Raw genomic sequence first — 60,948 nt, forward strand, 5'->3', positions numbered from 1 at the left:
TCAAGGTAAGAAGAGGAGATCTTTAATAATATTCATGCTAGTTTCTTTAGTTGTGCATAAATATTTTATGATGTTATGATATTAACAAGTAAATGTTATGTGCTTGTCATGAAAATGAAGAGAATAAATAAGAGGAAGAAATTGTAGAAAAAGGAAAATGTGTGGCCAAGGAGTGAAGAAAGAAGGAAACATAACAATCAAGCCTCGGTTGTAAGTACTACAAAGGTTTAATCCTATTTTATTTTAAATATTATTAGTAGAAATTGTTATTTACATGATTAAATTTAAAATATATGTAGTGGTATTAAAGAGGACTAAATTGTAATGAAGGTGAAATATGTTATACGAGAGTTATTGTCAATAATAAAATAGTTTAGTGAAGTATATATAAAATTGATTATGTTATGAATACTATAAGTAAAGTGAATTACAAGTTATATGTATAATTTATAAAATATGGTTGAAATTGAAATGAATGCAAATATGATATATTTGATGTTAAGCACAAGTAGACAAAATTAGAACTATTAGGGTAGTAGTGGCTTGCCATTAAGGAATATTTAGCGCACACTCTGTTTATCCGCTTCAGCAGTGTTTTGTTATCCACTTTGGTGGTGTACTATTACTCGCTTCGGCGATGTTTCATTCTGGTCCATATGTCCTGACTATTCTATTAAGTCTACTTTAGGCCTTACGAATGAAATACAAATCGGTAAGTGTAATTTGAACAAGCGTGATCAATGTTACAAGTATTTATATAATAAATTGACATTCGATATGTACATAATTCTTTATTAATACCATGTTTCAAAATATACCTTTAAGCTCACGATTAAATTCTTGCAGTACTTACTAAGTTATTTTAGCTTAACACATATTCTTTGAACGCGTAGGTTAAAGATGAGAGGAAAAGCTAGAAAGTGGTTCAAGAGCTACTCGTCTCATCACATCCCAAGGCCAAAAGAGTATGACATCTAAATTTTGGGTTAGAATGACATGTACATAGGTATTTAGTATGTGTTTCTGGTAGAAAGTACTAAAATGTAAACTTTACAAACTTTATAAATTATAAGAACTTAATCTAAATGTTAGAGTAATATGATGGTAAGATGGAGTCATGGTTGTTTAAATGTTTAAATTATCAATTGGTTGGTTTTCTATTGAAATTTGATATGCAAGGTATAAGGTGTAAAAGTTTCAAATTTGCAAAATTTCCTTCAATTTTGGCCCACACGGTTTCTGAGCGTTACATGGGCTGGCCACACGGCTATGTGTTTACTGGAATTGGTCAATTTTGGAACCACACAGTTTCCAAAATCCACACAGCTTGGCCATATGGCCGTGTGGTAGACACGGCTTGGCCATACGACCGTGTGCCCTGTTTTTCACAAAAATTCATAATTTACTTTAAAACACTCTTTTAAATGCTAAAATGTTAAAGAAACTTATCGAGCTCCCCCTGAAATTGATAATTTTTAATTAATGACTCAAAAAGTTATAAATAGGTTCCAAATGAGGCTTTTTTTTGTTAAATTTTGATTGGTTAATACTCTGATATATAATGTAGCATTCCTATATTTTATCCGATAGCCAGGTTAGGTATAGCTGTAACACCCTCCACCCAACCCGAATCACTGAATTCGGATATTCGATGTTACAACACACACAAACACTTAGGAAAATTTTTCAACTAGCGAAAAATATACTTATTATGGCATTAAGAATTTCATCAAATTTTTTATAATAAAAACTCTTTAAGAAATACATTAAACCTGAAAATAAATAGGTTATGACATTACAACATAAAACTTTATTTAAGACTAACTTCTTAAAGCGTAGTGAGTTGAATGTCATATCCCTGTAATACCCTCAGTATTCACAAGTTGATATGCCACCATAGCGCAATCTTGGCTTGGTCTCTCTTGGCCGACACACTCTTACAGGTGAACCTGCAACATAACCAAACACTTGTAAGTTCAATTGTACTTAGTGAGTTTTAACCTATAATACCTTGAACCAATTATTGTTGAATTCCTTATTTTGATTATTCTAGACATCCTTTCTTTTTTTGGCGAATACCTTCCCAATATTGAGTGCATGTTATACGCCAAGTTCCATACTTGATCATCTTATACACAAATCACCTCATAGGCAGAATTTGAAATTTATTACTCAATACAAATTTTTATTCCTTTACAGTAAGTAGATGCGTTGTTCATAGTAATACCCATACAACTTACCTTCTACAAATTTTCACTCAAACGGTCATTGAACACTTATTCCAGATCGGTGTACTTATAGATATTACTCTTAGCATATACTCATACTAGTGAATCTTTAAGATGAACTTCATACAGGTTCTAACTTTAGTGAATTCTCATAATAAGTTGATAGTTATCAGATCACAAATTAGATCAGATCTTATTTGATGGATGATAAATTTTAAATCATTCCAAGGAATCCCAGACAACCATGATACAAATTAAGAGTACACTCAACTTGGCGAACAACATAGACTCCAGATAACCTCTATACTTGACACATAAATTACTTAGATTTGGTAGACACTATATAATTCAGATTACTTCCTTACATATCATAAGCAAATTCAGATCTAACATCTATTAGACTACTCATGATTTTGAATATGCTAAATTACCTATACTGGCAGACTACTGTGGCATATTCACCTTTTAGAGAACTCTTTCAAGAAATGCCTTCAAGTCATATTTAGTTTCTGCTATAAGATTAACCAAAACAGAGATGATTTTACACTTACCATATCTTTATCATATCATTAGCTAGTGGAGAAATCTCAAAGCTTACCGAGATACGACACAAAAGTGTTTGACTAGACTTTACTTCAAGGACGTTACTGAATATGTCACACATATATCACCGAATACACCAAAAAGGCTTTACAGAATGCGTCGCACGGGCTTCACAGAGGATTACGTATTTATTGTCCCATCAAACTATCTCATATGATGCTATGGGGTTTCTCCCACATGATCTTATGCATATTTTAATGTCGAGATTTGCCAGTCCAATCTACATCTCTCTAGAGGCATCACCATGAGTATGTTCATTTTCGTACAATGCCATGAGTCTCTACACATAGTCTTAGACATATCTTCATGTCGTGATTTGTCAATCCTATTAGCAATGTATCTGCCCTACCGGAGGCATCACAAATAGATGTTTGTTTAACTAACACAGAATGAACTTACCCAGATTTGTTCACATACCTAACTAATTCATACCCTCTCATATCATATTTTACATGCATACTTACCACACATCATCTTATTATAATTTATAGACATGTAACATCTTTATGATACTACAAACCATATATACTCACCAGTTTTCTGAGATGTTATCATCATACAAATTTCCACTTGAACAATTAACATGCATAAGTCAAAATAAAGACTCACCTAATACTCATTTTTACAGTAGCTCATAGTTTCAAATTCGATTGTCGTTCCCAAACCAGCTACAAAAATTGCTTAAAAGAACCAGGAACTTCCATTAAAATATCATTTACAAATAGTTTTCTAACATCTCAATTTTAAAACATCCCATTGCAAAACCTCTTAATTATACTCTAAAGTTTTATGCTTCTATACATCCTTACTCTTTCAAAATCATAACATGTAGAGCTATCAAACTTACCAGGATGTTTAAATATCCACAGATTGTCCCAAAATCTTAATTTTCAGGTTAACAAAGAGGAAGGGAATGTTTATATCTAAGAAGAACTAGAGGGTGGAATGGAAAGAAAAAAAAACCATCTCTCAATTCTCTTCTTACCATATATATACTCTATAATAGCTCGTTTTTCAGTGAAATCAGAACAGTTGTTTTGAGACCATAAATTTGCAGTCAAAAAACTTATTTTATTATTATTTTATTACCTACAGTATGATACAAATACTATATAAGAATTTTGTTAAGAAATTTTACTGTTTACATGCTCAATTTGATAAAAAAGACTAAATTACGTAAAGTGCAAAGTTGAGTTCTAATAGCTAAAGGTATTAAATAGCTATAAAACTTTAAAGTGGAGGTCCTTATATGGTAATTAGCCCACAAATAAGTTAGTGGAAGATATTGACTTGGCAATTTTGAAATTTGGTTTAATTTTAAAGGTTAATTAGGTTATTAAGTAATTAAAGTCATAATAAATAAAACCAAACAAATTGTCATCTTCTTCCATTCCTTTTCAACCGAATATCAAACAAAGAAAAGCCATTTTTTGAAGCTAGGGTTTGGCAACTTTAAATTCTCAATTGGTAATTTATTTTTGTCCCGTTTTTAATGATTTATACGTTTTCGGGGTCGTTGTACCTTAATCTAGCTAGCTCAAGGACTAATTTGTGAAATTGTTAAACTATTAGGGTTTTAACATTAATGAACATGCCTGAGTTTTGAAGTTTGATGATAGAAAATGAATGGTTATTGTTAGATAAATAACTTTTGTAAAGGGGTTTTTTGAAATTATCAATTAGGGATAAATTGAAAATTGTGATAAATTTATGGTAAAATTTGTGAATTTATGAAACATATGGGCTGATATTAGTATGTATAAAAATTGAATAGGCCTGGGTAGGGGTAAAATTGTATAAATTTTATTTTTCGAGCCTAGGGACTAAACTACAAAAAAATTAAAAGTATAGGGGCAAAATAATAATTTTTCCAAAATATGTGTTGGACTAAATTGAATGAATTATATATTAAATTGATTTAAATTTATCTGTGTAGATCCAGTTAGACCTCGTACGAAGTTAGGTCGGGGCAAAGAGAAAGTCTCAGATTAATCGACTTCGTATCTACGAATACTCGTCGAGTTAAGTTCGTGTAATTAAATTGAGTATTTATATGTTTTAATTGAATTATATGTGTGTGATTTGTATAATTTCCATGTGTAAATCCCGATCGCATATCCGACGACGTACGATAATTACCGAGTCCCGTTTGAACATTAGGAATTCGTAGGATACAAATGACATGTCATTAGGGATTATCGATTCTTAGCTCGTATGAGCTTACCAATTGCAACTCGTGAGAGCTTACCGATTCTCAGCTTGTATAAGCTTACTGATTTACAGGTCGTATGAGCATACATGTACAGCAATTGACGGGTTACAGTTTACCACACTATGTGTGAGCTATCCCGAGTATCCAACGATATTTTAAATGGTTCAACGGGCAATGTTTTGTTACGAGATGATATGAGTTCGATATGAACTATTACAGGTATTTACATGAAATACATGGAAATAATTTTACATGATATATAGATACATGATATAGATGTTACATGTATATCGGAACTTGATTAATTATTGAGCTCATCCATAATTATTGATTCAAATATGAATTTACATGACTAATGTGGTTTGTGTATATTTGCTTAGGCTTTTGGCCAAGTTGTGTTGGATTATGCTTTGTTACTTACCTATTATTTGATCAAATGGTAAGTTAAATTCTATGTTATGCGAACTTACTAAGCTTAAATGCTTACTCGGTGTATTTTTTGTGTTTTTAGTGAATCGAAAGCTTGTTCGGGTTGGAAGCTTGTCGGAGATATATCACACTATCCATCGGTTCACTCGGTACTTTCGATTGGTTTAAGTTTGGCTACAATAGCATGTATAGATTATTTTTGGCTAATGTTGGCCTATATGCTTTGATGACAATTTTGCCATTTGTTTGGCTAGTGTTTTGGCACTTTGATGATAGTATAAGTCTAGTATATGGTATGTAAATATTTTCTCTCTAATGGTTAATGAATAACTTGGTATGGTTGAATTATGGAAGATGAAAATTGTGGTATGAATATGCATATTGAATATATGCTTTGTGATAGGATATAATTATGGTGAATTGGTGTTTTGGTGGAAATGATTTATATGGTCATTTGATACTAGTTTTAGAATGGCGTTTTGGTACCAAATGGTATGTTTTGTTAAATGATCTACATGGTAAGTTTTGGTGTAAATATGCAAATATGTTTGTTGAACAATTGGTTATATTGAACACATGATTAGTCATGTTTATAAGTTGTCGTTTGAGGTGCCTAAGGGCATATTAGTTGTATGTGATCATACCATTTGAATACGGCTTGATTATGCTTGTTTTGGATGCCTTATTATAGTTTGTGTATATGTGCATTTTTGGGTTTAGGTTTACACCAAATTGGGTGAGAAATATGGCTTGTAAAATGTACTATTTTCGTCCACACGGGTGTGTGTCTCAACTGTATGTGACACACGGCCAGGTGACACAGCCGTGTGTCCTCTATAGTTTTCAAAGGGTTGCAAGTCAGACTGTTACACGGCCTAGCACACAGCCTAGCACACAGGCATGTAATGTTACTTCAAAGGGTACACGGCTTAACATACGGGCGTGTGGCTTAGCCGTGTGGCCCAAGTCAGTGAGTTACACGGGCACAGACACGACTATGTGTCCCTATTTCAAATTCCCACACAACTTGAGACACGGGCATGTGTACTGGCCATGTGAGTCACACAGCCTGGCCACACGGCCATATGACCCCTACAACTTTGAAATTTTTTAATGTGTTCTAAAAAATTCTCTGAGATTTCGATTTAGTCCCGACTTGTTTCTAATGCATATTTTGGGCCTTTAGGGCTCTTATATGAGATAATATGAATTTTTTATTGGTTTTTGATATGGATATTAATATTTTATGAAATGTTCAAAATTATGTTTGTTTGTACTGCAAACTCCGGTAATACTTCGTAACCTTGTTGTGTCTACGGATACGGGTTAGGGGTGTTACATTTATTGGTATTAGAGCTACAGTTTAGTCATTTGTCAAACCGAGCGTAGCGTGTATGAATCTAGCTATACATGTTATTATATAACATGTGATAGTGTTATATCTCCTGACCATTTTAAACATGTTTTGATATAGCAATGACATCCAATCGAGCTGATTCCGATTAAATTAAGAGCAATGCTCAAGCCTCTGTTCACGAAGTAACTTCAAGCAGTATAAGGCCCGTATCTGTGGGCCGAGGATGAGAGGCTAAGGAAGCCTTCCTCCAAATGATGAATGAATGGTTCACCCAGTTCGTATGGACAAACCCGGCTAGTCAACAACCTCTACCCCCTCATGCTCCCCAATCGATTCCCGTTATTCCTCAAGGTATGGAATCAGTCTGAGTTTGGAAGCTTCCTGTTGATAAGATACGTAAGTACAAGGTTGAAGAATTTTGAGCTATAGCCGAGGATGATCCCGAGAGAGCTAAATTCTGGTTAAAGAATACAAGTAGGGTTTTTGATGAGCTATCATGTACACTGGCTAAATGTGTTAAATGTGTGGTATCGTTGCTAAAAGATTCAGCATATCAGTGGTGGAACACGTTGATTTCAATTGTGCCGAGAGATCAGATCACCTGGGAATTTTTCAAAACTGATTTTTGAAAGAAATATATCAGTCAGAGGTTTCTAGATTAAAAACATAAAGAATTTCTGGAGCTCAAACGGGGCCGCATGACTGTATCAGAATACGTCTTATGTTTGCACTAATTTAGTATCTAGTAAAAATTTACTTGTTGAGTCTACTGAATTCATGGTTAAAGTATCAAACCCCCAAGGATAGCATGTGCTAGTTGATAAAGTTTGCAAGAATTATCTTTTAATGACTCGGGGTTACAATTTTTCGGCTGATTTAATGCTACTACTGTTTGATGAATTTGATGTGATTTTGGGTATGGATTGGCTAACCCTGCATGATGTTGTTGTAAACTGTAGATGAAAGCTTATTGTATTAAAATGTAAAAGCGGTGAAACGCTTCGTATTGAATCAGATAATCCAAGTGGGTTGCCTATTATGATATTAGTTATGTCAGCATAGAAGTATATGAGAAAAGGTTGCAATGCTTACCTTGCTTATGTATTGGATACTAAAGTTTATGAATCGAAGCTTGAATCGGTGCCAGTGGTTTGTAAGTATCTCGATGTGTTTCCAGAAGAGTTACTTGGATTACCGTCGGTCGGAGAGGTTAAGTTTGCTATAGAACTTGTACCGGGAACATCACTGATATCGATAGAACCTTACAGAATGACTCCAACCGAATTGAAAGAGTTGAAAGAACAGTTGTAAGAGTTGATAGATAGGGGTTTTGCTCAACCTAGTTTTTCACCTTGGGGTGCACCGATTCTGTTTGTTAAGAAAAAAGACAGATCTATGAGATTATGTATTAACTACCATCAGCTCAACAAGGTTACAATCAAGAATAAATATCCACTACCTCAAATTGACGATTTGTTTCATTAGTTGAAAGGTGCCACAGTATTCTCAAAGATTAATCTTCGTTCTGGCTACTATAAGCTACGAGAGAAAGATTCAGATGTGCCAAAAACTGCATTTAGAACTAGGTATGGACACTACAAATTTCTTGTGGTGCAGTTTGTAAAAGCTTACTGATTTACAGCTCGAGATAGCATACTGATTCATAGCTCGTATGAGCATACATGTACAGGAATTGACGAATTACAGTTTAGCATACTATGTGTGAGCTATCTAAAGTATCCAACAATCTTCTAATGGTTTAACAGGCAATGTTTTGTTACAAGATGATATGAGTTCGATATGAACTATTACAGGTATTTACATGAAATACATGGAAATGAGTTTACATGATATATAGATACATGATATGGATGTTACATGTATATCGAAACTTGATTATTGTTGAGCTCATCCATAATTATTAATTCATATATGAATTTACTTGACTAATGTGGTTTGTGTATATGTGCTTAGGCTTTTGGCCAAGTTGTGTTGGATTATTTTATTACTTACCTATTATTTGATCAAATGGTAAGTTAAATTCTATGTTATACGAACTTACTAAGGTTAATTGCTTACTCGGTATAATTTTTGTGTTTTTAGTGAATCGAAAGCTTGTTCGGGTTGGAAACTTGTCGAAGCTAAATCACACTATCCATCGGCTCACTTGATACTTTTGGTTGGTTTATGTTTGGTTACAATGGCATGTATAGGTTATTTTGGCTAATGTTGGCCTATATGCTTTGATGACAATTTGGTCATTTGTTTGGCTAGTGTTTTGGCACTTTGATGATAGTATAAGTCTAGTATATAGTATGTAAATATTTTCTCTCTAATGGTTGATGAATAACTTTTTATGGTTAAATTATGGAAGACAAAAATTGTGGTATGAATATGCATATTGAATATGTGCTTTATGATAGGATGTAATTGTGGAAAGTTGGCATTTTGGTGGAAACGATTTATATGTTCATTTGATGCTAGTTTTAGAATAGAGTTTTGGTACCAAAGGGTATGCTTTTGTAAATGATCTACATGGTAAGTTTTGGTGTAAATATGCATAAATGTTAGTTGAACGATTGGTTATATTGAACACATGATTTGTCATGTTTATAAGTTGTCATTTAAGGTGCCTAAAGGCATATAGGTTGTATGTGATCATACCATTTATATAAGGCTTGATTATGCTTGTTTGGGATGTCTTATTATAGTTTGTGTATATGTGCATTTTTGGGTGTAGGTTTACACCAAATTGGGTGAGAAATATGGCTTGTAAAATGGTCTATTTTCATCCACACAGGCAGAGACATGGGCGTGTGTCACAGCTGTGTGTGTCCCCTGTAGTTTTCAAAGGGTTGCAAGTCAAGCTGTTACATGGCCTAGCACATGGCCCAACACATGGGCATGTGAGGTTACTTCGAAGGGTACACGACCTAGCATATGATTACTTCGAAGGGTACACGGCCTGTAGTTTTCGAAGGGTTGCAAGTTAGTGAGTTAGACGGGCATGGACACGGGCTGGGACATGACTGTCTGTCCCTATTTTGAATGCCCACATGGCTTGAGAGACGGGCGTGTCTACTAGCCGTGTGACCCCTTCAGCTTTGAAATTTTTCAATGTTTTTCAAAAAATTCTCCAAGATTTCGATTTAGTCCCGATTTATTTCTAATGCATAGTTTAGGCCCTTAGTGATTGTATATGGGACAATATCAATGTTTTTTTATTGGTTTGTGATATGAATATTGATATGTTATGAAATGTTTAAAATTCTATTTGTTTGTACTCTAAAACTCTGGTTATACTCTGTAACCCTGTTTCGGTGACGGATACGGGTTAGGGTTGTTACATACTCGACTTCTCTTAGTGGATTTTGACAAGTGGCCATATTTACTGAAATTATCCTTTATTTTCCTTACTAAAAATCTAGGGCAAATAGAGGAAAAATAAGGTGAAGTTGACGTTAAAAGATAGGCTAGTCAAGAAGAGAGTGAAATCACTCCAATTGACCCTCAACTAATCCCATTACGAGAGCCAACTAGTACAATGTTCGTGCAACTAGGTGTATTACACCTTTGCGGTGACTCACGTATGGCGTGCTCTTAAAGACAGTTAATTTCCTTATAGCTTTCTCATATACTTAGTAGGCGCTACATGTTCAACCAACACTCTGAGGCGTAGCCTTCATTTTTCATACTCTTTCTGCAATCAAAGAAAAACTCAAGATGAAACCTTTATATACTTCTACGGGCGGATTCTTTAAATGTCATCTTTATTTTGGAAAAAGTCTGTAAAATGGTGGACTATGCTATAATGGTGCATCAAAATAGGTAACCTTCGCATATATATGCCTTCTTCTCGGATCCACCAAATTTAGGGTGTGAAAACTCTTCCCTCTTTAAGGAGAATTTCATCCTTGAAATATTTTCAACTTGAGAATTTCCACTACTAAAGATGTATAATTAGCACTCCACGCTAAGCATAAAACACTGATTAGCGGAATGCCCCACATACTTATAACAAATTTTTCATTAATGATGCACACTCTGTAGATTCTAATTGGCGTGAATGCAAACATTTAGTCTCGATTGGCAGATACTCTTGATTTTCCAAACGCCCCCAGGCCTTTGAAAAACTTCATATGTACAATTGCTTCTTTACAAATATTGGCCATTTTATCTCCTTTATTTTTCCTAAATAAAACATGTATATCTACTTATATATATCTACCACATACTAAGTACTCGAAGTCACTAAGCCATAACTATTCAATCTGAGCATAAAAAGTGCCTAAATCCCATAACAATTCTTTTTACTTTCCTGGTAACAACTTTAGTCTTATCTTAGAAATAATACTACTTCATACTTCGAATACATCGTAACACATTTATATACACATGATCCGTAATTTTAATACACAACAGTTTAAATATAAATATCATATATGAACTTCCTTTCTCAAATTTTATTTGACTTAACCTAGACAATGTAGACAACAATATCATATGGCATTCGGTAGCAGAACGAATCAATATGTCCCTCATTGGACATAATACACCAATAGTGCAAGGCATAATTAAACACATTTACAACTTAGTTAAGATACATTGACTTAAAAATTATTACTGTAAATACATCGTACAAACAACCTTAGTTTTAGCATTTAATAATGAAAAACTCAGCCTTCAAAAACCATAAGTCACCACATTAAGCACTTCCAGGTTCAGGTTTCAAATGAGATGATTTTTAGCATATAAATATCATTATTTTACCATTCAAACATTATAATTCACAACATATTACACTTCAAACATAATAAATTTCAACATTTGAACATCCTTTAACTACCTACCGAGTATCATGATTCAAACATATAACGATTAACTTCTCACTAATCAATCCCTTTTAATATGACATAAGCATTTAACAACTTCTTTGAACAACAATAAAATTCATCAAGAAGCTTATATTAATGAACAAAAGATACCGACTGTATGCAATGATCTAACGTAATTCAATGTAGCAAATTAAACTAATTTTTGCAATTTAGGAGCTTGAACATGAGCGTTTTAGTTAAGTTTTAACTACATTTGCGTAAGCATTACTTAAGTTAATACAATCTGTAATTTGAGTCCTTTATTGACCTTATAAGGCCTAAGGGTGAGCTAATATACTTTGTGAGTGTACAGGAGACCATTAAAAAGTGTATTAACCTAATACTAGTCACTAGGTTACAACACAGAGCATGTGATGTAGCTACAAAAAAAGCATAATAGAAGAATTCCAAGATTATCTTTGATGTCACGACCTAACCTGAGGATATCTCGACATACCCTTGAAGATATCCTAAAGCTGAGTACACTGCCTCGATGCCGCAGCACAAGACCTGGTGTGTCAAAACATCGCCACTGTATGAGACATAATTACAAGCCAGAGGCATTTTGGTTCACACAATCAAACCTTAAACATAAGGGCAACAGCTGAACTAGGGTTGAGGACGACAACCACCCAAAATTTTATAAATAGGATTATTTAGCACATGTTACATATACTTTTCACTTGTTATAATTTTGTCTTAGATTTAGTCTTTAGATTTTCTTTTTATTAGGTTTTAGATTTTCTATTCTTGTTATTTACTTTTGAAAAGATGTCAGATTCTGGAATTACTATCAAACTCTGTGAGGATTTTGCACTTAATACAAATCAGACTTCTTCAAAACTCTATTATTGAATTTTTCTTCTTGTTCATTCTTTCATTCAAGTTTATATCATTTAGTATATCCATTAGGAACTAATCCTTCTTTGGGGGATTAGTGAGTGGAGGTATCAATAATTAACTATTCTGCAGGGATTTCTTAACAGATCAGCTATTCACGAAAGGAGGAATCTAAACCCTAGGCCTGATAACCCTAGGAAGTCATCAAGGTAGGAATTAACCCAAATTTTGTATTTTCTATCTGTGAACACCTGAACCCTAAACTGGTTTAAAGTGTGAGGTCAGAAGATATGTAGTTCTTGCCAACTCAATATTTTAGTAGACGTATCGGAAGATCCTGCTGGGGTATTTTTTAGTTGATTGAACAAGAAAGCCTGAGATGACAATTGATTATGACTACCAAAGTGAGCTAATCACTGATGCCCATATTTGATATACATTCGATTATTTGATTTCTTGCTTTTCATTTATTCGTTTTTCATTTATTTACTTTATTATTTTTTACTGTAGTTCATCAAAACCTCCCTTTTAACTCTTCGTACTATAATTTGATAAGAGTATTAATTAGATGTATTTATGATTAGATTATAATTAATTTAGTGTTTACCTCCCTTGGGTACGATCCTCAGAGTACTTGTCTACTTAGTTATAACTATATTAAAACCTGACCCGTATACTTGCGGATATCACTTTTTCACATCTTTTGTGCAGGATTTCTACTTTGGACATTGGCACATCCGAAGGCGGTCAAGTTGTTGGTGTCGTTGCTGTGGAGACAACGTCATTATATTAGTTTTAATTTTTACATAATAATAGAATAATTAGAAAACTTTTAGGTTATAGTTACGAATTTAATTATCTTGTTCTCTACTACTTTTTATCTTTTTGGGTTTAATGTATGACTCGTAGTAGGGGAACACCTATAGAGCCGGTCACAAATGCAGAATGCAGATGCATATGCAGAATAATACGTATAAATCATTGACAACAACAACAACAGTAGTAGCAGATGCAAAATCCACCACCTGCTGTAGGCAACATACTACGTGAGAATCCACTGTTCGACGAGGCTAATAATAACAATCTAGAATATCCACCACCACAGCTACCCGCAAATCTAAACATGGTGCATAACGAGAGGACTCTGAAAGAGTATGCGCTACCAATCTGGATATGGTTCAAGGAAGCATGACGAGGTCAGCTATCACGACCAATAATTTCAAGATTAATCCAGTTATGATTTAGAACAATTTGTAGTTTCGCAGAACAATGGCGGAGTATTTGAGTCAGTGTTTAAAATGGTTCCTCCAGCTTTGTGATACCTTCAAATGCAATGGGATCACTGATGATGCTATTCCTCTTCGGTTGTTCCCCTTTTCATTAATCGATAACTCCTTTTCTTGGCTAGATTCACAGGCATTAGGATTAATCACGACATGGGATGAACTTGTAGGGAAATTCCTACAAAATTTCTTTTCCACTAACAAGACGGTCCAGCTAAGAAGGGAAATTTCATTGTCCAAATAGTTAGAAGGGGAATGCTTTCATAAAACATGGGAGCATATTAAGATGCTAATTCAGAAATGCCCACATTACAAATTGCCTGAGTTGTTGCAACTATAAATTTTCTACAACGAGTTGGATGGGCATTCGAGGTTAGGATTAGATAGAGCAGTAAGAGAAGCCTTCATGAACAGAACATACGAGGATGCGTACAACTTAACAGAAAGTATGGCGATGAATTCTTTCCAGTGGCCAATTGAACGATATACATATGGCCAAAGACCATCTACAGTAAAGGCAGTTCAAGAAGATGACCGATATTAACAGTTAGTGGATAGAATCAACTGGATAAAGGTTGAAAAGATTACACCATCTATTTATGGAGGTGACAAACCGCTCTTCCCCTATATTAATAATCCTACCGAGGATGTGAGCTAAATCAGAAATAGGGGTGGAAATTCCTATTCAAGTACATAGAATCTTGGATGGAGAGACCACTTGAACCTGAGATGGGGCGGAAACCAAGGAGGAGGTAATAGCTCTAACCAAGTTAAAAAAAATAATCAACCTCCTTATTTGTAGAAACATCAGGACAAATCCAATCGAAGTGACCATACTATCTATGGTTAACATATGGATAGGATCGAGGGGGAGATGCAGTCAATGAGAATAGATGTAAAGCACGTGTAATCTGAGGGCACCAATTGAACGAGAACATTGACGAAACTTGATGAGCCAATTGATGAGCATGATGGGTGATATAAAAAGAAAAATTAGCACAGCCATTCCTATTAATAACAAAAATAATCCTCATAGAAAAGAAAAGGAGCATGTGAAAGCAATAATGCTTCAATTGGGTAAAGTACTAAGTAGCCAAGAAAACCCAACTCAGGAGGTAAATATGGAGAATACTAATGATTTTCATAAAGAACATCCAAAAGCTGAGGATGAACTAGAGTTAGAAGAAGTAGTTGCACTGGTAGTTGAGCCAGAGATAGCAACAACTAAAGATCCTGCTGCTGCAAAAATATTGTTCCCTTCAAGACTAGAAGAGAAGCAAAAGAGGGATGAAGACTAATTTGTAAGTTTTTTGAACTTGTTTAAAATGTTAAATTTTAACTTGCCCTTGATCGAATTAATTGAGAAAGTTCCTAAGTATGCCAAGTTTTTAAAGGAAATTATATCTAGGCGTAAGAAGATTAAGGTAGATGAACAAGTTAATATAAGCGCTTCCTATAGTGTTATTATTTCGAGACAAGTTCCTCAAAAAGTGAAAGACTCGAGAAGTTTTACTATTCCTATAGAGATATGGAGCATTCATTTTAATAGAGTTTTATGTGACCTGAGAGCTAGTAATAATTTAATGCCTTTATCTATTTATGAAAAAATCAGGTTAGGGGAACTCAAAAATACCCAAATAGCACTATAGATGGCCGATAGATCCCCAATACATCCGAAAGGAGTACTGGAAGATGTGTTATTCAAGGTGTGCAACTTTATCATCCCGACGATTTTGTAGTTCTAGATTTTGAGGAATATCGAGAAATACCAATCTTGCTAGGTAGACCTTTTCTAGCTACCTCAAGGTCCACTATCGATTTAGAAAAAATGAATTAAGCATGAAAATCAATGGTGAGACTAAAACTTTTAAGTGTGGTTACCAACTGAGCGATGAATGTAGGAAGAAGTTAGGGGAGCATTGCAATGAATCATTTATTTCTAATACTCCCAAGTTAAGGGACATTTTTTTTAACCTATGCAAGTCGAAAAGACAGGTTTAAGCAAAGGGATATACGGACAAAGGTAGAATGGCGATGGACTAATACAGATAGAATCAGAGAATCGACTTTTTTGCGAAATAATGATGTTATCGGATGAATCTGACGATAAAAATTAAACTTTTTAAATTAATATTTAACTTTTTGTAAATTATTTTATATTTAGCTAAATGTTTAGTTTAGATTTTAATTAAATTTTATGTTTTATAGAACCCGTAACACTCTAAAAATTGGAATTTTGGATGAAAACTAAGCTAATGTCGCAATACGATAACCCCGTGTCGCAACATCAAGGGTAGAATTGATGAAATTGAGAAAATCATCTCGACATCACGACACGGTCTTTGTGTGTCACGACACCGAAGCCAGTATACCTAGAAATCCAAAAGTCCAAAGTGTTTCACGACATCGAACCCTGGATGTCGCGACAACGGTAATCTGACAGGGATGTCATGACACGGAACCCATGTGTCTTGACATCGTTGCAATTTTTTGCAGGGTTAACCTGACATGATTGTGCAACCTAGCGGGCTAATCCTCTATTATACCTAGTTTTTAACCCCAAAAAATTAATTTTTAACTTAAAACACTCTAATCTTCCATTCTAAAATTTTCAAAATATTCTAAACTCCTCAATAACTCTCTCAACCTTAAAACCCTTTTTCATTTAAAACCCTAAAATTCACTTTTTACTTCTCCAGCTTGGTTTATTAGATATTTCTTCTTTCAATCTAATTTGGTGCAGAGAAAGGATAGGAAACACTAAAAGGAACAACAAGAAACGAACGTCACAAGGAAATCCACGACTTGTACAAGGTTAAGAGTTCGTAACTCAAACTTGTTATTGTTGCATTGAAAATAATTGCTTGATATTTCATTATTTTAATAACACTATGCCCCCTAGAAAGGGTCGAAGAACTAATGAACCAAAATCATCGACAATTCCAAACCCCTCTAGTTTCTCAAATCCAAATGTTGAAAAATATTTTATAGAACTTGAAGGAAAAACCTTCATTCAAAAGAGGGGATTTGATCCATCAATGATTCACTGCAAGGAAATATGGCCTTTAGCTAGATGTCATAGGTGGGAATGCTTTTGGATGATCCCAAAAGACATTTTTGTGGTCCTTGTTGTTCAAGAGTTTTATGCATCTTTACGGGACCAAGAGTCTAGAAATAACGAAGCTCATATGTAGGAAACAATACTTGTACGAGGGAAAGAAGTCCGAATAACCTCTCAATTTTTTTTGTGATTTTTATAATGCCACATACTATAAAAAATATTTTATTGATGAAATTGACTTAAAGTATTTTTGAAACATAGATATGGATAACATTATAAACTTTTTAACAGAAGGAAAGGGTGAATGAAAATATCGCCTAGGTACCAATATCCCAAATTCCTTTCATCAACCTATAATGTTTCCTGAAGATAAAAAGTGGATTCAATTTTTATGCACATGAGTTGTTCTTGCTTTAAATGAGTGTAATTTCAATACTTTCTGAGCGGTTTTGTTATATGCTATTCTGTAGAAAAAACATATATGCATCGGGAAATAGATCTACCAAAATATAAAGACATGTGTCAGTGGTCTCCTCCTAGTTGGTGACAGCTTTATGCAAAAAAGTAGGTGTTCCAATGGCATCCATAGAATAACCAATGAGGCCATCTCGAAGCATAATCGATGACACTCTGTTTAGACAATAATGTGAACTTCTAGCAAAGTAGATAAAAGAGTGGAACAAACACCAACAAGAGGTGGCAGCAGCTCCAGCTTTGTCTCAAACGAAAGTAAAATCAACTGCTCAACAAGAAGTTGGAGAGAGCAGTCATCAAAAGCTGGATTGGATGATACATTGGATGTAGAAATTGGGCCCAATCTTTCAGGAGTTTTCATGATAGAATAATATTAGGGTACCTAATTATATGCCAGATATGTTTGGGCCGACACATCCTGAGTAGGAGGAAGAGGCACGTGAAAGTGAAGAGGAAGGAGAGGATGATGATGAAAAAGGAGATGATGAGATGGATTTTGAGGAGGATGATTGAATTTGTTTTAGTTATTTTTTTAAAGATTGTATTAATTCTTGGATAATTTTAATTTGATTATTTTAGGAGTTGAGTTTATAGCAGATTACTAGTTATTTTATGTCGTGTTCTAATTTTCTACGTAGGAGACAGTTAAAGTTTTCAACGAGTAATGGAGGAAGCATCCACGAATAGCCTATGGAACTATCATGATTAACCAGGTTACTTCTTTCCTTATATTTTTAGGGGATACACATTGAGGACAATGTGTATCTAAAGTGTAGGGGGTAACATAGGAAATTTATTTTAAATTTCTATGCTTTTCGTTGATTTTTCTTATTATTTTTGTGCTTGAGCTTGTAGAAGTACAAGTGATTGGTTAGGATTATGTACATAGTTTGCTTGTACTTACAATAAATCTGGTATGAGGATAGGTGACTTTAAATTTTTTATTCTTAGACTAATAAGTTCTATATATTACATTGTAAAATATGTATTAAGCAATTGAATGTACCAAAATGATATAATCAATATAAGGAAATGAGCATGCTAGTATGAATGATAAATTGTTGAATTTTTTGCTGTTTGGTTGGTTAGAGTTGTGAATATTGAGATATCTAAGGATGACCTAAGACATTGTTTGGAATACACCCAGAGCCAAAAAGCTAACCCTGTTATTTATCTTTAGTACCTATTTTTGAGCCAGAAAATACTTCTTAATGAACCTTCATATAAAACCGGAGCCAAAATATCAATTTGTACTTACCCATTTTCTTTGGTCCTGAACTGCACGACTATAGATGTTTGACCATATGTATTGAGGGTTAAGTAGATGCATTATGGAAGATTTTGTAAAAATAGAGTGAAATAGGAAGGATCAATGTGATATAATGGTTATAGGTTAGCCAATATGTGCAACAAAGAAAAATTCAAAAAGAAAACCAAAATGAGTAGAAAAATTACTTGAAAAGTAAAAGCATTTGTGAGTGTGATATGTTAGAAAAAAAAAAGAAAAATGTGACAAAGTGAAAAAAGTAGAAAAGATTGTTCATTAGTGCACAAAAACTCATGAGTTAACCGTAATTGTTATATTATGCTATGACTTTCTATGTGGAGAAATAAGGAAGGTGAGAGAAGGAGTGATAAGGCAGTGAGTGAGAAAGGGTTACTAAGGGGGAGAATAGGGGACAATATAATTTGTCAAACTATTTTTGTGCTTGAAATTATTTGATGCTTACTATTTTTGAAATCCACACCTGTTCTAAGCCTCAGAACGTTACAAGCCGAAAAGCCCTATGTGATCTAGGTAGACTATTCACAATTCGAAATCATACTGAATAATTACATTTATGACTGTTTGTGTTCTGCTAGAATAATCAAATTATTTGTATAATTTATTGATGGAACTTGAGACCCTTAATGCTTGTATGTTTTTTATTATACTTAAACTATGTGTTTGAAACCAAAAGTAGTACGTCAGTTATATCTCATGCCAAGATTATATGTGAGTATGAAATGTCTAATCATGTGCTCCAAAGCTAACACTTGTACTATACTTGTTCGAGTGTCACCTTTTCGTTTATTGTTTTTGTTTGTGTTGCTTCAGGACAAGTAATGAATTAAGTATGGGGGAGTTTGATCTGTCGTAATTCAGTGTAGCATATTAAACTAGTTTTCGCACTTTAGGAGCTTGAACATAAGCATTTTGGTTAAGTTTTAATTACATTTTCGTAAGTATTAGTTAAGTTAATAAAATGGGTAATTTAAGTCCTTAATTGAACTTAAGGGCCAAATGAGGCTAAGGCGTATTAACCCAATACTGGTCACTAGGTTGCAACACGGAGCATGCGATGCCGCAACATAGAGAGAAGCATAGAAGAATTCCAAGACTACCTTCGATGTCACGACACAGCCTAAGGATGTCGTGACATACCCCTGAAGACACCTTGAAGCTAGGTATACTGCCCTCGATATCACGACACAGGACCTGATGTGTCACAAATCATCTCTGTATGGGAAATAATTACGAGCCAGGGGCATTTTGGTCCTTACAATCAAACATTAAACACAAAGATGACAGTTGACTTAAGGTTGTGGACGACCACTACCCTAAAGTCTATAAATAGGGTCATTTAGCACATGTTACATATATTTTACACTTGATATAATATTCTTTTTAGATTTTCTTTTTTCTTAGGTTTTAGATTTTTTGTTCTTGTTATTTACTTTTGTAAAGAAGTCAGATTCTCGAATTACTGTTAAACTCTGTGAGGATTCTGCGCTTAATTCAAATCAAGCTTTTTCTAAAATCTATTCTTGAATTTTTTTTCTTGTTCATTCTTTCATTCAAGTTTATATCGTTTGGTAGATCTATGAGGAACTAATCCTCTTGTGAGGGATTAGCGAGTGGAGGTTTTTATATAGAGAACCTACCAAATAGTGTATACAAATGTAGCATTTTCCAGCTTTAAACATCCTAAAAATAGAGAATTTAAATGTTGAAATTCCAGCATTAAAGTATCCAATGGACAACATAAAAATGTCATTATAAGACTGTATAATTGACACAAGCTAGACAAAACGTTAAGGTCATTTTGGAATAGCATAAATAGCACAAGATGCACAACATTTTAATATCATTTGGGAAAGTATAATTATAACACTTTAACCACATTTAAGAAACACAATTACACACTTTAATATCATAATTGAACAACCCAATTAACACCTTAAACTCATTTAAGAAATATAATTTATCAACCATGTACGAACACATTATAGCATAATTGAGCAGACATAATTGGAAATCATTAAGTCAAATAGCAATAACTTCATTCAACACAAACAAATAGTTTAAAATCAAAATGACCAATTAAATGTGAACTTGAATGAAGGTGCTCTATAACTGAGAGTTGCATGCTAATTAGACAGGGATTTAGGTAGGAAATTGGAGTTAAAACCTCAAAACTTACCATTTAGACGCTTTTAATGCAACATTTACAAGCTGATACCACAAGCATCTGATAGCAGTTTTTAGCAACCAAATTAAGCATTTGATTACCAATTCTTCTTCTTATTCTTCTTCACTTCTCACAGCAGTTGTTAAAAGATAATAACATATTTTTAAACCACAAAAACTTGGTTTAAAAACATGTCTAACTGAACCTTACCAGCACATAGAAATCAGAATTATTTAAAGCATGAGAACTAAATAGTAACCACTTGAAAGACTTGTCAAAATTTACCCTCAAACCCATCCTAAACTCATGAAATCTTCTCTTTCTTGCTGCCACTTCCCTATCATTAATAGTATACCAAAGTGCTCTTTACACAAAAGTCGTTAACTTACTTCAAATACTAAGCCAGGTTCAGCGTATTATGCATATAAGGATGACTCTCACTTAACTGCCATAGGACCGACTAAACCAAAAGCTATGATACCATTTAATTTGGAACACCCTCTACTTGACTTGAATTATCAGATCTGGATATCAGATGTTACAACACACACAATGTAACAACCCATTTTTCAGTGGTGTTAGAAACAATAGTTTCGGGGCCACAAATCTGACAAGTGAGCTCGTAAATATTATTATTTAATATTTATGAGTCAATTATAGTATTAAAATAAATTTTGAATTTGAAAATTATGTCAATTGAATGAAGAATTAAGTTCAAGTGGTAAGACCCTAAGGTCAAGTGATTTTAGAAAATGAGGTATCAGGACCTCATTTTTATAAATCGAGCTATAAATATTTTAATAAATATTTATGAAGTATTATTCAAAGTTATATTAAAGTTTAGTTAAGAAATTTTAATGTTTAGATAGTTAATTAATTAAAAGGACTAAATCGTAAAGGATGTAAAACTTGATTACTATTAGATTTGAATGATTAAATGGTATAATTAGTAATTTGGGAGGACCAATAAGGAAATTAGTCCTTATTTTAGATAGTGGTGTAATGGAGCTAATTTTAAAGAAAAAAATTGAAAGAAATTAGTATTAATGGTAAATTTGTAAATAAAAGAAATTAATTAATCAAATTAGATGAAACAAGTTTTCTTCTTCATTTTATTTTCTTCGTTCGGCCAATATTTTCTCTTGCATGTAAGTTCATTTCGAGTCTGTTTCTTGTAATTTTTATGTTTTGATTTTGTTGCAACTAGGTCAAGCTAGCTCATACCTTCGTTTTTGAATCTGTTAAAAATTTTAGAAGTTTCCATTAATTCATTTTGAATGTTTTTTATGAATACCATGTATTTGAAACTTTGATTGTGTTGTTTGATGATTTTGTAAAGTGATTTTTGTTAAATTTTGATTTTAGGAATAAATTGAGAAAATGTCAAAATTTTAGGGCTTGATAGTGAATTTAATGTTCATTAGGGACTGTATAAGGGCCCAAGATATTTGGCTAAAACTTTTATTTGAGAAAATGGTTAATTTGATAATTTTTGGGTTAAGGGACTAAATTGTAAAAATTGTAAAAATTTAGGGTAATTAGGTAAATTTGAAAAATAAAAGGTATTAATTGTAAAATGGATTTGAATGTAAAATGTAAGTGACAATTGAGAAATTTTATATTTTAGGTCAAGATCTTGTAGATATTTGTGGAAAATGAAAAATTATGGAATAGTCCTTAAACTTCTGCAACTACAACAATTCAGTCCATGTAAGTTCGCACGGTTTAAAAATTTAAATTCTATATGAATTGTTGAATAGTATAACATGGTATAATAGATATATTCAATTATTTGTAATGAAAGGTTATTTGTGAAATGTTATTGAATTTGATGTTTGGATCAGTTTGAATGCGGGATAGAGTTCAGACAAGATATGGTGTGTTATGGGGGATTGGAGTGGAGATGGTTATGGACTTATGTGTATATGTTTCCCGAGTAAACCGAGGTTTAGCATTTGTTGCAAACTCTCGTGTTATACTCTATGTTTTGGTGTGTTTCAGTTGGACTAGCTCTTACGAGCACTGATGTGTTTCGGAAGGATTAGCTCTTATGAGCATTGGTGTGCTTAAGAGGGATTAGCTCTTACGAGCATTGGTGTGTTTGGATGGATTGGATCTTATGAGCATCTAGTGTGTTTTGGTTGGATTGTCGATGTACTCCTATCCATAAGACGTTCATCGAATTAAAAATCTTGGTAAGGTGTCTTGTTTCATGATTTTGATGGATTTATTATATATTTGAGTTTTGAATTGAATGTTACAATTCACCGGTTGATATTGTGGATGACAAGAACACATATGGTTGACTTTTATGTTTATACTTTGTACTCTGCAAATGAAATGAGAAAGAAAAGGAATGGAATGGTAAATGACTTAATGGAAAGTTTCATAATTATAAGGAGAGATTTTGTTTGAGTGTGTTTGTAGACCCCATGACTAAGTTGGTGACTCTTAAGCAACAAGGCTTAGTGGAACACTTCCATGACTTTTTTGTAAGCCTTCTGAATTAGTTGAATTTGCTTAAGTCTTATGCTTTAAGCATTTTTACTAGTAATTTAAGACAAGAGATTAGCCAGTATCTGCAGTTATTTAGACCACAAACTTTGGTTGAAGCTTTCGATCTAGCTAGATAGGTCGAGAGCATTTTGAATACTTCCCCAAAGAAGGGGTTCATTGCTGGCTCAAACTCCACGACTCGATTTGGATCATCAACAACACCAATTGCTACTCCAAGTAGGCCAGTTTCTTTACCTCAACATGGGGTAGATAACATTTTCACTACTGGCTCTTCTAATGGTTGTAATGCTTCTAGAGGGCCTTCTAAAGGAATCAGCCCAACTTTGATGAACGAAAGGAAACACAAGGGCTTATGCTTCTGGTGTGGTGCCAATTATCATGTAGGCCACAAATGAGTTAAGGGGCAGCTCTACCAAGAACTATTAAACGACCATTCTAATGGAGAAAAGGATGACTTCCAAGAGTGTTCTGAATAATTTGAGGACCTTCCCATTAATAACCAGCCTCAAGAACCTGTGGTATCCTTACATGTTATTAAAGGGTCCCAAGGCCCTCACACCATGAGGCTTGAAGCACTAATAGGAACAATCAAGGCCATCGTGTTGGTAGACTCGGGCAGTACCCATAATTTTATGGACCCCAAGTTGGTGAGTAAGCTATCCTTTCATATATGGCATCAAGAGCAACTCAAGGTTACACTAGCAGATGGTAGAGGCTTAATGACCAAGGGTACCTACAAGAATGTTTAGTGGGAAACTCAAGGCTTTAAGTTTGTAACAAATATCATGTTCCTACCTCTAAAGTGATGTAATATGGTCCTTGGAATACAGGGGTTTTTTTCATTAGGTTCAATTACTTGGAATTTTGCCACTGCTAACCAGTTATTATGTCACTACATAATGCTTATGGCCTTCACTGCTCAACTTTCATTACTTACAACTCTTCCATAACTACACATGGGTCTGCAGAAGCTTTTGGAATAATTTTCTGACTTATTTGGTACTCCTACAGGCTTGCCACCACCAACACTATAAGATCATAAAATCCCTTTCTAGGATGAAAATGTGGTGATTAAAATCAGGCCTTATAGGTATCCCATTTTTCAGAAGGCTAAGATAGAGAAGATCAACCAAGAGATGCTACACATGAGAATTATTATAGATAGTACAAGTTCATTTTCTTCCCCAATAGTGATGGTGAAAAAGAAATATGGTAGCTAGAGGCTCTGAGTGGTTCGCAGACAACTCAACCAGATAGCCATTAAGGATAGCTTCCCTATCCCCATCATTGATGAGTTACTGGGTGAATTGAATCATGCACGAGTCTTTTCCAAGCTAGGCCTCAAGTCAGGATATCACCAAATAAGAATTCATGAAGCTGATATCCATAAAATTGCTTTCAAGAATCATGAAGGGCACTATGAGTTTTTGGTGATGCCTTTTGGGATCACTAACGCTCTTCAAGTTTCCAAGCACTCATGAAGGCCATTTTTAAGCCTCTTATGAGAAAGACAGTCCTGGTTTTTTATGATATATTGGAGTTTTTAACAAATTGGAGTGAACACATTGAACACGTCGGAGTGGTTTTTCAGATACTAAGACATCACTAGCTATTTGTCAAACTAAGCAAGTGCTTCTTTGGCACTGAGCAAGTAGAATACTTGGACCATGTGATAGCTAGAGGGACTGTGGTTATGGACAAGAGAAGGATGGATTGTGTAGCAAATTGGCCTGTACCTACTTGTGTCAATGAGTTACGGAGTTTTTTTTAGGTATCACTGGCTATTCCAAGCATTTTATCAAGAAATCTGGTCTTTTGGCTCGACCTCTCACCAACCTCCTTAAGAAGAATCCTTGGAAGTGGGATGATCAAGCTACCACTACCTTCCAACATTTTAAAGAGGCCCTATGTTCAGCACCTATGCTCACTCTACCTGATTTCCAACTAGAATTTTATGTGGATATAGATGCCTCAGGTTTTGGGGTAAGAGCTGTACTTCAGCAAAAAGGCAAACCAATAGCTTTTTTCAGCAAGGGGTTGGGGGTAAGGCATCAAGCACTATTGATCTATGAAAAAAATGTTGGATGTGTTACTGGCAGTAAGGAAAAGACATAATTACCTTCTAACACCCCTTACCCAGTCTAGTCGTCGAACCTAAGTAATAGGATGTACAAAAAAATACAAATCAAATACATGCAATATATTAATAAAAGATCTCAACTAATTATCACCATATTACTTGTAAATATGGTGATAATTATTTTTGCAATCTATATGGACCTAATTGTGAAATCCAGACATGAAATAGGATTGATTTGTAAAAATTAAAAATTTTAGTGTTGGTACTTGTAACACCCCAAACTCAATCCTTAAGGAGAACCCAGGATTGGTGCATCACTAACTTAAAATATTTTCCTTTAAAACTTGAACAGGTGTGGTATTCATAAAAATACAATTCAAACAAATGTGGTTTGTAAATCCTTTAAGAAATTAAAGATAATTAAGGTTATACATTTCCAAGGAAAATGAAAAACAAAGAGGCCCACTGGAAGCTCTTAAAACCAGTTTTGACATCACCCATATTTGACTACAGCATCCTATACATATGCATATAATTACACTGACATTAATCATTCAACATATATAATTTGTTACTTTGCAAGAAAACATAATCACTTCAGTGAGGTTTCATTAAAATAACAATTTCAAAAGAGAAGCTTTAAAATACGAAATTTAGTCTTTGAATGACACCATCTTGACACCACCCCTGTGCCGTGCATGATATAAAATACTTAGAAATTTCACAAAATAGATGTCCTGTGGCGTAGTCTTTAAGAAGTCCTTTACTTCGTTAGTGCTCCTAAGAAGAAAATGTAACTAAATAAGTTCAAATAACTTATTGAGTTCTAGAGCAAACACATCAATAGCTATATATAATACCAATAAATTTTTCCAACTCAGCAAGCCATACAGTTCGCCCGTTGGTGAATACTATTCACAACAGATTTTACTATAGACACTATTCCATTGGTGCATACATTACACCCATGCAACAATGCAAACATTCTCCTTCGTGCTAGTTATACCCAAGTCCATGATCAAGCCTTAGCATTCATTTCATCTGTTTCATCATGATTTGCCAATCTAGTTTGCATTAACACGTGCCTTACCAGAGGCTACATGATTCGTTTTCATGTATCACGATTTGCTAATTCAATTCTCATTTCATTGAAGGCATCGCCATGATTTCATTTTCATAGATCAGTTCATATTGTTCATCTAGAAACAATGGGTAATGGCTTAAGCACGAAGAAAGGCCATTACTCCATTTACACAGACAACTGACTTATACTTATAACCATGAACCTTTATTACTCATACACAAACACAACATCTCATGAGATAAGAGTGCTTACCTCAATCAACATAAACGAAAACATAATACAAACAAACATGGAAGCAAGAAGGAACCCACTGGAATATGCAGCAAGATTAGACAACATGAATCTTGTCCTTATCATGAGAGTTTTTAGGAGTTTCTTGAGCTAGAATATAAAGAGTTAACTTATCAGATCATTTTACTAGAAAAATTAAATAAATTAAATATGAACATTAACAGGAAACCCAAAATTTGGAAGTTTCCTCCTTACACCTCAAATTGACCCTAAAGCATAAAACCCTAGGGCCCCATAAATAGCCATGAAAGTAACTTGAGTTTTATCGATATTTACCAGGTACCAAACGACGGTGGAGTTGGCTGAGTACATTGAACCCAAGTTTTCAAGCAATTCTTAAGTCTAGAGTTTTCCAAGAGAAAATTTGCGGAGAAAGCTTGAAAAGAAAATGTGGTTGCCAAACAAAGCATAAAACTTGCTCAGGAAGCCAATGCTTGATTTATACAAATATAAATGGAAGGAAAAACTTAGTGGATAAGTCTGATTTCCCTCCAAACCCCTCGTTTTTTTATTAAGCAGTTTTCTCTCTTCATAAATACGGGTTTGACAGGTTACAGAAACTTAGTCCTATACTAACCAAATTCTCGTTCTTTTAACCAGATTGTTTAACCAGGATAAATAAAATTATAATAAAGCATATGATTATTTCAAAATAAGGTCTTAGCACTAAGGGCATAACGTTTTGTCTAACAGCTGGGGTGGCATATACTCTTCTAATGCAGACTTCGCCCTAAGGCTCACTCAAAGAATTCTTATACTTAGTCGAATTTAATATCTTCCTACTCTAAACTTACTCTATATGCCTTACTTCTATAAATAGTATTCGAAAAATAGGGCTCCGTTGGGCTGGATGTAATAGTATCGATATTTAATAGCTTGGTATTGATATCATATCGATACCTTGTTCAATATCGATACCAAATCATAATTTTGTTTGTTTTGTAAAATAATGGTATCAATATTTATTTCTTGGTATCAATATTTTTATGAAAAGTACGAATACTCATATAAATATCGATATTATTTTGGTATTTTGTTTGTTTTAAACTATTCATATGGTCAAGTATCGCTACCAAATGCCAAAATATCTATACTTAAGTTCAAAATGGTAAATACCAATATTTAAATTATCCATTTCATGCTCAAATCACCTACAACCCAAATGGTAACCATAACTATAGTGATAAACCTAAAAAATCAACCAAGAGCATATCAATATACTTTATAAGGCACCTCAACATAATCAATCAAAAATCATCTAAAACATTATATGCATAACACTCCAAAATTCCTTTCAAGACATTTTTCAAATTGATTCCAATTCAACTTAATACTTTATGCACTAAATCTACCAAATCATTTCAAGCATAGCATAGGCATATGTATCGCTTTTACACATCTATTCCATGGAACATTACCTAATCATCATTTGAGCTATCAACCATTCAATTCAACTACTTCACAGAATACATTATCATGACCAATTCAATCACACACACACACAAATATATATACATTTATATACATAATTTCCAAAATGCCAACAAAATACTCAATGTTCATTATAACCATTAGACATCCTAGGTACACACCAATACCACAATGAACCCATCACCAACACTTGTGTTCGGGATTGTCAATGGATGTTGAGTCGATGATCGAATTGTAAAATACCTAACCTACGTACAAAAAATAAAACCACGCACTAAGTATAACTTAATGGTATTTCAATAATCCAAATATTAAAACATAACATATTAGATTTAAATGCTTGAATTAAAAGTGATGGATGATATGCAAATTTAACGTGTAAATTTCCACTTCTTCATATCTTCTTTTAACCAATCAACAAAAGTACTAATATGTAGCATTACACTACCATTTCACATTCCTTGAATCATCAAGCTTTAATATCTATTTTCATCTCAATTTATAATAATCAATTTCTCAATTTCACACCATAATTTTATCAACCAATCTTCAATTCACATATGTGACAATATAACTTATTACAATTGAATTCAATTGCATAATTATAATAATATATCATGTTTTTAGAATTATTCAATTTAGTCCTTATCACAAACAACTAATTCAAGTCGATTCAATTCAACTCGTTTTATCATTTCCATCTTACCTTATGTCATGCAAAACAATTTGTAAATACAACAATTATAAAGGTTCGGGTTATAGAAATACAAATCGTAAACTTCAAGCTAATCGTTGACGACTTTGTCTTTTCCTTTCTTTTTCGAGAATTTCAGGTCGACTTTAGCAATTTTTTGATTGAAAATTTAAAACCCTTGAGGCCGACCCTTTTCCCCCTTATACTTTCGGCTTGGATGAAGAAAAGAAAGAAACAAGCTTCTCTTTCTTTTCACTAAGCCATTTTTTACTTAATATATTCTTTTTATTTTAATTATTATTTTTATTGCTTAAGAAATTATATACAATTAATCTATAATTGCTAGCCAGCAGTCCACCATCAATTATATAGTGGACTAATTGCCATTTTAGGCTTTACTTCTTTTCTAATAAATAAAATTTTATAATAATCAAACTTTTACCACTTTTACAATTTAGTCTCTGTACCTTATTTAATCACTAATTTGATATAATTACCTATCCAAAATTTAATTCACCTATAATATAACTCGCAAATATTAAATAAAAATATTCATAGGCTCATTTTAGGAAATGAGGTCTCAATACTTTACTTTTTAATACCACTAAATCCAGGGTCCAAACACTTATACATTAATTAACTATCCAATTAACATAATTAGAGAACCCAAACTTTAATTAAACTTTAAATTAACCTCATAAATATTATTTAATATTTACAGACTCAAACATCAAAAATGGGGTTCTTAAACCATCATTTTTACACCATTGACTTTTGGGTTGTTACATACCTGGTGGGGAGGAATTTTAAGATTCGGACAGATCATCAAAGTTTGAGGTTTCTGTCAGACCAACAAGCAATCACCCATTTTAGCAAATGTGGGTTGAAAAAATGTTAGGATACGACTATGAAGTTGTTTATAAGAGGGATCAAGCAATGCTACAGTTGATCCTTTCTCGAGGATCAAGTATGTCATCACTGGTCAGGTTGGCAAATGACAGGGGTCACTGTGGTTTCTGACTTGCTAAATAAGGTATAAACACTCTACCTCTCTAATTTAAAGCTTCATAAATTTTGTTTGGAAGTTCAGACCAATCTTCCCCACACCCCAAGTATGCATGGGATGGGAGATTTCTGAAGAGGAAAGGTAAGATTGTGGTGGGTAATGATGAGGAACTTAGAATGGCCCTATTTCAGCACTTCCATGCTAGTTCCATTGGAGGACATTCTGGTGTATATTCTTTTAGACAATGAATGGCTTCTCTGCTATATTGGAAAGGCATGTCCAAGGATATTAAATTCTGGATCAAAGAGTTTCCTACATGCCAAAGATGCAAGTCTAAAATTGTAGCTAAGCCTGGGTTACTACAACCATTGCCCATACTGGTCTTCTGTTAGCATGGACTTTACAGAGGATCTTCCAAAATCCAAGGGCAAGTCTGTGATATTGGTTGTGGTTGATAAACTTACAAAATTTGGACATTTCCTGGCCTTATCCCACACCTATACAACAATGACAGTGGCTCAAAAATACATGGCTTACATTTTCAAATTACATGGTCTACTTGAATCTATAATCTCAGATAGAGACTGAATCTTTATCAGTAATTTTTAGCAAAACCTTTTCAAGAGAGTTGGGACAAAGTTGCATCTTTCAATTGCCTATCATCTTGAGTCTGATGGACAGACAGAGGTGTTAAACAGGTGTCTTGAAGGATAACTTAGGTATATGATAGGGGAAAGGCCTAGTGATTGGCTGCATTGGCTTCCCCTGGTAAACTGCTGGTACAATTCCACCCATCACTCGGCCATCCATACCACTCCATATGAGGCACTCTATGGCCAACCTCCCTCACACCATGTACTTTTTTTTAATTGGTGCCTCTCTAGTAATTATGGTGGACAGAAGCTCGCAACAAAGGGAAGCTGCTAGGAAGATAGTGCAATTTCATTTGAAAAAAACTAAAGATCGAATGAAGCAGCAAGTAGATAAACATAGGAGTGAGAGGTAATTTAAGAAAGGTAATTTAGTTTATCTGAGGTCACAACCTTACATGCAGCACTTTATCAAAAGAAAATGGAATCAGAAGTTGTCTCCCAAGTATTTTGGGCCTTTTTCAGTAGTGGCTTGAGTAGGAAATGTAGCATATAGGTTGCAACTTCCTCCTGGCTCAAGAGTGCACCTTAGATTTCATGTCTCTCAGCTTAAGAAGCTTGTGGGAATGGCTGTTGTACAAAATGTGTTACATGTGGTAGATGCTAGTGGAGCATGGGCCAAAGAACCAACTCGTGTTTTGGACTGTCGTATGGTACAGAAGGGAAATCATGCAGCTATTAAGATTTTATTGGAACGGGTCAATTCTTTTCCTAAAGATGCTACCTGGGAATCCCTTGAGCAAATCAAAGCCAAATTTCCTCAGTTTGATCATTGAGGACAAGGATCGTTGCAGGGGAGGATTAATTGTTATGAGTTAAAAACTAAAGTAAAAATGGTGCGTAGTAGTCCCAAGTGAAATGAGGCGTACAAAAGCTTTAGCAAGTATATAAAAGCTTTAGTGAAACGGGGCGTTTTGATCCAAATTAGCTTTGGTAGTAACCAACTTTGGAGTCGTTTTTGCTTTTATGTTTTTTTTTCTTTTAATGGTTGTAACAAAGGGAAGCCATGAATTGAGTATTGTGAAGATTGTCTCTTTCTTTTGTTTTCTCTTCTCTTTTCTTGTAAGTTTTTTGTTTTCAGATTTGTGGATTATCAAAACCTTAAGCATTAAAGGTTCATGAAATCCTTTCATTTTTTCTCCTTTTTTAGTTAAAAGATCTATTCTTTTTTTATCCCAATTATCAAATTTTAGGTTGTTTATTGAGTTATAGATTTGAAGTTTCTTAGCATAGTCTTACTTTGTCGGGTAGGGTTAACAGTCAATGGATGCCATCCATAATAATGTTAATGCACATAAAACTGAGACTTCAGTTGTTGTAGATTTTCCAAAAGTTGAAGACCATACTGATGGACAAGAAGATTACAGTGACTCAAACACATTTATTTAACAAATGAAATCAATTCGATAAAAAAGAGGGTTTTGCCCTTCAAAACCCTAATATTTGGTAGAAAGACAATTATTGCTTAGCCATTCCTACCTTATTCTATACAATAAAATTATTCAATAGTTTGGTTGGCTGTAAAACCTATTCCATTGAATAGCCATTACAACCTAATTCCTCTAAAACACTAAATAGCAATTCAATGACATCTCTAATGAATGGCTATTCAACGGCTCCAGTAATATAAAATTTTTTTTTTCCTTTTCTACCCATCCACAGCCTCTTCAAACTCCCATTTGAGATTTTTTAAACAAATCTCAAAAATTATCGTGTGAGTATGAAATTTCTCTATTTTATTTAAACTTTCTCTTTACCCTCACCATTCTCTTTAAGTTAAACCCTAAAATAATATACATATGTAGAACCATTTGGAGTGAGCAAGAAGAAGAGGATTTTAGAATTACAATAGCAACAGCCACGACGAAGAAGATCAGTGTAACAAAGAAAGCCTTAATTCCAAGTTCAATCAAACCCTTAAGAATGTACAAGGGTACCTCTTTCTAATCGTTTTAATTTCCCATTACTTTTCTTCCTCTATTTTTTTTCTGGATTCTCAATGTTGATTCTGGATTGTTCTTTTTTCATTAAATTTAGAGAAATACCTTCTAATCTTTTGAATTTCAGTTTTGATTCTAAATTCTCATGGAAGAATTTTTCCTCTTTAGGGGGAAATTTTGATTTCGCAAAAATTTTCAATTAGGTTTATTAGGTTTAATTTGTTACGATTTGCACTTAGATTGAAAGCGCCTTTTGGGATTAAAGCCAGATCTCACAAGTTCTACTTAATGGCATAACTTAGTTTCTCTTTCTTTTGGAAGATAATCCTTTCATCTTTGTGCTTATATTGTAATACTTATCTATTTTTCCCTAAAAACGTTTGATATTTTGGTTATGTTGTAATTTGATCATGGCATTATTGTTGGGGAATCGTAAGCATCACAGGGGTTCAAAAAGGGTTACTCCTTGTCTTTTAGCTTAGTTTTCCTAATAATAAAAAGGACAGTTACTAAACGTGTGGAGGCCATAAAGTTTATGGAACAAAAATGTTACAAATTGTTTGCCCATGCTTATGAATGATAATATTGCTGAGCTTGGATTTCTTGACGTAAATTAGCTAAAATGATAACAAGGGTTACGGAGTTTTTTTTCTTAATGTAAATTGGTTGAAGATCAATGCTAACATGGGTTGCAATGTTGTTTTTCTTTATGAAAATCTCTCTTTCACTATTAAGAAGTCAAATTGAAAAAATTTCCTCTGCAGTAAAGTTCCCTTGTCGTGTTATATAACATTTATTACCTTGCTTATGTGGATTTGGAAATTTATGGTGGTTTTTATTATCTTAAGTGTAAAAGAAAATGCTAGGATTACATGTTAGTAAAATATTTGCTTCATGCACTTGCTTACTCCATATTTATTGCTTTATCAACAAATAATAATTTTCTTTTATGCCTCTTTTAAGGTTGCTTAAGGGTCACAATATTCGTCGTAAAATATTATTAACCAGAAGGTCAGATATACTTGATGATTATTGACCAGAAGTTCACAAGAATGATCTCCCAGTTATCAAAGAAGTTTCTCATAGAATGATGTTGGTACAAGTGATGACATAGACAAATCCGTAGAGGTGAGGTTTAGAGTGACTGTAGTATCTTTCATGTATTCTATTATGAAAATACTTAAAGATGATTTAGTCTTGTACTAGTGTGACTTTAGACTTTTTTAAAAATTCATGATTTTAGTAACTAAAAAGCATTCTTTTCATCTAGGGAGGGGTCAAAAATACAAATAATTCTCATGGTAATATAACTGTTAATAAGTTAACATCTTCAACCTCAAAGAATGAGGATGTTGCCAATATAGTCCAGAACTCTACAATGGGCACAAGAGCTACAGATTCTGCTATGGTTACAAAGTTCACTAAATAGCTCTCAGGACAAATGATCATATTAGGTACCATATCTACATTATTGCTTCTAGAATGATTTCACAACCTTTATATGTATATATGGTCATACTTTTGTTTTGATTATCATGTCCTTTTTAGAGAGATTATGTGAGTTAACTTGGAGTGTTATTCTGCTTTATATGCGTCCTAATGTATGGAGACTCTTGTTGGTAAGCTCTTAACTATTGGTTTTTGGCATTAGGACTTGAACTGTATGAACCAACTCGTTACTCTCCTGCTAAGGCTGCGATATTTTTTAATGTAAAGTGATGATCTTTTGTTAGCTGTCACCTTTAATATTATTGGCTTTCTAGAATGTTTCATATAAAAAAATTAATGGAACCAATGAAGCAACAATTTAGAGCCAAAAAATCTGCATGTATCATATTTGATATCCAGGGTTAACCAATTTGTCATCAGAAGGATAGATTGTATTTATTAAATAAATTTTGGTTTCTCGTTTGAAATTTTATGAACTGAAAACAAGGATATGCACCAACTAATTCAGATAGAAGGGAGGGAGTTTTAAAGAGGAAACACCTTGAGTATCTTGATTGTGTTGCTCAATTTTACGATCCATCGGCAGTGATGTTTTTTCTTTCCAGAAACAAGCACATTATGATTGATATTGGCACTGATAATAACAACAAAATTAATTGGGCTCTCAAGGAAAAAAAGGAGTTCATAGACATCATTGAGACTATATACCGTGGGGTAAGGAAAGGTCGTGGTATGGTAATTTCTCCAAAAGATTACTATACAAAGTACCGCTACTGAGTATTCTTGCAACCTGTAGTTGATCAAAATGTAGACTATATGTAGATATGTGAGTCGTTTGCAATGCTTGGTTGCATGAACATGGAGGATAATCCAATTTGAGATGAAACTTTGAAATATATATTTTATGTGCTCTTTTGATGCTTGTTTACAGTATAGCACCTTAGCTTGGAGGGACTTTTCTTACAGTTGTTTGACAAGGAACAAGTGTTTTAATTTAACTATATAAAAATATAAAAATATGTTTATAAAGATGATAATCTGTTGATTCAGCAATGGTTGTAGATGGATCTTCAAATTAACTCAATTGAAGATTATATAAACTTGATTTTATTATATAAAAGATAAAAAGAAATTATTAAAGGAAGAAAAGAGTGCAAGGAAAAATTAAATGGATAATGGAACATTTAGCACATTAAATACGCGTTTAAAATAATAAAATAGGTTATATATTATTTTTATAATATTATATATCATGATTTTATTAATTCATATTTTAATAATAATTTTAAGATGTTATTAAATTATATATTATTTTGTTAAATTTTATTTAATAATAATTATGTTAAAATATTATTAAATTATTTATTATTAATTTTGTTAAATTATATTTAATAATAATAATCATCTACCTAAAAAATTCTACCAATGGTCTTTTTACTTATGCTATTACAACATCTATTCAATTTAACCAAACACAAGAATACAATTACAACCCTATTTCATTCCATTCAACCAAACAACTAAATTACTAATTACAACTCTATCTTATTACAGCTCTATTACATTACAGTACTATTTAATTCTCCAACTAAATTTGCCGTTAAATTTCTTATGAATGAGAGTAGAAACATAATCTTAATAAAAATAAATAAATTAAGAATAATTTTTACAAATGAAATAATAAAATAAAAACACACGGCATGATTTAATTGGTGAAGGTTTTTTTCTTAACGGTAATTAAAGCTTAATAAACTAGGTTCTAGAGAGCAAAATATTCTTGGCCATTTGAAATTTGAAACTTTGGAAAGGATAAAGCCAAGCCCAAAATTGGCAGTATATTCTTCTGTTTTAGAGTGAAACTGGAACTCAAAGAGCAGTGAAGAAGATATGTTGGCAACGCCAGTTATTCAAATGCCCACAATTACTGCAGTTAAGGCGGTTTCCCTCTCAAATCCGAACCAACATCCATTTCTTCGCCCACATTTGGTTGGTTTTTGTTTTGAGAAAACCCAAAATCCCTTCCACCACTCGAACAGCCCTTTTTTGCTGCAAATCTCAGCTTCAAGATTTTGCCCCTCTTACTTCCGCTGCCTATGGAACCCTTCTTTTCTCCGGCGGTCTCCTTGCCTGTACTCATGCTCCACTCTGCTTTCTCCCTTTCATTTCACATCAATTCCCCAGTAATTAACATAATTCCCATTTCAAACTTGCTTTCAGTTACTAAATCTGGGAGTAAAGGATCGCTCTTTGGAGGCCTCACTGGAGCTGCTCTTATGGCATCTGTATGTTTAATATTATCCGTTTCTTCACTTCTGCATTCTGTTTTTACTCCTGCTATTCTTTTGTTAAGTCTATTGGTTTCAAACTGGTGAACATCATTTCAACATTCAATTATACAATTGATTCACTCAACACTTGGGCTTTTATTCCAATTATGGCTAATTTGTGATTGCGAGTTTGGGTTTCTTGCTTTATGGCCCTATTGTTATCATTACGTAATTTGTGTCACTGTTCCCATTATTTATTTTTGTAGAAATGGGCACTTTGGTTTTTCATCATCCATTTCCAAGCCCCAATGTTGCTAGTTGACTTCTGGTATGCATGGGAAGATGGATCCTACCGTTACTGTGTTCCATTATTACTAGTTTAATAATGTAAATATGGTAGGGGTATGCTCTTCTAAGTGACGTCTCAATGTTAATATGTTAAAAACTATTTTGGGCTAAATTGTTCTTTGGTCTTACTCTAGGAGATTGTTATTGTTCCCAACATTGGATTGTTATACTACTATGAAAATATGTTGAAACCTGCATTTGCTGAAGTTATTTTACTGTAAGAATGCAGTACTTATGTGCACTATTTGTTTCTATTGTTCAGGCTTATTATCTTATGCAGTCAACAGAGACAAAAGCAATTGGTGATGCCCTTGGTTTTGGGTCTGCCTTCCTTTTCTCCTGTGTATTTGGTATGTTTATTTATTCCTTCTTTTATAATACATTTACCTTGTATCTTATTTGGGGTCTTATACACATCTCTCTCACTCAGCCTATGTGGTTACTACTATAGGGATACGATTGGCAGCCACTCGGAAACCGATTCCCGCAGGTCCTTTATTAGGTCTTTCTATCTGTGCATTGGTTGTGTTTACCTCAGCTTATTTGCAAGATCGTCTTTGATCCTTTGTCTTTTCTATTTGGCACAATACCTCCTTGAAAGTAATTATCCCTTGTTAATGGAGAACATTAGGCAACTTTAACATGATTTATATTCCTGTTCAGATTAGCAGCTGAAATTCATTGACCTATACCTGTCTTATTTGCATCTAAATTTAAGGTTGTGCTTTCAGTGTTCACCATTGTATTATTAAAACTAAAACAGAATCTTGACAAACCTTACAAGCATAAAGCAAAACAAAGCAATCCAAAGTGTCATTAACAAATTAAAAGTAAGCAGAAAACATCAGTTCTTTCTCCAACCCCATTTTAGGTCAAGGAATTCCTGGAATTATTAACTTCTTCCCATTCCACTGCCAAGCCTAGCAGCTTGAAGGGTTTTTCTTATCAATGAACCCCAGAAAACAAGACCGAACCGCCCAAGTAGATTCCGGAAATGAAAGTTTCTACTAGCATTTTTTAGCTCTGCAAGTGCGAAAGCTTTCAGAAGAGGGGATGACAATATCATCACTCACATATATTGTTTCAGGCAGTTGAAAGTTTGTAGCTCCTGAAAGAGAAAAAGTCGTGCCTTGCTATGAGGTTTTTAAGATTGAAAGCTATATGCGCCTAAGATAGACGCGACAAAACCAGAGCCTTACATGCTCAATGAATGAATGTGAAATAAATGGTTCAATGCGTGATTTCTCTAAAATTTGAACAAAGGTTATTTAATTGCATTTCTTTCAAATTATCCATTCTTGTAATCCTGTAAATAGATTTATTCAATGTTCATCAAGAAAGGATAATTTGAGGCTCAAAGTATGAAAATTAGGGATAACATAATATCAAGGTTAGTCATTTAGACTCTTGGCGAATCAAACAATGCCTTAGGTCATCCTTAAACATTTTACAAAACACAACTTCAATCATACCTGCATGTACCCAAATGAATAACAATTGATTTAAGCATTATTTATCTATAAGCATCTATACAATCAATCTATCATTTGACACAAATCAGACATATTTACATAAAGAACAATTACCTTTAGTCGTTATGCAATTTAACTTATTGAACTAACTAATCTACTTTTAAAAGAACCAAATTATCTAACATTAATAAAAATTTATATGTGATATGATGTAATTTGGTGTAGCAAATTAAACTAGTTTTTGCACTTTAGGAGTTTGAACATAAGCATTTTAGTTGTCTTAATTATGTTTTCGTAAATTTAGTTAAATTCAATAAAGTGTGTAATTTGAGTCTTTTATTAACCTTAGGGACCGAAAGAGGCTTAAGGGTGAGCTAATATACTTTATGAGCATGCAGGAGACCATTAAAAGGCGTACTAACTCGATACTGGTCATTATGTCGCAACACGGAGCATTGGATGTCGCAACACGGGGAGCAGAATAGATGAATTTCAAGATTGACTTCAGTGTCATGACACAGCCTGAGGATGTTACGACACACCCCTAAAATACCCTAAAGATGAGAATACTGCCCTTGATGTCTCGACAAAGGACCTGGTGTATCGCGACATCACCTCTGTACGGGAAATAATTATGAGCCAGGAGCGTTTTGGTCTGCACAATGAAATGTTAAACACGAGAATAACAACTAACCTAAGGTTAATGACGACGACCACTCTAAAGTCTATAAATAGGCTCATTTAGCTCATGTTATGGGCAATTTTCAGATTGTATAATTTTCTTCTTAGATTTAGTTTTTAGTTTCTCTTTTCTTAGGCTTTAGGTTTATTTTAGTTCTTGTCATTTCCTTTTGTAGCAATCAAATTTGTGAAATATGATCAAACTCTATGAGAATTTTGCGGTTAATTCCAATACAAATCAGACTTCTTCTAAACTTTATACTCTTAAATTATTCTTTATGTCTATTCTTTCGATCAAGTTTATATTGTTTATAAGATCCATAAGGAACTAATCTTCTTGTAAGGGATTAGCGAGTGGAGGTATGATTAACTAATTATTTTGTAAGGTTCTCTTAGCGGATTAGCTGTTCAGGAAATGAAGAACATAAACCCTAGGCTTGACAACACTAGGAAGTCAGTAAGGTGGGAATTAACGCAAATTTGGTATGGCCTATCCGTGAACACCTTAACCCTGAATCGGTCTAGGCTGTGAGGTCGAGAGATAAGTAGTTCTTGCTGGCTCGGTATTTTAGTAAAAGACCAGAAGATCCTGCTAGGATATCGACTAGTTGATTGAACAAGAAAACCCAAAGCAACAGTTGGTTATGATTATTGAAGCGAGCTATTCACCCATATTCAGATTTGATATATTTTGTTATTTGATTTCTCGTGATTGGTTTATTTATTTTCTTTCTCTTATTATTACTAATATAGATTCCAAAAAACTTTTCTTTTTATTCATCATAATATAATCCATTTAAAGTAATAATTAGATTTATTTATGCTTAAGTTAGGATTAATTTAGTGCTCGCCTCCCTTGAGTACGATCCTCGGAGTACTTACCTACTCCGTTGTTAACTATATTACAACCTGACCCGTATACTTACGGATACCGCCTTTCATATATTTTGTGCAGGATTTCTACTCTGAACATTGGTATGTTCGGAGGCGGTCAACATGCTCTAAAGTCAACAATACATCATTCAATATCAACAACCAATAACCAATTGCCAAAATAATTCAAGCACATTGTCCTTAGTTAAGTTACCAAAAAAAAAGCAAATAAAACACACAAAAATAAAGTTTACGTACACCTCCACTTAAATTACACATTGTCATCAATATGTCCCAACTAAAGATATAGTATAAAGAAACTCCTTCGTTTCTCCGTGAAGTGTCACGAGGTGCAGTCAAAGTAATCCTCTTTTCTATTGAAGCTTGAATATATAGTGTAATCCTCGATTGGTTTGCCTACATAGAAAAAGAAAACAAAACACAAAAAAGTAAAATTAATTAAGATGTGAAATTAAAAGAAATAAAAAATAAAAATAAATAACATTTATTGAAATTATCCATAATCAGGGTGATTTGTATCACCACCATAGAAGAACTTCCATGAGGTCCTTGACAATTTGAATCAACATTTGTTCTTTATTGTCAAGATAACGACCTCCCTCTTCGATTGAACACATCGCTTCTGTCTTATCTTTGATCACCGAGACAACCACATCACTAGACATTTTCTTCCATTCAAACCAACTCCAAAATTCATTTTAGGATACTATAACTTTGGGCAATATGAACTCAATGTCATATAAAGCCTCATCGAACCGAACTGTAGTTCCTGCACCAGAAGAAAAATATATGTGATCGCAAAGTATGTCAGTTGGCTCCTTCACAAAGATAGTTAGAAAGTGTGTCGGCTTCTTCATACTTTCACTTAATTCCAAGTTTAGCTCTTTCTCTACATCTAACTCTACTCTTAATCCTACTCCTACTCCTAAGTTAATCAAAGTGAAAACACAATCTTCGTTTCTCATGACCTCATTACAGTTTCCAACTCCAAACTCTTGTTGAACACCCATATTCAACATGTCATGTTCAACTATGGTAAGGTGGGCCTCTTCCTCGAGTTTGAGAACCTCATGCTTGGCTTCTTTCACTAGAGTGCTCATTTTGGCTTGGCTTTGGACACCTTTCAATAATTGCTCCTATGTATTGGAAATGGAGGACATAGTAACTTGTCATGAAGACATGCTATGCTCCAACATTCCAACCCGTGTAACAAATAATAGGTATTTAGTATACTCATCATTCTCCATAGTACTTTTCGAATAGTAATATGGAGAATACGAATCATATGTCGTATAATTATCCAACCACCTTTGATTGTATCTACTTATCGCATTTGCATATCCATACGAACCATAAGGATGCTCGTACGACTACCTTTGCTTTCCATAATTGCTATCATAATTCTAACAACTTGTCAAATCTCTGTTCATTGAGCTTGACATCTCGTTATATCCATATTGGTCTCCCAGCCACCTATAACCATTATTATTAAAGATGATTAAATGAAGTCCTCAACAAGGTAAAAAAATGAGAAAACAAAAAGAAAAACAAAAAAAACATGTAAAGTAAGACAGTATCTAATCCCCTCATCTTTTGACTAATATTTCTCTTCTTAAACAACTAACATAATAACACATTTACACTATTAGAATCCCTGACAACGACGCCAATATCTTGATCACATGTGCGAGTACGCAGAAAATTTATAAAACAATTTAAAAGTGCAGATTTTAACAACAAGCATACAGTGTCAAGTTAAAATATTTATAAGTGTAAAATGGAACATTTTGGAGTATTCCAAGGATCAAACCCAAAGGATTGCATTGGTAAATGCATTTATCAAGTTAATTACAATCTAAGTAATTACTAATCTAGTTGAGTAGGAAATTATTAACACAACCAAATAAAATGAGATTTAAGATAATTTTAAGTTAACAAATTAAATAAACTAATCCAATTTTCTTCCCTATTGTTTTAGACGATGTAAGCGATAAAAAACTGGTCGATTGATTAGTCGATTGTTAATTAAACTAACAACCTACCTCGATTATATTGCTTGCAAATCCTAACTATGAATCTCCTCTCAGTCTCATCCTAACTCAAAATTACCATCTAAGCTCTCCTCTTGGACTCATTTAGACATGTATATCTCCCCTCGGTGTAACACCCCATGCCCGACCCGATCATCGGATTTGGGTATGGAACATCACAAGTCAAATTTATTGAAATAACTATACCTTTTAAAAACCAACTTTCTAGTTTGGTGGGTACCCGCTTACATGAGTGGGGTTCCAAAATTTTGAAAACATATAGGGTTGAAAGCAAATTAAAAATAATATCGCGCTACTGTAAAAGATTAAAGACACGAGTAAATAGCTGTTGGTGAAATCTTGGAAAATATCCACAAGCTTGAATAAAATTTCCTTATTGAATTACCACTTGAGTAGTAATCTAAAAACTCATTTTAATCTAGTATAACCATAAAACACGTTTAACAATAAGCCAACAAGGCTACAAAAATAAAACATTCATAATTACAAAAGATCGTTTTTCAAAATACAGTTTTAATGAGTCCGACTGGTGGGAACTAACATTTGTCCTAACACCCCCAAAAAATACATGTCACAACAAGATAAGAGAAGGCTCACAAAGGGCCACTAATTTGGTTCTATCCCTGTTGCTATCACGTCCAACCTATGACCTAAAAATAAGAAGAAGAAACTAGGTAAGTTCGTAAGAACTTAGTGAGTTCCCAGGAAATAAAATCCCACAATAACGACTATTAGACATTAAGAGATTAGACTTAAACTGAAAAATCAATACACCATATCAGGTAGATACAACACCCTCTGGTTCGAAGTATTTATTGGCGGATACTCCCATGATCAGATTCAGCCTACTGGTAGACACTATCTGTTTCTGGAACATCGAATGTGAAGGACACGGGCACAACTGCTCTGCCTGTACGCCACTTTTGCGGATTACCCTTATATAACTATTAGACATACTGTTTACATTTCATGCAACGTGCACTCCTTAGTTTACACAGATGCACCCTTTTTCCCACATACTCCTTCCCTGTGCTAGCTTCTAATCCTAGTTCCGAAGAACCAATTTGCTTGTACCATCATATTGCTCATTATAGCTATATACTAGTCATAACCTTTGTACCCCCAACATCCCTCCTTGTATTTGAACACACATGTGTTCCCCCACAAGATCGGGTTTTCACTAGTTAGGGTTTGCACTAAAGTGCCATACTAGAGGCAAAACATATTATCATGTGTCTTCTTTTCAATATCATACACAACATCCATCCATTGCCTCCTTACATTAGTCTGGATATGGAGCTTGTGCACTAAGGAATGAGTATTTATACCATGTATATGTTAAAATTTTGGGTATGTTTAACTGCTTGTACTCTTGCATGCATAAACTCCTTAGGTCATCTCCTTAGACACGAGTATTAGGACCAAAAGTTAAACCCACTTACCTGGCTATACAATGATAAAGGTTAAACAAAATAATGCATATAATAGACTCAAGGTATGAAAGAAATCACCAAAAATCTTAACTCAGAGCTTTTCTACTCTACGGGTTCTTTTTCTTTGGCACTGGGACCTTCTCTTGTTTCTTTAGCTAAAACAATAAAATGAATTCTTTAAACATAAAAAGCAACCAAAAATTTTAAAAATAACATGAATCTGTAAACAATGAAACAATTTCTGGATAGAAGTTTCCTTCTCACCCTGTACCCAAATGAAAACCCTAACCACCCTTAAAACAACTTCTTTCTATGTAGTAAAACTTAAAGTAAAACTTAAAGAAAGGTTTAAGAATTTACCAGCAGACAACTTAGGATAGAATCTAACAAAAGCTTAACACACAACACCTTTGTTAACGATGAAGAACTCTTCTGGTTTTCTTCGATGATTACAAAAACTAGCAGAGAAGATGAAATATAAATCTTCTTTCCACTACCAAGTTATTCTATTTATAGCTAACTCACATCCAAATCCCACTCAGGATTAAATTTAACCAGTAATCATTCTCACAAGCTTCCACTAATTAATCACATCTTACGAGGTTCTCAAAGTGTTCTAATTATTGGCACGTTACCTCCACTAGGACGCTAGATAACCTAAACATGTCCCACAAACTACCATCCTTACATTAGTAGAGACACAAAAACACAGGTTGTGGATTTATTAGTCGGAAAGTCTGCGCAATAAGGTTCTCGCCACAACAAAGAACTCGTCAATCTGTGAAGTGGAACTCTACAATATCAGTGAAGTTCAAAGAAGTACTTTGCCATAATGTTACCAACCTTATCTTGTCTAAGTCCCGCAACTTAGGTGGTCTTTACTAGTGCAGTCTCTCAAACAGTACCAACTCGCCAAATGAAGGTGTGACACTCGGTCTCACTATTAAACACTATTGTATCAAACTATATAATGAGAAAATCTTCTTTTGGTCTCATTTATCTAGATTTTCCATTAAAGGCGTAAATTCTAGTTTATTAAGCATTTCAATATAAAAGAATAACCTAGCAATAAAGTATAGATATTAACTTAATCTAACAATCAATTCATCAGTTAATCAACAAGCAATATCAACACATAATAAAGCTTAACACCCAGATAGACATTTCATCGAATGGTTGATATGCACAATATAAAGGTACGTGTAATAAATACTTATTTAGATGTGCAACCAATGGCACCCCAAAAGTTTCATCCATCTCCATTTACAAAAGTCTTAAACAAGAAGGAAGAAATAAAACAATAAAAATAAAATCTATTCTAAAAGGAAAGTAAAAGAACTTTTTTTAAAAAAATAAGAAGAAAAGAAAAGAAAATTTGTTTGATGACTAAATGTCTAACCTAATTTCTTACACTAGTCTAGCCACCCAAGTAATTTGTATAAGGTGGTATTTATAGGCAAAAGTATTTAACCTAACATTGACAATTACACCCCTAAATGAAAAGTGATTTAAGTTTGTTTGGACACAAAATTACCTCTGTAGTTTTTCTCCCATTAAACTTTGGTGTCGCAACACACATGTTAGTTGGCATGTAGAAGGCTTGAGGGACACTCGGCGTCGCAACACAACCTTGCTGGTAGCGCGACCTGGACGACAGGCCACTGAGTTGTATTCATTTCAACGTTTGGGTTGGATTTGTAACCTCGAGGGCTTGGAATCGCGACTTTGAGGCTAAGTGTCACAACACTTTATACTTAGCGTCGTAACCTCCACAAAAAGCTACTCCAGGTTGAGCTTTGGTGAAGTTCAACTTTCACAAGAAGTGATCTTTGATGTTTGACCTCAATCATCGTCCTACAGAAGCTCAAATCAATCTTTAAACTTGCAATGGTAGAATTTTGCTAATTTGGGTCTCAAATGTAAAAGAAACGCAATAAAAATAACTTCTAACATAAAATCTAATAAGTAATGCAAAGTAACAAAATTTTTCATAAAAAACTTGAGAACAAAGCTCTTTAAGTATCAAAAGAACTTATTTTGACGTATATAATTACGACAGATCAATTTTCCCCAGTGTGCTCCCAATGTAAAGCTAAGAGTTTAGAACTCCCCCATTTTTCTTGCAGCAACATGAGGTAGATTTTAGTAGTGCTCCTCTTTGTTAAAGCTCGAAAGTGTAGTACAATCCTTGAGTGGGTGGCCTACATAGAAAAGAAAACAAACACACAAAAATAAAAACATATGAAAATAATAAATAAAAATAAAAGAAAAAGAAAGAAGAACCAAATCCAAAATAATCATAGTATCTTTCAGTTAAGTATCAAAAGAACTTAATTTGACGTATAGAAATACGACAAATCAATTGTCCCTAATGTGCTCCCAATGTAAAGCTAAGAGTTTCAAACTCCCCCATTTTTCTTGAAGCAACATGAGGTAGATTGAAGTAGTCCTCCTCTCCGTTAAAGCTCGAAAGTATAGTACAATCCTTGAGTGGGTGACCTACATAGACAAGAAAACAAACACACAAAAATAAAAGAATACGAAAATAATAAATAAAAATAAAAATAAAAATAAAATAAAAAGAAACAAGAACCAAATCCAAAATAATCATAGTATCTTTCAGTTACATTCCCAAAATTTAAACGAAATGTAACTTCATTCTTCATAGGAGTCGAACTCCGATGCTACCATTGTCTTCTACTTGTCTTTTCTTCTTGTAGTCCTTTTATAAACTTTCTTGATTGAACAACGACTTGACTTGTCTACGTCTATACTATGGAAAAGTACCTCTTTAGTTGGAGGTCATTTCAGAATGAACGTCTCATCTAAGTCATAAAATTAGGGCATCAGGGTGTCCCCATCCATATTCTCTTCATCATTATCATCTCCTTCTTCTTCGTCTCATTCTTCTTTAGCAGCTACGCCTTATGGATCATCATTAAGAAAAGCACCATGGTAGAAGGAACCATAAAGATTTGCTGGCCATTACGGGACATCCCATCATTGCTTCTTAGCATATTGATCAATGAATGACTGACACCTATTGAGTGAGGAACATCACTCCTGAGGTCTCGTCATAATCTCTACCCTTTGGTTGATGCTTTGATGTATGCATATCCTTTGTTTTCTTGGTCGTTAAAGAAAGTGGCAGCTTCATCTTCTTCCTTTATTGATTCTATTCCCGAAACTACTTGTGTTGCAATTCTTGGTATTAAACACATATCATGTTTCCAATGACATTTTTTAAAGGTTTGAGGAACTGCTCCGTAGATTCAATTGGAAGATCAACTTTATGATAGAGCTCTGCCCACTAATGCACTTGCGCATAAACTTGTTGATCCACATCCCCAAATTAATCTTTTTTTTCTACAAAATGGCATATAGTAGTACAACTAAAAAAGTAGTCACATTAGTGTTGGAGAAAAAACTTAGCTTGAAAATAATTTTCTTGCACAGCGGAAAACTAAAATTTTGAAAACCGACCCTGTTTGTGATATCTATATCAATAAACCCTAATCAAATTCATACTTATATTTTCGCTTAGTGAACGTTCGTTGTTCCTAACTTTCAACAAACATCAAGATAAAATGTGAAAATAAATGATATCAACTGGTCCTTCGGGGAGACATCTGATGGTGCTATTTAGGTTCCATAGAGCATCACTGTGACAGTAGTCAACAGGCTCTATGGGGTGACAACGCGATGGTGGTAAGGTCTTTCGGGGCAACATCTCCAAGAGGTTTAAGGTGTAATACCATAGCTCGGTTATGGAAACCAATAAAGTCCGTCGAGACAATAAACATGGGGTAGTCCATTGGGATAGTAAGCATAGGGTTTATGAGATGTAAGAGCATAGCTCGGCTATGGCAACCAATAGAGTCCACCATGACATTAAACATGGAACCTAACGAGTAAGACCATAGCTCGGCTATGAAAACTTATGGAGTCCGTCGGGACACTAAACATGGGGTATTCCGTCAGGAAAATAAATACAGGTGGTCAATCAGGACGAAAATAGCGAGAAATTTTGCAAACAAGGAAAAATGGTTAGAAAGAAAATGGAAGTATAGACACGTAATAGTTAGCTAGTGGGTCGAATAAATCTACCAATGAATTGGAAACGTAATGGAAGTGGAAAAATACTGCTAGATAGTAGTCGTGAAAGCTAGTAGGGCATATAGATGGTAACCCAGCAAGAAATAGTCACGAGAGATGACGCACCATAGTGCCCGGTGTACAGGTGAACGAAAGATGGTTTGACCAAGGATCGTTGATAAGGATCCACCATTAGGAACTCCATAGGGTTCTCAGAGAAACCCTATAAGCTAAAGATTGAACATAAAGTACGTCGGTTAGTCTATAAGGAATAGAGGGGTTAGTTAGAACCCATTGGCAGAGAGGGTTATAAAGAGAGATACACCGAGTGACGAATATGTTTGTTAAGACTATTTGTCTCCAAGCGCAAAACTATTGAGAAAGTATCAGCCAAATGGCTAGTCCCTCCTCAAGTTTCTTCACAATACTACATCTCATAAGGGTATTAAATTAATTAACCTAACTAACCTAATGGACTTTCTTATTCTTAGTGTTGACAATGCAAGCCTCTAGCCTATGATTGATTCAATCCCTAATTATCTGATTAAATAATTAATTATCCTAGATTGAGTTATTTATCACCCTTAGCTAAGAATACCCTTCTGATCTCATCTTTACTAAGGATTACCACTTAAGTCACCATTCTGGTCTCTTCCTAGGCATACAAGTACCCTTTCGTTCTCTCGACCTGGTACAAGTTATACACGATAGGATACCCTTTCGATTTTACCTATTTCGATATTTTATCAAGGGCGTCACTCCCTAATATTCTAAGTACTCTTGAATAAACAACCAATTTCAGATAAATAATTACTTAACAAATAAAGTAGTTTAATAATTGAATCATGCAATATATAAGTAAATCAAAATAATCTATTCTAATATTCATACAATGACTAATTGGCCAAATCAACAAAATATAAATAAAATAATAGAAAAGAAAAGATAAGAGAATGCTTATGAATAAATATATTGAAGCACTCATCCAGAGCAATCTCCGCTCATAAGTTTCTTCACAATGAAATAGAAAAGTTCCAACTACACGAACATGAAAAGAAAAAAACCTGAATTGTAAAATTGTCTATCTAAAACTACACACATTCTGGTGACCCTAAGGTTACTTATATAAGAAATGTGCTACTTGGTGACCACTTAACCCTAGATACACTTAGATACCAATTAATAAAATATTTTAATAAATGCTAGGGTCTAAATATGGAAATATCCCCAAAAGTGCCATCCAAAAAATCAACTCATTTTTTGCCTGGCATCGTTGCGTCGTTGTGACATAGGAATGCTCCTCGTCATGATGTCACCATCGTGATATCCTTTCCATATTCATCATGTCATCGTGAAGAGAGGTAGCTCATTGTCACGAAGTCAAGTGTATTCCGACCTTGGTAGCTTCATTGGCCTATCGGGCTTTCTTGTCTCACGGCCGGATCATCATCCCTTGTATTCTTGGACTTGAATTGACTTCCTATACACTTAAATAGCTCCTTAGTCACCCACGAGACCTAAGTTAGCCTTACGGGTCATCGAAGTAGTAAAAAAAGCGTAAAATTGATTATTTTATTAATATTTAGTTCTTAAACTACTAATACTGAAAATGAAATACTTAATTATAGAATCACAAGAAAGTAAGCTCGTTAAGTGTAGAAATGACCTAAAATAACTACTAAATTTGATGTCTAGTTAGCATCCTCAAAACCTTAAATGATTAAGATTCGGTTTCCTACCATGCCACAATTCGTATAGGGTTTTTGGTACTGCCTTAGTTGGCACATCATTAAGAAAATAGCAAGCTATTTGTACCGCATATCTTCAGAAATAGATTGACAACTTCGAATAACTTAACATCAAACGTACCATGTTTAGAAACTTTCGATTCCTTCTCTCTGCCATGCCATTCTATTGTGGAGTGTTCGGCGTGGTTAACTGTGATAGAATCTCATTCTCGTATCCTAAGAAATTATCAGATTAGTATTCTCCACCTTTATTTGATCGAAGTGCCTTTATGGGTAAATCTAGTTGTTTCTCCACTTCCGCATGAAACTTTTTGAATTTATCAAAGGTTTCACTTCTGGCAGTGCATTAGGTATACTTATCCATATCTGGAATAGTCATCAATAAAGGTTACATAATGCTCATAATCACCTCTTGCACTAACACTCATGGGGCCACATACATTAGTGTCCACACGTTCTAGAGGTTTTCTGGCCCTAGTTCCTTTTGTATTAAAAGATTGCTTAGTCATCTTACCTTCCAAGCAAGATTCACATTGTGATTGTGAATGTAGACTTTAAAATTCAAACTACTATATATACCTTCGATCAATATTATCAATAAGATGAGAAATTAAGGAATTAAACGAATAACAAGCATGAACAAGATAATAAGAATTTCCATTTTTAGGTAGGAATTAGCACACTTGAACACCTCTACATCGCCATCAATTTTCATAATAAGCTCATATTTTTCTACATCGATTGTGAATTTACAAGTGGCCAAAAATGGCCTTCCTAAAAAAATAAGAATTTCCAAATCTTCCTCAAGATCTAGTATAATAAAATAAATCAGGAAAATAATCTGCCTAACTTTGACTAGTACGTCTTCTAACACACCTTTAGGATGCACTAGGGATCTACTAGCAACTTGTAGAGTAACTGAAATGTCTCTTAACTCCCTTAAGCCTAATTTACAGTAAATAAAAAATGCATTAGATCAATGCTAGCTCCAAAATCACAAAGGGTTTTTCCAAATTTTACTCCTCTTATTTCTATAGGTATAGTAAAGCTTCCAGGATCCTTAATCTTAGGCGGAATTTTCCTAGCAATAACTGCACTACACTGGACATCAAGAATTATTTTCTTGCCCTTACCAATCCTCTTGTGCCTAGACATAATTTCTCTAAGAAATTTAGCATACTTAGGCATTTTTTCAATTAACTCATGCAAGGGTAAATTGACATTCAAAGATTTAAAAAGATTCAGAAAAATTACAAGTTCTTCATCATCCTTTTTCTTTTTCTCTTCTAACCTAGTCAAAAATCGAATTTTCCTTATACTAGGTTGATCAGCTTATTTAGAATTACGGTCAACTACCTTAATTTCATTCTTATCCTCTTCATCCTTATTCATCCCTTTTTCGACATTAAGAGTTGAGGTATCATCCTTCTCATCATCCACAACCATAGTGGATTGCCTAACCAGATCTTGCACCACCATTCTCGAGTGAAGAGTAATAGCTTTTGCATACTTCTTACCTTCCTTTTTCGGATTATTTTCAGTGTTATTAGGTATTCTTGTGTTGTCCTATTTTTTCCATGCTTGGAACATTTGATTTATATGACTTTGCATTTGAAACACAATCAAATGCATCGAATGCATTTCTTATTCAAGCTTACTTACCCTAATGGTCAACGAAGGATCATTACTAAGGGTAGACTTTATCTCTAATCTTTGGACTTGAAAGGTTGTAGAGGTTGGTATGTAGAAGCTTGCTTAGGGTAATTTAAATTTCATGTCCCTTGGTTGGAAGTCCCCTTTGATTTCCTTCCCACTTAAAGTTAGGATGATCACGCCACCTGATTTATAAGTATTCGAATTTGGGTTACCACCCCTATTACCCATATAGTTCACTTTAGCATGATTCTGATCTCAGTCATTACCCCAAATAGTTTTTTCATTCTCTTCACCTACATAACCTTCCAAGAGCAATGTTGGTTGGGAATTTGAGGTGTATTCGAGCTAACTTCGAGATGGTTAAGCCTCTAGAGGATTTTTTATATACTTATCCACACCATTGGTTTCGTTCACAATCGGTGGTTTAGCTCTATACATGAACAGATCATTTGAGCACATATAGCAATTCATTTTCATATCTTCAATGACTTGATAACCCTTGTAATGCAGTTTGTGCAAGTGTACACAGTCGTTCAAGTAATAAGTAAGTAAAATGAGTTATCATCTCTACAGGGACTCTATAAGCTGAACCAATTATTTGCAAAATTATAATTAACAATTTGATGTAAAAATTCAATAATTTGGATGGTGACGATTAAACTAAGTAAAATTAACTAGATGCAAAGATTGATCCCTATGCAATTCTAATTTAGATGCAATTTAACTAAATGTATGAATGAATGACTTTAGCAACAAAAAAATCAACATTAAATGGGCTAGGATAATGATATTAATCAATTCAATTTACTTTATCATGCTTAACCATGATCGAAAATGCTTCCACGAAAACTCGACCTTTCATGAGTTTGGAAACCAAATTAAGTCCTTTCGGAGTCTTTTACTTGGATAAATATGCATTTTACTGATCATATTAACTAACGATTTCTTAGCATTTATGTAAGGTCGTAGGGACATTTACATTTGAAAAAGTTTAATTACATAAACCTAAATACTATGAAAGACAATAGAGCTAACTAAAGATATTACGAACCTTAACTTAGTCAGGTTTAAGGATCTAAATTGAGCATTGCACTTTTCAGTTATGTGTCTATTAGTCGTCGAATAGTTAGGATCGCTAAGCTAATCTGAGTGCACCCAATCATGTATGAATTAAATGCATCACGATATTAATTGAAAACATGATTGACCGAGGCCTAAACATGTTAAACATGAATAAAATAGATCTTGTTGAATTAACATAACCATCCTAACAAATATGATTTAAAATATCATCGCTGATGTCAAAAACAATAAAATCATAGCGAATATAATTAAAATAGATAACAAGAGGAAAGGGTAAACTCTATTCAGTTCAGCAGCCTTTCGGATTTATTCTGAATGATGCGCTCGTCCATTCTGCTAGATGCTTCTTTTGTTAAGGAGTTCCTAAGGTGGCTGACCAAAGCATGCTTTTGACAAAGCCTTTGTTTGCAAAAGGATGGAAGGGAAATGGGCAGTTATGCAAGGGGAAGAAAAAGGGAAATGAAATGTGGAGAAATTGCTAATGAGAAAAGAGAAATGAGATATAAGGGATGAGGGATTAAGGGTTTCGTGCATGGTATTTATAGGTGAAGGTAAGGAGTAAAGTTAGCTAAAAATAACATTTGAATTCTTTTTTTTTCTACCACATTTCAAGGAAAAGAGGATGCCTTAGCCTCCTCATTTTAAATTCAAACCAAGGTTATTAATAGCCATAGGGTAAACAGTTTCAACAGTAAAGTAGTTTGGCTGATTTTTTTATTATTTTCCAACTATAAGGACCTTTAATTAAATACCCCAATGCTTGCTTTTGGCTACCACCTACTTGTACTGAAACTGGGCTTTAGATCCCCCATGTTGGAGGGTTTCTCAGTCCAATAATGTAGCAGACATGTCCATCTTTTAACACCTCTTTTACTGGTTCAAACTATCAACCTCATGAACCAAATTGCATGGTCTTGCCATCCAGATGAATTAATTTGTGCATGTCCATGTTTCATTCACATTAATCACATCTTCAATGGTCCCCAACAAAGGGGATCTAAAGCCCAGTTTCAACACAACTAGGTGGCAACCAAAGTAATGAATGAAAACTAAACACCAGGTAGGGTTGCAAGAAAAGAGAGGTGAGTCATAAAAACTGCTTAAGTACCAAGTCTTTATCAACAATCCAATCCTAGACATTTACATTCCCATTACCACATCACTTTATTTTTTCTATTGAAGAGACCGTGACATCCTAAAATAGGGCCTAAATGGAACAGTGGTAGCGAAACCACGAATCTGAGATAGAAAATTTTATTGTGATTAATTTTTATGATTTACCGATTGATTGGATGCATGTGTTAGAATACCGATAAGAAATTTCAACGAATGCATGTCTGAATTGCATATTAGGTTTAATTGCAAAAGTGGGTAAATATGAGTTTTAGATGATAAAGAATTTAATTGAAGTACATAATTGAAGTAGAGGTCCTTAAATTGTAATTAGACCATTAGATTTTCATGGACAAAAATGGGCATGCATAGATAAAAATAACTAAAGTTTTAATGAAGGGCATTTTAGTTATTTGGTAATAAAAAGAATTAAAAGGGAAAAAGATGGAAAAATGTGCTCATCTTCTTCCATAGGGCCAAAACTTCAAGGGACACCATAACTAGGGTTTCTTCACTTTTTCAAGCTCATAGTAAGTGCATTCAAGCCCCGTTTTTTAATGTTTTTTTTACGTTTTTGGAGTCATCGTAGCTCGATTTAGCTTATTCTATTATTAATTCATGTTAGGGTTCATATTTGGAAAAATATATGTGAAATGTGTTTATTTTGATGTTTTATGGTAGAATATGAAGCTTGAAATTATGTTAAACAACTTTTGCTAGTCGATTTTAACTGAAAACGAGTAAAATGACATAATCGGTAAAAATACCTAATGTTCATTAGTAAATGTTAGAGTGGGAATTTGATGTTACCATAGAAGGGAAAGATGTTCAGTATGTCATAAAACATAAGAATAAGGGATTTGGGGCAAAAGTGTAAATATGTAAAAGTTTAGGGGCAAAATTGTAATTTTGCTAAAGTTCAAGTCAAGGACTGTTTTGATGAATGTGAGTATTAAATAAGCTAAATTTTCTATTATAGATCAAGAAGAATGAAATTTGGAGTTAGACCGGGGAAAGAAAAGGTTAAGGACTAAGTTGCTAGATTTGATCGTATTTTGTACCGAGGTAAGTTTACGGTAAATAAATACAATATTTCAATAATTATTATTAATGTTGTTATTTTCCAGCAATTATGTACTTATTTCATGAAAGTATTTAATGTTGACTCAAGTATGAGATGATAGAGAGTCAGTGTTAAAAAGTCCCGTTGAAACATTAGGAATGTATTGGATACAAATGTCATGACATTAAGAGAATGAGACCCTATGTAAGACCATGTCTGGGATATGGCGTTGGCACCGAGATGAGAGGTCCCTCGTAACACCATGTCTGGGACATGGCATGGGCATCGATATGAGAACTCCCATGTAATATCATATCTGGGATATGACATTGGTAGTACAGGAAACATCCAATGTAATACCATGTCTGGGACATGGCTTTGGCATGTTATTCTCAGACAGGAGACCCGAGTATCCTTAGTATTCAAGTAGTTCAACGGGCTAGTAAATAGACTATGTTACATGAAAGTTTAGGTAAAAGCATAATAAATAGATTCAGGTGAGTTATAAGGGTTAAGAATATCTCAGTTATCAGTTGAGAAAGAAATTTCAACGAGGGAGGAGTAAGTTATAATCATGAGTTATTTAAGTAAGCAAGTAAGTAAACAAGTAAGAGAGTAAGTAAAGAAGAAGCAAAGACCATGATACTTGATGATGATTTATGAGTATAATTATTTATGATAAATGTTGTTATTTATTTGCTTAAACTTACTAAGCTTTACGCTTATTCCCTTTATTTTCCTTCTTTTTTTATATAGTATCGCCAAGCCAATTCAGGGATCGTAAGGACGTCGGAGATCATTTCACACTATCAACAGACCATCTCGATATTTTGTGGTTTGAAACATTTTAAGTTATGACATGTATAGGGACTTAGTCATTTTATGTGTGTCCTAATGATATGGCTAATGAATAGCATGAAAATACTCGATAATGATTAGCGATTGAAATGACTATTTAAGAACATGTTTTGGTGTTATGTATGCCTAAATGATAGTTAATACAAATAAATTATAAAAGAGTAAAAATTTGTAATGGAGCAGTTTTTAGACAACAACATTGACGTGATTTTGAAAATCACCAAGGATAGTAATAATGAAATTAGAGAGTGAATGCAATATATAATTAAATCTTATCAAGTATATTTTCACATGAAAGAAATGGTGTAGGTAAAGGAATTATATATTATGAGATATTTGAATTTTAGTGAGACAAGGTCGAATTTTTTTGAAGTCCTCTGTTCGACTTTAGAAAATCATTACAAATTGTATAGAAATAATTATGAGTCATAATTTATATGTATAGATTCCTTAGTGAGTCTATTTTAAAAAGAAACAAACTAGAATATTATCAAAATTTCGTACAATGAGATAATTTATTTTTAGTGAAGAGCGGTCAGAACTGCCGAGTAGTGAAATAGGGGAGAATTTAACGAATAAACTCTACTATTTGGTTAAACCAAAAATTCTGGAAATTTTATGGTAAGGATATATATGAGTCTAGTTTCAGGAAAAAATTACAAATATAAATTTTGAGTTTCGTAACTCGAGTTATAATTAAATTAGTGATTGTTACGTGAGTGGATAGTTTTATTGTGAATAGTGAAATAAATTATTGTGATTTGCTTAAGTATTCGGAAAAAAATTTAATGTTCTTGGTTTGGACCCGAACCGTTTCCATCGCATGTTTTAGGGTCTCGAGGGATCCTTTTAGGGATATATTGAATGAACGTGAGCAGATTAATTTTTTTTAAAAGTAAATTTTTATGCTCTGAATTAGTAAGTTAAGTTAGATAACGCCTCGTGCTCGACTCCGGCAACAGTCTCGAGTAAGGGGTGTTACAGAGACATTGAGTTTATTTATTCATGCTTTCTATTTTATTATGCGAAAAGAAATTCTAACTAAGAAATAAAAATAAACACCTAAAAAGAAATAAAAACTAAAGACAAGAAATTCCCCCATTTTATTTATTTGACTTATCCTCCTCGTCTTCCTCCTTTGGTGTTTCATCCTCGCTTGTATTCTCATCTTTCTTCCATGACTCGAAGACATAATCTGGGAACTCAGGAATAAAATTGTTAGGGATATTTTTAAAAGTATTTCTTACAGAATTATCTCTAACCTTCGCATATTTCCAATAAGCATATTGTTGGTTATGCATAAATTTTTTAATATGTCCTCATTTCGAAAACAAAGTAATGAATGAAAATTAAACACAAGGTAAGGTTGCAAGAAAAGAGAGGCGAGTCACAAAAACAGCTTAAGTACCAAGTCTTTCTCAACAATCCAATCCTAGACATGTTCATTCCCATTACCACATCACTGTATTTTTTCTATTGAAGAAGCATTGAGCTTATTTATTCATGCTTGCTATTTTATTATGCGAAAAAAAATTCTAACTAGGAAATAAAAATAAACACCTAAAAATAAATAAAAACTAAAGACAGGAAATTTCCCCATTTTATTTATTTGACTTATCCTCCTCATCTTCCTCCTTTGATGTTTCATCCTCGCTTGTATTCTCATCTTTCTTCCATGACTTGAAGACATAATCTGGGAACTCAGGAACAAAATTATTAAAGATATTTTGAAAAGTATTTCTTACAGAATTATCGCTAATCTCCGCATATTTCCAATAAGCCTATTGTTCGTTACGCGTAAATTTCATCATATCCATCATGGTTGACACTTTCGATTTCTTCATAATATTTGAAGAAGTAGGCATAAGAATAGTCAATTCAAGATCAACAGTTGGTTCAACTGGCTCATCAGCATTCGGCTCCTCCCTTGGCTCAGAGGCTTCTGGTTCTTTTATCAGTTCAGGATCATTCAGTTTTTCCTCATATTCTTCCTCTTCTGTCTCAGTAGCTGAGGTAGCTTCTGTTTCAGATTTGTTTGAGGACTCATCAGTTTTTGGTTCTGTTGGTTCACTCAATTAAGGTGGGTTTAGCTCATGGACATTCTCCACTAACCTTTCAAGGTCATAGGCTGTGATGCAACCTTGGACATACGGGCTCTTCAGGTTTGCTTTTGTTTTAACTTGGGCCCTTAAGCAAAGTGAAGTTATCAATGATGAAAAGTAAGCACTTTTGGTCTTCTTTCTAGCATAATCATGGATCTCTTTAAGAATAATCTTCCCAACATTGATAGACCTTTCTATCATAATTATATATAACAAAAGAATTCGCTCCATCGAGATGGTGGAACTGTGTGAGATAAGCATGAAACTAGATTGAACAAAGTAGAATCATACCTTAGCCAACTATTTTAGATATTCCTTCTGACAAGAATAACTGTCATACTTTCTTATAATCCATTAGGATCCCATATTTGTCACAACGTTAAGCACTTGTTGAAGAAAATCCCAATTTATGTTTTTCATCATAGCAAAATACTCATCTTCTTCAATATCAAGTAGGTTAAACAAATCATTAATGGAATTAGAAGTTAGAGGTACCTTTTTCTTGAGAATGAGAACTTCAGTAGCATTGGCTTAGTCAAATTGGCATAGAACTCTTGAACTAACTCCTCATCAGGTAATGATCGTGCATCACAAAAATAATTCCAATTGAGGGCAACAATTGTCTTTTGAATCAGCAAAGGCACAACCATCTTATCATTACTTTCCAAGTTGAAACCATTTTCTGGCATCATAGGTTGATTCTTGAAGATGGGATCAAACCTTTCTTTCATTTTCTCATCTTAAATCACAATCGTATTTTCAGCAGAGGACTTGGAAGATCTATTTTTTTGCGAGACATGGTGATTTTTCCCAAAAAATAGGCAAATTTTTGGCAATGGATGAAGCAAGGGATTTTACGGCGTGTGATAGCGATAGGGTGCGGTAGTGATAGGAATACGGCGGTGATATGGTTGTTCTTATAAAAGCCTCGTAGCGGAAATAAGCTAAAGTTTGTGGCAATGGAAGGAAATTTAGGTAGATACTTTGGGATTCAAAGCTGACGGCTAAGAGGAAAAAGAATGAATTGCTAGGGTTTAGGCTAATTTCTTGAAGGGTTGTGAAAAATATAGTGGTAGAGAGGCGTTTAAATAGTGAGGAATTAGGGCAAACTAGTAGCAAAATTTTAGCTACTTAAGTGACTTGGGCGACAAGTATAGATGAAGGGAAACAGTAGTGGCAAAAATTAGGGTTTTGGGAACTCGTATGGATGGCAACAATAGGTAAATCTCTCCTCTTTGCTTTTTCAAGCCTTGAGCCCAAATTGTGTTTACAAACTATACTCCTTAAGATAAAATAAACTAATTAGTACTTGGGGAAAATTGACCCCCTTATTAAACATAAAAAAATAAAATTAATATTAAAAACAAAAAAAATGAAAATAAAAATTTCAAAGTTAATTAGAAAATTTCTTTTCTAAAGATTACATTAAATTAATTCTCAGGAAAGGTTGGAGGGTCACAACAGTCCCGCTTAAGTTTCAATCTCCTTAGACAGAATTAATTAGATGTGCCAATTTAAGAAAAATAATTGCTAAGCATGTCATTTATTCAAATGAGAGAGAGAAATTGAAAATAAATTAACAACAGAGAGAGTGAAGAGGACTCCCTCAATGTTATTGATGATTGTTACTGAGAAAGGCGATGTTGAACGAAGTAATGTTGCCTAGCAATTATATTCAATATTTTCTCAAAAAATAGCAACAAGAAATGGTGCTTCTATTTTGCTTTGCTTGAATTTCTGTCATTCGTACAAATATGCCTACCCATGATAATCCTTAATGAAATTAGCCCATTTTTCGTTCTACCTTCTTTCTCTGGTACAAGTCCCACCCACTAAATGTCATGATGGGATCCATGATCCTTGTTTTTAACCATTGAGACCCGAGTTTCCTAGGATCATATACTCGAGATTGAATTGAACTCTTTTATCCCTTGATAGATCCCTTTTCAGTATTTGAAATATTCCACTCGATACCTTTCTCGTGCCTTTTCAAAACAGTTAAGTCTAACTTAGGTGGCTCTTCTCTTGATGGGTTGGGTTGCTTGTACTCATGTGATGATAATTCTAATGACTCGAGCTAAAATTTTGAACTAAATTCTTACAAGTTAGCTTACAAAAATGTATCATCCTCATCTCGATGTAAAAAATCGTACATTAAAGGTTACTTGTTCATCTTGAACTTGCAGGGTGAGTTCACCTTTCTGTACATCGATTATTGTTCTGTTGGTTTCTAGGAAGGGTCTTCCTAGGATGTTTGGTACTCCTTTATCAGCTTCAAAATCTAAGATAATAAACTCAGTAGGAAACATGAATTTATCAATATGAACCAAGACATCCTCGATGTTTCTTTCGGGTTATGCTAAAAATTGATCTACCAATTGGAGTGTAATTATAGTTGGTCTGGCCTTACCAATACCTAATCGTCTAAACACAGACGTATGCATTAAGTTGATACTCGATCCCAAATCACATTAAGCCTTACCACAATAGGATTCTCCAATATTGCAAGGTATGATGAAACTTCCTGGATCCTTCAACTTAGGAGGCAACTTGTTATGAAAAAATAAGCTTCATTCTGTAGTCAGGGCTACAGTTTCAAATTCCCTAAACCTTCTCTTTTTAGATAGAAATTCCTTCATAGCTTTTGCATAGTTCAGGATTTGCTCCAAAGCTTCTACCAATGGGACGTTGATACGTAGTTATTTCAACACATCCAACATTCTCTTAAATTGTGTATCTTATTTATGTTGCTGGAGTCTTTAAGGATATAGAGGTTGTGGAACTTTGGCTTGGATTGGGCAGCTATTCTGAGGTAATATATCTAGATCTAACGAAGAGGTTAGCTTATTAGAATTCACCAGTTTAGATTTTACCTTTTCAAAATTTGTAGAATTTGGCTTCTCTGGTGCAGGAATTTCAATTGTTTGTTGATTTTCCTCTTTCTAGGGAGGTTCATCTTCAACCTCAAACTCATTGGGCTCAAAAGTCCTTTGGCTTCGTAAATTGACCACTTTGCAATTCTCTTTGCTCGATTTTCTTAGGTTCTCCATGTCACTGGGCAAAGCTCCTTGTGGTCTATTTTGAAGTTCATTGGCTAGCTGTTCCATTTGGTTCTCCAAATTTCTTAAAGTTGCATCATTCTGCGCCATGTATACTCTTCATAAGTTCTCAAGATTAGAAGATTCGACTGATGGAGGATTTTCTATGTTGCTTGGTATAACACCTTATGGTCTGTTTTTAAACTCATTAGCTAATTGCCCCACTTGATTTTCCAGATTCTCCAATGTTGTTGCTTGGCCTTGAATCAATGCATTACTTTTAGTAATGTATGCCTTAAAAAAATTCTCCAAATTATTTGAAGGTTCAACTTGCGGTGGGTTTTGAACTTGTTGATTGAAACCAAGAGGTTGATTTGATCTATGCTGCATGTAAGTGTTGTTCGGTCCACCTCTTTGGCAATGGATTGGTGGTTGAGCTATAACATGATTAAAATAATTAGTAGTAAACTATTTCAATATTGAAGAGATAGAAGATACATGTGCTGAGAGTAAAGTAAGGGCGCCTACTTCATGTATTCCGGCTACTCGCCTTCCTGAAGCTACTTTATTTGTCGGCCACTGGTAATTATTATTGATTATTCTCTCAATGATTTTGTAAGCCTTATTATAAGACTTTGACAAGAGAGCACCATTCACAGAAGCGTCTACCACCAACCTTGTGTGTGCATTGAGACCATTGTAGAATATCTTTAATTGGATACAATGTGGAATCCCATAATGAGGGCATTTACGTAGTAACTCCTTGAATCTTTCTCATGCCTTGTATAAGGACTCGTCATCCAATTGTTGAAAAATGTTGATCTCATTCCACAACTTAGCATTTTCGCTAGGTGGGAAATAGTTTACCAGGAAGTATTCATCTAATTCTTACCAAGTAGAATTCAGCCATGCTCATGCTCGATCTCACAGTAAGTATGGAAACAACTTCAACCTCAGTGCATCTTCAGTTACACCGGCTATCTTGAAGAAATTGCTCACCTCCATAAACAATTGAAGGTGAAGATGTGGATCTTCTATGGGCATTCCATTGAATTGGCCTATTGTTTGAAGCATCTGAAATGTCACAGGCT

At 33.9% G+C, this 60,948-nt stretch overlaps 1 protein-coding gene and 1 non-coding gene across 2 annotated transcripts; both read left to right on the plus strand.

Annotated features, from left to right (window-relative positions):
• Positions 1–35,719: 35,719 nt before the first annotated feature.
• Positions 35,720–37,307, plus strand: LOC105788128 (protein FATTY ACID EXPORT 4, chloroplastic). The gene is given in 5 exon segments (XM_052627167.1): positions 35,720–35,953; positions 35,955–36,084; positions 36,173–36,237; positions 36,833–36,920; positions 37,022–37,307. Coding segments are annotated over 5 exon segments (504 nt in total). The 5' UTR covers positions 35,720–35,842; the 3' UTR covers positions 37,132–37,307.
• Positions 37,308–60,587: 23,280 nt separating this feature from the next.
• LOC128039417 (small nucleolar RNA R71) lies at positions 60,588–60,694 on the plus strand. Its single transcript, XR_008193920.1, has one exon. It is a non-coding gene; the product is annotated as a small nucleolar RNA R71 (small nucleolar RNA).
• Positions 60,695–60,948: the final 254 nt, after the last annotated feature.

Source organism: Gossypium raimondii, chromosome 2, assembly GCF_025698545.1.
Source record: "Gossypium raimondii isolate GPD5lz chromosome 2, ASM2569854v1, whole genome shotgun sequence".
Taxonomy (NCBI): domain Eukaryota; kingdom Viridiplantae; phylum Streptophyta; class Magnoliopsida; order Malvales; family Malvaceae; genus Gossypium; species Gossypium raimondii.